This window comes from Antechinus flavipes, chromosome 2, assembly GCF_016432865.1.
Source record: "Antechinus flavipes isolate AdamAnt ecotype Samford, QLD, Australia chromosome 2, AdamAnt_v2, whole genome shotgun sequence".
In the NCBI taxonomy this organism is placed as follows: Eukaryota; Metazoa; Chordata; class Mammalia; order Dasyuromorphia; family Dasyuridae; genus Antechinus; species Antechinus flavipes.
In genome coordinates this window covers 471,629,332-471,701,420 of record NC_067399.1, presented here as the reverse complement: position 1 = coordinate 471,701,420, position 72,089 = coordinate 471,629,332, and the positions used below count along the sequence as shown (strand labels likewise).

General features: G+C 35.5%; 2 protein-coding genes across 3 annotated transcripts in view; one reads left to right on the top strand and one right to left on the bottom strand.

Annotated features, from left to right (window-relative positions):
• Positions 1–14,390, bottom strand: part of LOC127550604 (zinc finger protein 420-like) — a 22,113-nt gene extending 7,723 nt beyond the window's left edge. The window contains exons 1-5 of one of the 2 annotated variants that reach the window (XM_051979694.1): positions 14,311–14,390; positions 13,525–13,857; positions 12,548–12,635; positions 6,798–6,924; positions 6,338–6,433 (exon numbers count right to left, since the gene is read on the bottom strand). In XM_051979694.1, the coding sequence (XP_051835654.1) occupies positions 6,338–6,433; positions 6,798–6,924; positions 12,548–12,635; positions 13,525–13,661 (448 nt within the window). In that variant the 5' untranslated portion in view covers positions 13,662–13,857; positions 14,311–14,390. The other variant, XM_051979693.1, reaches the window with a different exon arrangement.
• A 20,042-nt stretch (positions 14,391–34,432) lies between these two features.
• LOC127550601 (zinc finger protein 501-like) lies at positions 34,433–51,791 on the top strand. Its single transcript, XM_051979691.1, has 4 exons — positions 34,433–34,517; positions 44,130–44,256; positions 44,588–44,683; positions 49,877–51,791. The coding sequence occupies exons 1-4, from the start codon at positions 34,470–34,472 to the stop codon at positions 51,211–51,213; spliced, it is 1,608 nt and encodes a 535-aa protein (XP_051835651.1). The 5' UTR covers positions 34,433–34,469; the 3' UTR covers positions 51,214–51,791.
• The last annotated feature ends 20,298 nt before the right edge of the window (positions 51,792–72,089 follow it).

The following is a 72,089-nucleotide window of genomic DNA, read 5'->3' as shown; positions in this document are numbered from 1 at the left end:
AATGAGCTGGGTCCAGAATTGAACAGGAGGAAGACAGCACTGAATTGCATTTGGAAAAATTGTGCTTTAATAATTCCAAGCTGTTCTTAACACTAAAACATATAAATTAATATTAATATTCATCCAATGAGACTATATGGCTGAAAATAACAAAATAACACAATCTCTAAAGAATTTAAATTTTGATCGACAGTCAAGGCAAGAGATATAAGAATGTGAAAACATAATGCCAATGAGGAATTACATACAAGAAGCATATACAAGATTTCCAGAGATACAAGTTAGAAAATCAGGCAGGTCAGTCACATTTCAAAAACAATTGATAGATAGGAAGAGTGCTGCACTGATATTCACGTAATAGAAAAAAATCTGAAGACCTAGTTTGTTAAATAGTTCTTCTGTGAAGCAATCTGTAGGTTCAAAGTCATTAAAATACTGAATTAAATAAATAAAAGGTAGGAGAATATTGGCATAAAATATAGGACTCAAGGGAGTATGTTATATTTGGTTATATTATGTTAGGTACATTTATTCATTCAATAAGCATATATCACGTATCATACTTTGTGTAGAATATTGTGGTGGGTGTTCGGGAAGAAAGATAGTTTAGGTAATAGCAAATCTCTACCCTCATGAAGCTTACTGTGTACCAGAGGAATAAGAATTAAAATCTATTTCAAAAAAAGGTACATCAGAATCATAAAACAAAGTGCTACACAAGGTCAGAAGAAGAAAATTATCAACTAAGAAAATCTGTGAATTCTTCAAGGAGGTGATGAAAAAACAATAAAGATTCAAGTGATATTCTGTATTCTAAATTTGTAGTAGGTTATGTTGTGATGTTATGCAATATGATGCATCAGGAAAATCAGTTAGCTATGGAAAGCAAGTCCCAGAAAATTCTGAAACATGTAGAATATAGACAGTCAGTGAATGGAAATAAGAGAGAAATCTTGGTGTTCATGGAGCTTAAAGCTTATGTACACAGAAAGCTTGTAAGGCTGAGATTATTCCTGAACACATTTGCCTATCTGTCAACAGGATGAAAAAGACTTAACTTTTTTTACATTTCCTGAGAGTCCAAATTATTCTATAACTTTGGTACAACTGAAGATAGAGAAATTGGTTATATCTTCTCCTTGAGTGAAGTATGAAAGATGGTATAATGAAGGAGAGAGATGAGGAAAGGACTCTATAGGCAGGGCAAATCCTTTCTGATATCTTGAACTTTATGCTTTAATAAATTCCAAGAGGAGGAAAAAAACATAAATATGACATCACACCTTTAAAAATTAGAGGAGAACTAAATGTTATATATTTATTAGTTATAGTTGAAGGGAATTTATAATGATACATGTTAGGTGGTATAACAGTAGTTAAATAACTAGACTTGGAATCGGGATGACTTAGGTTCAAAAACTTCTGACACCTATTAGCTATGTGACTATAAGCATATCACTTACCCTCTTTCAGCCTCAGAGATAAAGTGGGGATAAAACCTATAGCACTTGCCTTACTGGGTTGTTGTGCAGCTCAAAGTTTGTACACAAATAAAATCAATGCAGCCTGAATTAGAAAAATAAAAAGATATAGATTGGGAAATATTTTTATTAAGCAATTCATTCAAGTTGTACATATTTGTAATTTCATGTACACATAATTAAATTTTTAAAGTAATTATGATAAAAATCTAATACCTAAAATCTATAGAGAACCGTCACTAATATACAAAGTTAAGAGTCACTGGACAAAAACACATCATGTCAAAGAACATGAATAAATATTTTGGTGGCAAGGAGAAAAGAAAAAAATACAAACTATCAGTCATAACCTGAAAATATTCTCTAAATTACTATTAAAAATAATCAAAAACTGAAAATTAAAGCCTACCTGCTATGAAATGTTACTTATACTATCAGCCTCAGTTTGAAGCATAGATTGGTTTTGCTGAATTATTTTTCTTTTTTATTCTTTGTGACAAGGGATGGCTCACTGCATAAGGGAGGAGGACATATCTATTCAGAAATTAAGTTAATATAAAATAGATACCAATAAAAGTTTTTAAGCTGTAGAAAAATGAAAACTACACTGAACTATCACTTCACATCTATCAAGTTAACAAAAAATATTAAAAAAAAAGGAAAATTAATTTTTGAAAAGACTGTAGAAAAACAACACTTCCAATTTCTGGGCTGTAGAGTTATAAAGTAGTTTGTTAATTCTAGAAATCAATTTTTAATTTTGCAAAAAGAAAAACTATTCATAGACCAAAAATTACAGACTTAAAACTGGAGGGGACCTCACCAGTCATATTGTACCCATACTCCAACAAGCATGAAAATATTCATAACAGCATTATTTGTGACCAAAAGATATAAACAAAATTTGCATTCAATGAATAAATGACAAATGAGAAGGATTCAGAGAAACATGTAAAGAATTGAATGAAGTGATGAGGAGTAAATAAAGCAAAGTAAAAAAAAAAAATACACAATGATTACAACCATTGTAAATAAAGGCAACATGAAGAAGGGACAAAATTCTGGTCAATTATCACAATCAATGTTAGTACCATACTATCAAATTTAAAGGACACATACTCTTCCTTGTTTGTTCCTATTCCCTACTCCATTTGATAATTATCTATAAACTGTTTTTCAGTAAATATACTTTGTAAAAGGACTTGTTTAGAAGTACATTGTTAAGTATATGCTGTGTCAAAACAAGATGTATCAATAATTTTATTTTTTTGAAAGATGAGTAGGAATTCAACAAGCAAATGGGGGAAGGTAAACATTCTAAACATAGGGAGTAGTCTGAGTAAAAGTATGGAGGGAGGAGGGTATTATAGCACATTTGGGGAATAGAGAACAAACTAGTTTGCTTGGAACAGAGTATTAATAATAATTTGAGTTTAGGCAAGACAAATAGGGTAGTATCTGAATGTGAAAGATCTTAAATACCAGACAAAGGAATTAATTTTTTTTTTCAGAAGGCACAAATAAATGCCACTGAATACTTTTGAGTAAAGGAGTGAAATGATCAAAAAGTTATTCTGAAAGGCATGGAAAGGATTGATTGGAGAAGTAAAGGGTGAAAGAAGACCTGATGAAGGTTACTGAAATAGTTCAGGTGAAAATGAGGACCTTTACAAACATGATACTATTGGGAATAGGGAGGAGGGAGTGGAAGCAAAAAATATTGTGAAGACTGTAATTATAACATCTAATAATTAACTGAATATTAGCAGTGAGAAGAAAAACGCAATGGTACAACAAACAAGAGTGAAATCAGAAAGAAAAGCAGATTTGGGGAGAAAGACAATAAGCCTAGTTTTTGAAATAATAATAGAATACCTACAAAATGCAGAAGATTCTAAGGGTTTTAGTAGAAGGAGAAATGAATTCAGGCTCACTCAATATCAGATATTCAAGTAGAAAGGACTGGTGGACAGGTGTAAGGTAAACTTAGCATGCTTGTAAAACAAAGCCTAGAAATGAAAATGTTATTACTATACAAAGCAACACTGAAACCATCAGAAGGAATTAGCTTTTGGGAGGAGGGATGTATAAAGAAAAATCTGACTAATTCTAGGAAGATGACAATAAAGCAGAAAAACTGTGTAAAAGGTTAAAAAAAAAAAAAAGCTCAGGATACTATATAGCATCACCTAAGTAAGGGAAAGTTGAGAGGATCAAAAAAGGAAGATCAGTATTCTAAAAGAATAAAGGTGGATGAAAAAGAGAAAAGTCATAAAATTCAATCAGAAAGACATCAGAAGTCACATTCAAAGAACTATTTTTGAAAATTTTTGAGGGTCAAGGTTAGGGGAGGGAGAAATAACTGAAACTGTACTGCAGTGAAAAAATTTTTAGCAGTGGGGATAATGTACAACTTTGAGAAATTTGCAAATGAAAGGAAAAAGAGAAAATGGAAGGGTCTATGAACACATAAAGACAAAAACTTACAGTCATTATTAGGTTGTTTAATAAATGTTTATTAAATTGAATTTAATGCTAGCGATGAAGACTAATCAAAAGATTCAGGCTCAGGAAAAGGATAATGGGAATTGGATCCAAAGAATGATTAAGTAAAATAGCTTTCAGGAGCACAAAATCAATCTCAGTATATTCACTGATGTTTTTATGGACATGGCCTTTGAAGAAAAATATCCCCTCAATTAAACTATACTATTGGTTGTGAAACCTTTACTTGATGACTCCTGTAAAATGAAACCTACACCATCTGCTGAATCTATCCATTCTACTTTAGGACAATCATTAAGAAGTTTCCTCCTTACATAAAGCATAAATACACCTTCCTGCACCCTGTCTTCATGGTCCACCAAAACAAATTTAATCCTTTTTCTACAGATAACCCCTTCACTGCTCAAAAACAGCTACCATATACTATCTAACTTCTCAAAAGTTCTGGGCTAAACATCCAGTTTTTTTGTTTGTTTGTTTAATTACTGGTACACTGGAAAGAGCACTGACTTTGGTGTTACAGGACCCGAGGTTTCAAATCCCAAATCTGCTCATTCTATCTTTGTAACCTTGAGCAAAGCATTTAATCTACCTGAACCTCATTCCTCATTTATAAACTGGAGGGGGAATGATTAGATGTCATTTATATTCCCCACTCCAGCTTTATGATTTCAAGATTTATAATTCTTTATGATCTATATTCCAAGCTACCTCAGAATGGCAAGAAATTCCTGTCCTTGGAAATCTCAAGTCTCAAGGCTTCTTAACCACAATCTTGGTTGCCTTTTTATGCATGTTTCTCAGGGCAATTCCTTAAGTGTGATACAAAGAACTGATTATAATACTCCAAGATTTAATCTGGCAGGGGAAGACACTAAAAGTCAGGGGACCAGGACCCTAATCCTTGTCATTATGTCACTCTTAATGTTAGCTTTTTTTGGCTGCGGGATCACACTGCTGATTAACTCACATGGAGATTACAGTCTACTAAAACATGCAAATCTTTTTTCATGTGAACTGTTAAGCCATGACGTCCCCCCTCTTGTATTTGTAAGATTGATTTTTTTAAGTGTTAGACCTTACACTGATTCCTATTAAATTTTGCCACAATGTGAAATTTCAGCAAAATGTTCTGTCAAGCAAACTCTTTTCAGACTCAGAATCTGTCATCTATCTTGTTTGTTTTCCCTTCCCATTTTTGTGTCATCTTTGTTCATGGTTCTTTAGAGAAGTTGAGAGATATCTATTTCATTCAAACTGAAGAGGTGTACAAAAGAAAGAAAATGTAGGAATGACACAATTATTCAAATATATTTAAGACTATTATATAGAACAAGGAATATGCCTTCAGTTTTTTTTTTCCCACAAAAGGGCAGAACTAGGATGAAAGAAGAGCAAGAATCTAACACAAGCAAATTTGAAATCGACATAAAAAAAAGACTTCACTAAAAATTACTGGTACTTGGGGCAGCTAGGTGGCCCAGTGGATAGAGCACCAGCCCTGAAGTCAGGAGGACCTGAGTTCAATCTGGTCTCAGACACTTAACACTTCCTAGTCGTGTGACCCTGGGCAAGTTACTTAACTCCAATTGCCTCAGCAAAAAAAAAAAAAAAAAAAAAAAAAAATATATATATATATATATATATATATATATATATATATATATATATATATATATATATATATATATATATAAAATAAAAAAATTACTAGTACATTAGAAAGAGAGCACTGACTTTGGCATTGCAGGACCCAAGGTTTCAAATCCTAAATCTGCTCACTCTATCTTTGTAGCTTTGAGCAAATCATTTAATCTAACTGAACCTCATTCCTCATTTATAAACTGGAAGGGATATGATTAGATATCATTTATGTCCCACACTCCAGCTTTATAATCTCAAGATTTATAATTCTTTATGATCTATATTCCAGATTACCTCAGAAAGGCAAGAAATTCCTGTCCTTGGAAATGTTCAAGTAGAGGCTTCATGTTTATTAAGAAAATAATACACCATCACCTCTCCCCAAATACCAGAGCCTAAAATAACCAAAATTGTAACTCAAACAGGAAATAGTTTTAGAAATTTGTTTGCATTTTTGCAGATTCAAGCAAGTACCATATTTTCTATTTGGTTGGGATGTTCTTTGGCTTTTTAGGATTTCTGAGTTGGTTACATTTATGTCTAATTCAACTCTTAAGATTACAAAAATTTTTGACATATTGAGGTGAAGTAATGATACTTGAAGGAGTTCAAGTCAAATGACCTCAGTTTTCTTTATAGGGCAGTTTGAAGATTACAAATCCTAAATTACTTACAGTGATTCCAACGTGGTTTGTTCCCTTACTCACCTTTGCAGTTACTTCTTGAGATTTTTCTCTCTACTATCCAAGGCTCTTGTCCTTGTTCCAATTGGGAAATCACAAATGGTTTTGAACCTTGATGCCCTATTCACATGGAAATATGAAGCATTTGGATATTTATGCAAGAGACAAAGAACCGACCTATAAAAATCCAAATCTCTTCTTAAGGATCTCGGAAGGATGAGATCATGGCAACATAAAAGACAAGTATCTATTTCAGAATTTACAAAGCATAGATACCTTTCCAATAGAAAGGAGATGAAACACCCTGTTCCGGTATTCAAAAGGGATTTGGATTTTGGGATCACTTAAATCCAAAGTCAAATACAAATAAACACCTCAGAATGCTTTCCCCTATTCCTACATAAACACATATTTTATATCTGAGAAAACAAAGATATTCTAATAGGCAGACTGTCCCGGAGTCACAAAGGAAACCTACTCTTACCCAGTGAGACCAGGTTCCTGTAGTTCTCCAGCATTACATCCTTGTATAGATATTTTTGACTAGAGTCCAGTTTCCCCCACTCCTCCTGGGTGAAGTCAACAGCTACATCCTTGAATGTCAATGATTCCTAAAATACCAAACACATTTCAGTTTAACCTAGGACTATCCATTAACAATACGAAGAAGAGTAAGCATCAGAGTACAGAACTGACAGGATTATATGTTCTGATAAAATTTAGGAATTGGAGAGTTCTAAGGCAACTAAATTATTTTCTATTGTATCCTTATGCTGGTCAACACATGTACAAGACATTAAAACATGTACAAAACATGGTCAATGTCCTTGAAAACATAGAGTTTTGTTTAGTAGAAAATATACAAAGGACAAAACTGGAGAAGACAATACTTTACACAGAGTAAACCACTAAATTGTGTGAAACAGAGTAAGTCATGTAAGTCCAAAGAAGAAAGAGACTCACCTGGCTTCAGGGACAAAGGAAGACTTCACAGAACAAGAGAACCTTAAAGGTAAAAGAGATTTTGGAGGTATGTAGTACAACCTCTTAGCTAACAAATGACAATCTCTGGACACAAACGACCATTTGCAATATCCAGGATATACCTGAATGCTTCCAATGAATTATGTCCTCTTAAGACAAACTGGTGCATTTTTTGTGAATCTCTAAATGTTAGGAAATTTTTCAGTCTTATCAAGCTAGAAACTGCTTCCCTTTATCTTCACCTAGTTTTCCTGTTTTCCCTAATGAAACTACAAAGAGTAAATCAAATCTGTATCTTATCATTATCACAGGATAGTCATTCAAAAATTTGGAGGAAACTATATGGCTATTAAATCTTCTTTTCCAAGGCTAAACATTCAAGATCCTTCAATCATTTCCCAAACATCCCTTTCATGCTGCTGGCCATCCTCTTCTAGAGGAACACCAATTTCTCATCTCCATTAAAATATGACAGGAGGAACTCAACATATCACTTCAAAATTAGCATGATGAACCACAATACAGTATATATTTCATCTACTTACTATGGTCATTACAGTTATGCTAAATTATGCTAAAGATAGCATTAATGAAATTTTTGTCAGCCATATTATATTATTATATCATATATCATAATATTATCCATCATATTATTATATCATATTATATAATAATAAGCTCAAAACCAAATAATACAGCAAATATAATGGGCATTCAAGTCAACTAATATTTGAAATAGTCAACATGCCCATAATGGCACTACCTGGAGTGCCACTTAAAGATTACCATTATCTCCCAAAATTCCTCAATTTGAATTCATTTCATTTGAAATCAAGTATGACTTTTCCAAACATTCTGACATCTATGCATTAAATGAGCAGGCATAACAAGTTTTAGAGAATTTGTAGAAGAGCTTTTATCTGGACCTTGTGATTACTATTCCACATCCAATTTTTAATAATGTCACAAAAGCTGGGATAAGAAGATCCTTGTACTGATCACAGCCTGATTACCAGGCTGAAATCACTGTCTGATACTGCTATTTGCTCTGACAACTACTAGCTTTCATCTCCCAAATTCATAAGGAACTAAGGCTGATAGGATCTAGACCTTATAGATTATAAAACAAGTTGCACCTACTATTTATTGGATGACCAATTAAGGGACTATGTCATTCAAGGACTATTTTCAAGGGACTGTATTAGACCACCAAAAAAACTATATCTCTTGTGTGTGTCCTAGCCCTGAATGAAACTGTTCACAGTGAAGAGATGTTCTCTGGGTGATAAGAGTGTGCTTGTATGAGACACTGATTATATTCTAAAAAGAGGCGAGAAAGACCCTAGCTGTATGACTATAAGTTACTTAATTTCTCAATGTACTAGACAACCCTCTAAGTCTATTAGTTACAAAGAAAGTAATAACTTTCATTGGTAGGGAGAGTTTCCTATACCAAAGAAAAAACATAGCTCTAGCCCCTATTATTCTCCTTGTGCTCAAGAAATTTCCAACCTAGAAGTGTACATGACAGACAAACATGCAGTACTATATAATAGAGAATAATCATAGTGCTTAACAGAATAAAGTATGTGAAAATCTGTATAATGACAAGTATTAAAAACCATGCAAGACCAGAAATGAAAGGGAATACCAGCTGTGTACTGGGGGAATCAACGAAGGCATTGTGGAAGAGGTATCATTTCAAATGTAGCAGTGGATGGAAGATTCAGAGAATCAGATTTAGCTTTATTTAACAATTAGAGTTGTACAAAAACAGAATAAACTGCTTTGGAAGGGAGTAAGTTCTTAATCATTGTAGGTCTTCAAACAGATTACTTGCAAGGAATGCTCCCTTCCTGAAGTGCGGGCTATATTTGAAGACCTCAGAGATGCTTTCAACAATAAGAATATCTGATACCTGGGCCTAGATGGGACATTATTTACTCTCTCTCTAGTGTGAAATGATTTACTTTACCTAGATTATTGTCCTTCATTCTCAAAGAGGACCATGACATCAGGGAGGAGATGCCATGACATGCAAGTGAATTAGATTTAAGTCAGGAAGGGCTGACCTAAATTGCATGCTGAATTAATAGCAGAGCCAGAAAAAGAACTCTGTACACTGAACTAATAGCAGTGTCAGGAAAAAATTCAGTTCTCTTAACCCTCAAATCAGTGATTTGGTAAAGACAATGTATATATTTGTTTTGGAGCCTAGAAAGATAAAGAGATTAAATTAACATTAATGAAAATTTATTAAATGTCTATGATGCATATGATATGCTAGATATTAGGGCTACAAAGACAAAAATGAAACAAATTCTTCAATCAAGCTTACATACAACCAGGAGTGATGTAACATGTATATAAGTAGATACAAAGTATACATAAAGTAATTCCAATTTCAGTGTGGGAGCATTAGGAGAGAAGCTTCATGTAGGTGGAAATATTTGAGCTGCACTTTGTGAAAAATACAACCTGTTTAAAATGATCATTTAATGACAGGTCCCAAGAAGACACTATGGTTAAAAGTGTGGACAGCAGTACATAGCATGTGAGTATACACAGGTACATGTATATGTGTGTGCATGTTTACAAGTTATAACTAAAATTGATAAATTAGTTTTTAAGTTGTACAGAGTTGTTGAATTATGTTACAATAACATCACATATATATTCATAAGTTGTCAACTGGATCAATATTTCTGGTCGATTAACTTGTCCTTATTAGCTTTTTATTCCTTCTCTAATAGAAAAATATCTTCCTTTCTTCAAGGACAAATTCTATGCTCATCCTCATGAAGTCATTTCCTGTCCCTCTTTCTCTTAGTTATTTTATTTTCCTTTCTTATGCAATTTCTAATGTTAAGAGCCTAAACAGAAGGCAGCTAGGGATTAGAATGCTTCAGGATGGTCTAATGTGCAGAATACTCATATGTCTAAATTCAAATTTGTTCATAATTTTTTGGTATACCCATTACTACTTTCTCCATGTGCAGCCTGCCTCTAAATGGTATGGCAGAACAAGTGTCCAGTTCAGCCTTTTGCTGCAGCCTCAAATATATAATCTTGAAAAATGTGACCAGTAATGACAGTTCAGTAAAATGCAATTATTTGTCTATAGCTATTAACTTAAGTGAAGAAACTGCTATGACTCTTCAGTTAAGTTAATCCATACAAATTCCAATTATCTGTGAGACAAATGCCAACTCTTAATGTTTTTTAACCAGTAATGCTATACTAGAATCTAGTTACTTTAAAATAAATCAATTATCCATTGTTGGTGTTAAAAGTAGTGAGTCTGGTCAGCACTCTGAAAATGGCAAATAAATTAGAATATGTAAAAATCAAAGTGTTAAATGAATATACTAAATGTAATCTATGATGGATAAAACAAAGCAAATGGATTTTAAATAATCAACTGAGTTGCATGTTTTGAGAATATTCCTAAGTATTGGAACAGTCATTCTGAAAAGCAATTTGGAATCCTGCTGAAAAAAATTACTTAACTATGCCCTTAATTACAGACCTTACTAATTTTTTTGGTTTATATATGAGGATCTAACACATGTTGATTTTACAAATTACTAAAATCCCAAAATCTTTTTCAAATTGATTACTGTCCTCCTTTTTATCTTTGTGAAGTCAATTTCTTAAGTATACAACTTTATATGTATCCCTAATAGAATTGATCTTAGATTCAGGATCTTTTTAAGTCCTATTTATCTAATTGTTAGTTATCCCTCCTAGCTTTGTATGTCTGTTAAGTTGTATTAGGATAATATTTATTTTTTTTTATCCAAATCATTAATAAAAATGTTAAATAGCACAGAGCCAAGCACAGATTCCTGTGCCAGATCCCTGGCACACACCATTGAAGACATAGTCACATAAAAAATGTGAGACCATTCATGTTTATTCTTTTTAGTATAGTCATTCAACCAGTTCATATGCATTTAAAAGTAGTATGCAGTAATCCTTTCCACATCAGGAGGGTTAGTTCCTCCCACTCTCTCCTCACCCCCCCACAATCTGGAAAATGCATATAAAAGATTTTGACCCTCCCTTGGGTACCATGGAAAAAACTGAATATCTATGGCATTTAAAAAAATATATGTTCGTATTATACAATACTATACCTGTATTTTATGCTTTTCTGAATTTCTAAACTTGTTCTAAACAATAATATTGTCTGTTGGCCTTCATGTGCCATCTACGGCTTTCACAAAACTCACCCAAAATTCATATTTAATTTCTTATGCTAATCTGCAATATATTAAAAACTGCAATGGGAAAAGTTGTGATGTAAAAGGGATAATTGTAGTCTAATCCATCTCTATCCAGAGTTTCTAAAATAATAACTTAATGAGATATTTTATGAATAGTTATATTCATCCTAACTACCTACATCATTCATTCTGCCTATGCAGAAACGCTGAAATCATCTCCAATTCTCTTGTCCTTTATACTAAAGCAGTCATTGTTTCTTCACTGTTTTCTTTTCCCTATCTCAACTCCTCACCCTAAACCACTCATTATTTCAGTCAATCCTAAAATAAATTTCATATCTCTTTAAATTGCCATTCAAAGTCCTCTACTATATGTAGCCCATGCTATAGATTTGTTCATGCTATAGAACAAATATATTTCTCATTGCTTCCTAAAATAGACCCTTTGTTTTGGCCAGATGTCTCTTCACTAGTTTTTTGTGAAGAAAATTTTCAACCCAGTTTCACACTTTGAACCATGTTGTTCTCTCTATCTGGAATGCCTTCCACCATTTCTAACAATATAATCCTCAAGTCCAATTGAAACCTCATCTCTTCCAGAAAGCTTTCTTTGCTTATTATAGTCATACTTACCTTTCTCTTCTCTCAACTTTTATGACATCATCTACACTATTTGCTTTAATCTAGCACTCATGTACTTTCTTAAATTATTTTTTATCTATGTTAAAATTATAGTCATCATTTTATGAATATATTTTGTCTCTTTGAGGAAAATGTATGGTTCTTAAAAACAAAGATTGGTTCCTACTTTTTTTGCCTTGTTCACTACCCCAAACTCATTATATTAAAACATCCTGCTAAATGGAGAGGAAGGAGAAGACAGTCCCTATCAACACTCCTTGTCTTCTGGGTGAAAACATTTGGGGACTCAGGCTTTGGACTGGACTTTTTGGAAAAGGAATCTCTAAGAAGAGGAAACTGGAAAGATGAACTTTTTCTTTGTCCTGAAATGTCAACCTACCTGGGATCTGGTTGTCAAGAGCCCTGAAGTCATTCCTTCCCTCTTAGAACTACCCTCTTGTGAAGTACAGATTCCTAAGAAGGCCAAGCTGCAAAAGAGAAAAGAATCATTTTTCCTACATTCACTGGGTAGCAAAGGACAGAAGGGTTTGCCCCCCTGCCCCAATGTTATGAAGGAGAAATAAAGTCAAAAGGACCTAGAAATAACCTGATCCCAATAATCCCAAATAATATCTAACATTTATATAGCACTTACTATATCTCAATAATTGTGTTAAGTAATTTATAATTATTTCATATGCTACTTATAACAACCTAAGTAGGAAGATGCTATTTTTAATCCCAATTTTACAGATAAGAAAACTGAGACAAACAAGTTATGTGACTTGTCCAGTATCATTAGCTAGTGTCTGAGGCAAAATTTGAACTCATGTCTTCTTTCCAGGGCCAGATCTCTGTTCACAAGAACACATGGCTGTTCCAGTTCAAAGTGAAGGTACGCAAGTACTCTTCTGGGCTCAAAGTCTTCCACGTGTTTTCATGTTAACAATCAGTTTCTAGTCCCAACCAAAAAACCACCTCTCAAGAATACCAGGCTAGCTGAGATGTCCCTTAGATGGGTTTTTCTTTTTTATGCTACCTACTTGCAAAGTACTTACAAAGCACCAACAATCCAAGCATTTTACTGTAGGCCTAGGTTTTCAAATTCACAATCTCAGAAATGCCACAAGCCCTGCTCATTGCTATATTTGAGAAAACTCCCTGCTTCTCTTTCTCAAAATCATCCTTTATATTGCTTGAAGAATGGCGATACAATTAGCATCATCAGGGGGCATAGTACCCACCTTACTAAGCAAATTTTCTAGGAGAAAGGTCATTCCAGATCAAAGAATGTTGCAGTTTTCTATAAGCAACTGGTCTAAACTCAAATTCCTCTCTGGACAACTGATTCTTTGCCCCACAGTCAGTAATTCTCACCTGTCTCCTGAAGCACCTGGGTGAGATTTTCCAAGGCTAGTTTCTGGATATTCTACTTTCACCCCAATCCTGTTTACCCAAGCAGATTGGTCAGGAATCAGTTCAGTACCAGTCACTTTCATGACCTTACTCAGCATTTTCGGAAGCTCTGAGCAAAGGTCTCAGAGCTCAGGTATGCATACTCTCGGCATATATATTTATATCTGATTCCCAAAACCTGGGAACTCAGTAGCTCTCCCGGACCTTCATTGTGGAGCTGACATCTCTGCTTCTTCATTAGGAAACCTTTCCTCCGGTGCTCAAAGCTGGAAGCCTGAAGTCTCTACATCGCTGCTGTGAACAGAGAGAAAATGACAGTCAACATATAGAGCCTAGCAACTTCAGTCACAGTGTGAATCCTGCAAAGCACTTGGGAGACAGCCAGAAAGTCGGGCATCTGAATGGGCACTTGATGAATTTCATTCATTCAACAAACACTTGGATTCAATTCAATAAATATTTAATAAGCATCTACTAAATGCAGAGCACTGTGCTAAGAGCTAGAGAGACAAAGAAACCTTACCCAGATAGTATTATTCTACTGGAATGCAAATACAGGGTGCCTCGGATAGTATCTTTGTGTTCACACGCAAACACACGCACGCACACAGAGCTCTCGCCTGACACTCGCACATGATCTCTTTCTCCGGCGTAGGGCGTGGAGAGGATAACACGTCCTCTCGCTGCCCCATAAGCCCTGCTCCAGTTGACAGCTAGGCGGGAGTTGGTGGCTGGCTCGTTAAGTACCTGGGACTAAGTCCGGGTATTGGCCTGACCTCCAATAAGAGAGGGTTCGGCCGAAGAACCAATTATGGCGTCAAGCCTGCGCGCGCATTACCAGACAAAGCTTGAAAGTGCGCTTGCGCCTAGAGAATCTCTTGGGACTACAACTCCCAGAATAATAAGGGCCTCTCTTATTCCCCCTCCCTTCAATACTCCCCAATCTCCTGCGCCGGTCTCCCACACCTGAGCTCCGCCAAGCCAGTAGCGATTATTCTGCCAGTCAGAGGCGCCGACTAGCTTCGCACTCCTCCCTCCACCCCTAACAATCCTAGGTTTTCTCTGTGAGTAGCCCGTCTCAGCCCGTCCTTTGGCATTTCGCTCTCCAGTTTGTTTTCTATTAGGGCTACACGCTTGTCGGTTTTCAAGAAGCGAAGGGAACCTATACGGCTGACGACGAGCGAGGCCGTCGAGGGAGAAACCTTCCAGGGACCGGGCCTGCGAGGGGAAGAGAGCGGAGCTTTAATACTAGAGCAAAATTCCTGTAGAGCAGGCAATAGGGCCTTATCTATGAGGAGAAATTAAAGCCTAACTAATCAACTGGAGAACTTTAGGGTTAAGAAGAAGCCGTGTAATGTAAAAACTCTAAATAGCGGGCAATCTTCCTTAAGCACAAGTCTAACTGCCACTCTCATAAAACACTTAGAATAAAACAGAAACTCCTCGGCAATCCAGTCCGTCAAATAGCCTGAAGCACCTGCCGTAGACCAGGCACTATGCTAAAGTGCTGAGGATACCAAGAAAGAACAAAAGCAGTCCCTAATGTGAAAGTATCCTTCTTAACTGAATTTTTCTTCTTATGTTATCTTTCAAATACTCTTCATTCCAACCAAACTGGATACCAGCTCTTTCTCCAAATTCAGTACTCGAAATTTCCTACCCATGTGACGGCATTTTTCCGAGCAGTCACAAAGCAGGACCTAGTCCTGTGCCTGGAATCCATTTTTTTTTTTCTCAACCCTCCAGAATTCTCCACTTTCTCTGTGAAATCTTCCCTCATCGTTGCTCCCATTCCCTCAGGGCTCTCCCCTATTTAACTCAGTATATTTGTTTCTGTATATGTTGAAATGTACAAAAAATATTGGCATCTGAGATGCCAGTTTGTACCAATAGAATTTTCTATAACAATGAAATCACAGGCCAAGTTTTTTTTTAATGGTAGATAGGAACTAGAAATAGGAAACAAAGGACTGGGAGTGCGGAGGAAGAGACATCGCTGAATGACAAGGTGGAAAATGCTGAGATACACAGGACTCGGGGCTAAAACTTGACATTTAATATTTTTATAAAATTTGAGGAAAGAGTAAACAGTGAAATTTTCAAGTCTAAACTAGCCATAGAAATGCCAAGTTCATGGAGAATAAAATTCAGGAGAATATATAATCTGTGAGTGGACAGAAAGTCGGAAATTGAGTTTTAAAGTGGATAATGGAAGGAACAAAATGCAAATGACATACAAAAAAAAATGTATATGCATGATAAATTGAAGATAATCCCAGAGGGAAGACACTAAAATTGAAAACTGGGAAATCTCAGAGAAAGCACTAAAACTGAAAACTGGGAAAAGCTTAATTTTTAAAAGTTTTTTATTTTCAAAACATATGCATAGATAATTTTCAACATTTACCTTTGTAAAACCTTGTGTTCCAAATTTTTTTCTCCTTTTCTTTCTCCCATTCCTTTCCTTTGACAGCAAGTAATCCAATATATGTTAAATATGTGAAATTCTTCAATACATATTTCCACAATTATGCTGCACAAGAAAAATCAGATCAAAAAGGGAAAAAAAATGAGAAAGAAAACAAAAAGCAAGCAAACAAAAAAGGTGAAAATACTATGTTTTGATCCCCACTCAATCCCCACAATCCTTTCTCTGGGTGTTTTTCATCACAAGTCCATAGGAACTGGCCTGAATCACCTTGCTGTTGAAAATGTTGAAATGAGCCATGTCCATCGGAACTAATCATCTCATAATCTTCTTGCTACTGTGCACAATGTTCTCTTGGTTCTACTTACTTCACTTAGCATCAGTTCATGTTAGTCTCTCCAGGACTTTCTGAAATCAACCTGTGGATCATTTCTTATAGAACAATAATATTTCATAATATTCATATAACTTTTTTAACCATTCTCCAAACTGATGGACATCCACTCCATTTTCAATTTCCTGTCACTACAAAAAGGGCTGCCATTTTTGCACATATAGGTCCTTTTCTCTTTTTTATAATCTCTTTGGAATACAGTCCCAGTAAGGACACTACTAGATCAAAGGGTATGCACAGTTTGATAGTTCCATATTGCTCTCCAGAATGGTTGGATCAGTTCATAACTCCACCAACAACGCATTCGTGTACTTGTTTTCCCACATTCATCATTATCTTTTCCTGTCATCTTAGCCAACCTGAGAGGTGTGTAGTGGTGCCTCGAGAGTTTTTTTAATTTACATTTCTCTGATCAATTGTGATTGAGCATTTTTTCATATAACTAGAAATGTCTTAATTTCTTTATCTGAAAATTACCTGTTCATATCCTTTGACCATTTATCAATTGGAAAATGTCTTGTTTTCTTATAATTTGAGTCAATTCTATATTTTAGAAATAAAACTTTTATCAGAATTCTTGGATGTAAAATTTCCCCCCCGTTTTCTGCTTTCCTTCTAATCTTGTCTCCATTGATCTTGTTTACACAAAAACTTTTAGACTTAATATGATCAAAATTATCCATTTTGCATTTCATAATGTTCTCTAGTTTTTCTTTGTCCATAAATTCCTTTCTCCTCCACGTGCTGACAATGAAGGGTAACAGCAACAATGAGACAAGTTTGATTCATAGCAGGGCTTCATGACTGGAACACAGACACTTGTCTTTGCTTTTCTGATGCTTAACTTCTGTTTGATTCCTGACTCTCCTGTATCTATCCTGCTTTGTTTGACTCTGGCCATGCATAGGTTAGAGGCCAGTTTGGGTATAAAACCACAAACAACAAAAGTCCTTCATCTTGGAAAGATATAAAGCTGAGAAAGGCATGTATATTAATGTCTATAAACTCTTGCGATAGGTTGTGAATACATTTAAGATGAACTTGTTCACATTATAAGACAGCATTGTAAAGAAATATTGAAAGATTTGAGGATTGTGATTGTTAACAGAATATCGCTGTCTTAGTCTCTAAACTGTGACTAACTGGAGCTGAACAAAATAGGCCTACAGACAGGTTTTAGGGATAAATCAGTGGTTTAATTAATCATTTTCAGAGTGAGGAATACAGTTTGCAAACTGGAAGTTCTCCTGGTCAGGAGATCTCCTCCTGTTGCACAAAATCATACACAAATATGTGGGAAGGCAGGGGAAAGGTGGATTATGCTACAGTCATTTTCAAGATCTGAATGGTTTCTCATGACAAGTCCAACAGTGCACCAGGTGTTCTCTAAGCTCAAATAAGCATAATAAAATTTCCATATGATTAATGAAATGAACAGCCACAATTTCAGATAGTAACGATGAGGTACAAGTCATGGAGGTTCAGAATCATCTGAAAAAAATTTCCAAATGCAAACTGTCTTTAAGTGTCTTCTAGTCAAGAGACAAAGCTTTATTATTATGCTTAACAAGCTGGCTAAGTTCCCTAAAGGAACTAGCAAATGACAAGGGGTGAAGTGAAAACTTTTATGGGGAAGATGTGCTACCTATGCTAATTGTGTACATCAGTAAATCAACTGGTGGTCATGGGTGTCCTGTTTATACAAGATAGTCTTGGAAGTTGGCATTTGTAGCTTAACCTCCATATTGTATAAGGTAACTGTGGGCATCAGTACAAGATAGCTCTGTCAGAACAAGATGAATTCTGTCAGTACAAGATAATTCTCTACAGGGTCACTTTATTCTTTCCTAAGACCACTCAGATACTGGGTTGCTGCTAAGGATGTGATCTTTTGCTAGAGTGTATTTATCCTATAATTTCCCCCTTCAAACAAATAGGGCCCAAAATCTTTTGGGGATATGAAGAGAAGGTCTCATCTTCTCAAGCTGCTTCCAGCTGTAATTAGACATAGAGCTATTCATGCTGTATGTATCCCACTTAAAGAGCTCAAGGGCCTTGAAACTGATTGAAGCAGCATCTAGTGGGTACTAAGTCTCAGGATCAGAAATAGGACAGTATTCAGTGTTGACCATCATTTGAACTGTAGTCTAAAGGAAACAAATCTAGTAAGAAGTGGGGTAAGGAGGTAGCATTGTAAATAGTAAAGGGAGAGCTTAGGTAGCCAAGAATACATGTGAAAAAGTGTTTAAAGGGGTTACACATTGGGTGGACAAAATGACAAATTGAGTGGGTTTTCAGTTGGCATGGAAACATGATACAGTCTTTCATGTAGAGGCTTCCCACCCCTAGGTGGGTTCAATGGTGGCACAAATGAATCTGACTTACAAGAGCTTGACTTTATTCCAATTATAATAAGAGGCTTTGGTTTTCTTAAGTACTTAATTATAGAATAGTACATATCAAAATGTTGATAGCACAGGACATACAGTACAAATAAATGTTTACATATTAGTAATAAACTTGAATAAAATGGACTTTTTCATTGATGTAATAAAAAATACATCCTCTACAATGTATTGTACAAAAATTACATCCTCTAAGAAAACTGAAATAAGATGTTCTTTTCCAACTGAAAATATTTCTGATTTGATTTCAATAATCAATAGAATAACAACTAGGTCCCACAGACAGTTATATCAACACCCAGTTATTTTTACAACATTTTGAAACAATTAAGGATCTTATTTCACACACACATACACACACACACACACACACACACACACACACACACACACACACATCAGGCAGATGATTAGGCCAAATACTCATTTACCTCATAGTTGAGGATATAATGACTATATATTTTCAGACTGAAAAATCGCAAGATCTTATATTATTTGTGTTTATATCTCCTATTCACCACTTATTCTGATTATAAAGATTTGCTTTAAGAGGAAAAAAAGGGACATGATTATAATAACATCAAATCCTTCAGACTCAAGCCTAAAGGAACATATATGGCAGGATAAAGCATCTTTTATCTCTGTTTGCCTCCAGGTAAGAGTCACAACTGATAACCAAACAAGCAGTAATAATTCCACCTCATAGTCAGACTCAGAAATAATCAGATGGGAAATATAACTCGAAGGATCACAATAGGGAAACTGAGCCAGAAGAATCAGTTTAAGCTTAAGCCAAAGATTGTCCTCCCAACTTTTGTCCAGATATAGATCTCCAGCGGGATCACATTCCTCTAAATAGTTTGTGCCATTTATCTCCACTGGAAAATTACTGACTTAATGATCCATCAAACAATTATACCTGAATTCAAAATGTATGAGAGGGGTGCTAGACTCATTTCCCATATTAGCTAATCAGAGACAACTTCAGGTACAAAGAGAAAGCATTTATTTAATCCTTGCAGGGAGAGGTCCATTCACAACTGGGAGCCATCCCAACTCCTGCCATGTGCCCCTGGAACCTGGCCAGTCAGAAGTAGAACAGCCACTTAAATAGGAAAAGACCCAAGCCTTTTCATTGGATAGACTAAGAGGATGTAACCATCTTTGACCAATGGTCACCAATGTTGTCTGCTTCCTATGCATCAAGTCACTTCCTGTTACTTCACTAACTTTCTGCATCCCAGGATTCAAGATTCATCCCTGCAGATATGCACTCCTCCTCCCTAGGGTTCCTCCTGGCCCTAGAGTCCAAAGCCCAATCTCCCAACTCTGGGAACAGGAATCATGTGACTGAATACTGAGAAAACTCATCCCATCAGTCCCACTCAAAAACATTATTTCTAAACTGTGATCAGTTAAACTTGCTATTTGAGTTAAAATCTCTTGGGACTATAATTAATATTGTTTTTGAGTGGGACTGATGTCCCTCAGAAGTAATACCACATCAAGTCTCTGAACTGGTTTTGAAGATACAGGACCCACAGATATTTGGAGTGTAACAAATTTCCAACAGATGACATCTTGGAAGAACTTCAGAAAAGGTATGTTTCAATCAAGCATAGAAGGAGGCTGCAGAGCACAGGCTGAGCTCAGGGAACCAGGGTGGTATGAGTCCCATATACCAGGGAATATAACAGAAGGAATCTACAGCAGCATTGACTACTCTGTCTTGGTTGCAAGCCACTAGATCAGCACATTAGCCATAAGACATCCAACATAAATACAGAAAGCAAATAGTGAGCTCCTGTACCCCAGAATAATGTGGGACCTGGCCACGCCCACCAAGCACTGGAAGTTACTCAATACTGGCCCTGCACAGCCACTGTCACCTGTAGAGGAAGCTTAGACAATCTCCCTTTTGCCCTAAAAACAGATTTCAACTTTTTTTTTAAATGAGCAAAAATAAATAAATAAATAAAGAACTCTTATCATAGATAGTTTTTTTGGAGAAAGAGAACAGATTTCAAACCCTGTGAACACTAAAATCAGATCATGTCCAGACAAAGCCCCAAAGTGTGATATGAATTGGTTCCCCTCTCACCAGGCTCTCTTGGAAGGATTCAAAAAAGATCTTAAAAGAGAGCTAGAAGAAAAATGAGGAAAGAAAATTCAATAAGAAAGTACAGGTGGAAAGGAGATTGTACTAGAAAAAGAGGGAAAAAAGAGGTAAAATAAGGGAAATTATATCTTATAAAGAGGCAAAGAAAACTTATTGAATAACTTAACCAAACCACTCAATTAAAAATTCACACAGAAACTTGTTTCACCTTATAGGAATGGGAAGGGAAAAGGGAAAATAAAGGAGAAAGCTAATAGAAGGGAAAGTAGAAATAGTAGGGGAAAGGGAAAGAAAGGGGAAGGAATTGTATAAGGAGGAGGGCTGTTTGAGGGAGATGGTAGTCAGAAGCAAAATACTGGGGAGAAAGGAAAAGGAGAAAGGAAAGAGAAAAGCATAACTTAAGGAAAATATGATGGCAGGAAATACAGAATTAGTCATTTTAACTTTGAATGTGAATGGGATGAACTCTCCCATAAAACAGAAATGGATAGCAGGCTGGATTAAAAGCCAGAATCCTACAATATGTTGTTGAATAAGAAATGCCTTCTTATTAGTAAGTTCATTTCAAATTATTTCAAGAACATGGCTTTCTCCATGGGAACTTAACCCTTCTTTAACCCTACGAGACTGGGAACATGCCACATGTGTTTGGCTTCACTTCTGCAATTCCAGTAACTAGCCACTCTTTGGAACACAATGGATGTCAGTGCGGGTCCTTGATATCAACATTAATCAAGTTATATCCTGAAGCCCATCTGGCACTTCCTTCTCCTATATATAACATTCTATATGTAAGCAAGTTGGCTGTGTGCCTTCTTTTGTTTTCAAACCCTATAAAAACTGTTCAGTTTAATCGTCTTTGGAATCTCACCCATGGAGATGACGATCTGCCTGGGACCTTTCCCGTTTGGGATTCAAAGGCTGCTAATTCAGGTTCCCCAGCCTGTGCAACTTAAGAGTTGCAACTTAGAGTCGGTGCTCTGCCGAACTGGTGATGTTCTCTCTCTTTTATCTATCTTTTTCTACTATTTTAATCATAATTCTCATTATTCTTTGTCTTTTATGTATTATTTGCTGTATTGGTTGTTATTGTAAGCAATTTATTCTGTGTATTGTATAATTAAATTTTACTTTCACTTTAATTGGGTCCGAGAGCATCATTTATAGGAATGAATCCAAACTTTTCCCTAAAATCCCATAACAGTTGTTTACAAGAAACACATTTAAAGCAGAATGATACATACAGAGTAAAGGTAAAAGGCTGGAGCAGAATCTATTATGCTTCAGATGAAGTGAAAAAAAGCAGGGGTAGCAATCCTGATCTCAGATCAAGCAAAAACCAAAAATAGATCTAATTAAAAGAGATAATGAAGGAAACTATATTTTGCTAATGGGTACCACAGGTAAAGAAGTAATATCAATACTAAACATATATGCATCAAGTGGTATAGCATCTAAATTCCTAGAGAAGTTAAGAGAGCTACAAGAAGAAATATACAGCAAAATTATACTAGTGAGAGATCTCAACCTTGTTTTCTCAGAATTAGATAAATCTAATCACAAAATAAATAAGAAAGAAGTTAAGGAGATAGATTGAATTTTAGAAAAGTTAGGTATGATAGATCTTTGAAAAAAACTGAATGGAGGCAGAAAGGAGTATACTTTTTTCTCAGCAGTTCATGGAACCAACACAAAAACTGACCATATATCAAGGCATAAAAACCTCAAAATCAAATGCAAAAAGGCAGAAATAGTAAATGCATCTTTTTCAGATAGATCATGATGTGACAAGAATCACATGTAATAAAGAGTCAGGGGAAAAATAGACCAAAAATTCATTGAAAACTAAATAATCTGATCCTAAAGAACAACCAATCATAGACACAAGTTGATAATTTTATTATCAATGACAAGAGAATGACAATAATGAGACAGCAAACCAAAATTTATGGGATGCAGCCAAAGCAGTTTTTAGGGGAAGTTTTATACCTATAGATGCTTATTTGCATTAAATAAAGAGAAAATCAATAAACTGAGCATGCACCTAAAAAAAGCTAGAAAAAGAACAAATTATAAAAATCCCCAATTCAAAACCAAAATTGAAATTCTGAAAATAAAACAGGATTTTAATAAAATTGAAAGTAAAAAAAAAATAAAACTATTGAATTAATAAACAAAACTAAGCTGGTTTTATGAAAAAGAAAAACAAAATAGATAAATCTTTAGTTAATTTGATCACAAAAAGCAAAGAAGAAAATGAAATTGTATCAAAAATGAAAATGGTGAACTTTTCACCAATGAAGAGGAAATTGGAGCAATAATTAAGAACTATTTTTCCCAACTGTATGCCAATAAATATGAGTGAAATGGATGAATATTTACAAAAATAGAGACTTCCCAGATTAACAGAGGGGAAAATAAATTACTTAAATAGAACCATTTTAGAAAAAGAAATTGAACAAGCTATTAAATCAACTCCTAAAAAATCTCCAGGGCCAGGTGGATTTACATGTGAATTCTACCAAATATTTAAAGAACAATTAATTCCAATAGTATGCAAACTACTTGGAAAAATAGGGAAAAAAGGAAACCTACCAAATTCTTTTTTATGAACCAGACATGGTGATGATACTTAAACCAGATAAGGTCAAAACAGAGAAAGAAAATTATAGACCAATTTCCCTAATAAATATCGATGCAAACATTTTAAATAAAATATTGGCAAATATTACAGCAATTATCCCCAGGATAATACACCATGACCAAGTAGGATTTATACCATGAATGTAGGACTGGTTCAATATTAGGAAAACTATTAGCATAATTGACTATATCAATAACCAAACTAACAAAAATCATATGATTATCTCAATAGATGCAGAAAAAAGCATTTGACAAAATTCAACACCCGTTCCTGTTAAGAACACTAGAGAGTATAGGAATAAATGGAATTTTCCTTAAAATGATCAATAGCATCTATTTAAAGCAATAAGCAAGCATTAGATATAAAAGGGATAAACTAGAACCATTCCCAATAAAATCAGGGATGAAACAAGGTTGCTCATTTTCACCATTAGTGTTCAATATTGTATTAGAAATGTTAGATTTGGCAATAAGAAAAAAAAGAGAGATTAAAGGGATTAGAGAAGGTAATGAGGAAATCAAATTATCACCACTTGCAGATGATATGATGGTATACTCAGAGAATCCTTGAGAATCAAATAAAAAATTACTAGAAACAGTTCACAACTTTAGCAGAGTTGCGGGATACAAAATAAATCCACATAAATCATCAGCATTTTTATATATTACCAACAAAGTTCAGCAGCAAGAGATACAAAGAGAAATTCCATTTATAACTGTCAATAGTTTAAAATATTTGGGAATCTATCTGCCAAGGGAAAGTCAGGAACTATATGAGCAAAACTACAAAACACTTTTCACACAAATAAAGGTGGATCTAATTTCTTGAAAAAAAAAATATTACTGTTCATGGGTAGGCCAAGCTAAAATAATAAAAAATCACAATACTACCAAAATTAATCATACCAATCAAACTGCCAAGAAATTACTTCACAAAGCTATAAAAAATAATAACAAAATTCTTCTGGAATAACAAAAGATCAAGAATTTCAAGGAAATTAATGAAAAAAATGCAAATGAAGGTTGCTTAGCTGTACCATATCTAAAACTATATTATCTCAAAGCAGTGGTCATCAAAACCATTTGGTACTGGCTAAGAAATAGAGTAGTTCTTCAATGGAGTAGATTAGCTTCACAGGACAAAATAATCAATGTAATCCAGTGTTTGACAAACCCCCAAACCCCAGCTTTTGGAATAAGAATTCACTATTTGACAAAAACTGCAGGGAAAATTGGAAATTAGTTTGGCAGAAACAAGGCTTGATCTACATCTAACACCCTATACCAAGATAAGATTGAAATGGGTTCATAATTTAGACATAAAGAGTGATATTATAAACAAATTAGAAGAACAAAGGATAGTTAACTCTCAGATCTGTGGAAAAGGAAGGAATTTGTGGCCAAAGAAGAACTTGAGTACTTTGTTGAATACAAAATGGATAATTTTGATTATATTAAGTTAAAAAGTTTTTGTACAAACAAAACTAATGCAGATAAGATTAGAATGGAAGCAGTATACTGGGAAAACATTTTACATTCAAGTGTTCCGATAAAGTCTAAAAATTGATGAAATTAAAACTATTTCTATGCTCTAAATCACTATTGATCAAAGAAATGCAAATTAAGACAACTCTGAGGCACCACTACACACCTCTCAGATTGACTAAGATGACAGGAAATAATAATGATTAATGTAGGAGGGCATGTGTGAAAACTGGGATACTAATACATTGTTGGTATAGTTGTGGACTGATTCAACCATTCTGGAGAGCACTTTGGAACTATGTCCAAAGAGATATCATACTATGAGTACATACCCTTTGATCCAGCAGTGTTCCTATTAGGCTTATATCCTAAAAAGATCATATAGGAGAGAAAGGGACCCACGTATGCAAAAATGTTTGTGGCAGCCCTTTTTGTAGTGGCAAGAAACTGGAAACTGAGTGGATGCCCATCATTTGGAGAATGGCTGAATAAATTATGGTATATGAATATTATGGAATATTATTGTTCTATAAGAGATTTTCAGCAGGATGATTTCAGAGAGGTCTGGAGAGACTTACATGAACGGATGCTATCTGAAATGAGCAGAACCAGAACATTATACATGGCAACAGCAAGATCATATGATGATTAATTCTGATGGAAATGGCTCTTGTCAATGAAATGATTCAGGCCAGTTCCAATGGCCTTGTGATGAAGAAAGCCATCTGCATCCCAAAAGAGAACTGAATGTGGACTCTTTTTCACTCTTTTTGTTGTTTTTTTTTTTTTTGCTTGCATTTTGTTTTCTTCATTATTTTTTCTCTTTTTGGTCTAAATTTTCTTGATATTGTAGAAATATGTATAGAAGAATTGCATGTTTAACATATATTGGATCACTTCCCATCTAGGGGAAGGTGTAAGGAAAGGGAAGAAAAAAAATAGAACACAAGGTTTTGTAAGGGTGAATGTTGAAAATTATCCATGTATAAATTTTGAAAATAAAAAGCTTTAATAAAAATAAAATAAATGAACAGAACCAATCCAGATAAGGCTTTCATTTCATCTCCTCCTTTCCATATATAGTAGTTACCAGTTTTTGGTTTTTAACATTATGACAATAGCTCCACATACCTCAGTTAACAACCTAAAAATTTTCATAAGTGAAAATCACACTGTTAGGTGTAACTTTCTCTTAACTTGAAATCTAAGGTGGAAGCATCTCAAAATATTATTTAAAAAAGGATTAGCAAGGCTAATAAAATAACATAAGTTTGGAACAAACTTTTACCTTCTTTTAGTTGTTCAGTTCATACTTTAAAAACATTCAAGGTACTGGATGACAAGCCAAATCTGGGTTCTACAATCTTAGAAAGAACCCATTACTTATGAATTAATATCAGCTAGTATGATTTTCTTTTCTCAAGCAGTAACACATACTACTACTCACCTTCTAAGAATGAGATGTAAATTTCTGGACAAGGCCAATGTAGGAATTTTCATTGCTTTTACCATGCATATTTGCTATAAGAGTTTTGATTTTCTTTTTTTCCCACTTTTTTTAGAAGAGATATAGGGAGAATATCAATAAGTTGAGCCAAAAAACAAAAGAACGAAAGAAAAAATGAATTATGGGTTTAATTTGTTACATACTTGAAAAGAAAAGCAAATTATGTATAAAAGAATTTGGCAGTATTGTGCATGAACTTCTTGTTCTATTTTATTTTGCATTTTAATTAATGGTTAAATTCTGAATAAAAATAAAATTTAAGATATAATGGAGGGAAGAAATAGAACTTGTTCATTAAATCTCAGTGAGCTAAGGACTCTTTGAAAGAGAGAAAAAATATTTTTGAGCAAATAAAAAGCCCTAATTCATAAAACATTTATTATTCTTAAAAGATCAAAGATAACTGTAGAGTCAAGACAGATTTGGATAAGAGGTACAATTTTACATGCCAACATATACCTAATTTTTATATTCTTATAATCTCAAATCCCTTAAAATCATTAGAAAAAAAGTGTACTTTTAACAGATTGTGTTTGTGGTATTAATAAAGTTTGGCTAAATTCTGATAGAAAAAACAGGATTAATGAATGTTTTCTTTATAGAAAAACATTTTTTAATGTTTTAAAGCAACTTCTCTGTATTTATTGTTCCACAGTTTCAGAGGATTTCAAATTATATGGAGAAACGAAGATAGCTACTTCATTTATTAAAAAAGCAATCAGCACCATGGCCAGGGGTAACAGCACCACAAAATAACAACTGGTTAAGAGAAACCCCATGCAGGGGTCCTCAAACTACGGCCTGCAGGCCAGATGTGGCAACTGAGGACATTTATCCCCCTCACCCAGGACTATGAAGTTTCTTTATTTAAAGGCCCACAAAACAAAGTTTTCGTTTTTACTATAGTCTGGCCCTCCAACAGTCTGAGGGACAGTGAACTGGCCCCCTATTTAAAAAGTTTGAGGACCCCTGCAAGGCTTAGGAAAGCAAAGAAACTGTCACAGTTGAATTTAATTGAAAGGTTAATTCTCCAACATACAGAAGAGACATTATCACTGATATTTACAAAGTGGGGAAGAGTTGTAACTAGTTGTGAGTATAATAATCAGGTTCACTCACTATGATGACTTTAAGTCATTTTGGATTACTTACAGAGTGAAATTCAGAACCAAATAAGACTATGGGACTCATTTTTATGTAAGATTTGATTTTGTAATGAAATGGTCTTTCAGAGACAGATTCAAGTACATTTTTGATATAACATTTTCTGCTTCATCATCTCAGATTCTGCTTCATCATCCTATGATTGTGTTTGTTAGCCAAGGTAAAATACAAGTGCAGAATATAATGATATAGTGGATCAAGGGATGTCATGCCATAGCAAGCAACAGACTCAACCAAGAAAATGTCAACATAAACTCAGATTAGAAATCCAAAGGATATCTAATTAATTGGAGAGGTAGGACCAGAACCGAAGTTTTTTGAATCATACACAGTCATTTAAAACACACACACACACACACACACACACACACACACACACACAATAACAACATATTAAGCATCTTAGTCTCCAAAACATCATAGCATGTGTACACTTCAATTCTGTTTAGTCCTAGTTCCGTGTTCTTATGATGTCATGTAATCTACTTTGTCCAACCCCTTCCATCTCAAAACCAAAACACAATTTACGAGAATAGGTATAAAAAGTCTAGGATTATATATCCTGAACTTTATATTTTTCTGCTTTACCTCTAAGATTCTATCACAGAGTCTTTATGCTTGCTGAATACATATATTTTGCTAGTTATGGAATTTAATATGTAGCTCATATAGTCTCGTCCTCCTAATCTACATTTGTCTTCACACAGAACCACTTAATTAATTTTTTTATTCAGTCATCAAAAATACTGATGATTAGCCATAATATTAAATTATAATAATTAGATAATGATTTAAGGAAGCAGTTCTTAAACTTTTTTCTCTCTAAACCTCTTTACGTCTTTTAAATTAAATTAAAATATCTAAAAACTTGTTTATGTGGTTTATATCTACTGATATTTACTATATTTGAAATCATAATATTTGAGTATTTTTATGAAAATAGTTTTGATCTTGTGTATCCTCTTAAAGAGGAATCTCTAAACCTAATGATGATATTGAAAATTTTTAATAGCTGGCACTCCAAAATGGCTATTATCAAAAAAAAGGACAAAAGAATTTTATCAAACAAATATCTGACTTATTTTCTAGACAAAGAGAGATGCTTAGCATCTAGGTCAGAATATGAACTTACAAAAAATTTTATGAAGATGGGGAATGATTATTATCAGAATCAACTTGTAAAACAGCAGTAGAAAGAAAATTTGGGAAGATATCCAAATAAATAAAGTTATCCCAAGGTCATTTAATGATGACAATGATAAGAGGATTCCAAGTAGAAAAAAATGAAAAAGATTTACAAATAAAAAGAAATAGCAACCTTTTCTCTATGAATAACAATGGACCATCATATTTGCTGAAGTTGGTCATTGTTTCACTTATTTTTAGTTGACCTCACCAGGATACATCATTTTATCATCTGCAAAAGTGATAGCTTTGTTTCTTCTTTACCTATGCTTATTCCCTCAATTTCTTTTTTTATCTCTATAGATAGCACTTCTAGAGTTATGATAAATAGAAATGTTAACAATTGTTATCATTGCTTTACCCTGATCTTATTGGAAAGGATTTTGTTTTTTCCTTATTATATAAATACTGGCTCTTTATTTTAGATAGATACTATTTGCCATTTTAGAGTAAGGTTCATTTATTCCTATGTTTTCTAGGGTTTTTTTTTTTTAAATAAAAATGGATATTGCATTTTGTCAAAAGCTTTTTCTACATCAATGTATACAAGCATATGGCTTATGTTGTTAATTATTATTGATATGATCAATTACAGTTATAGTTTTCCTAATATTAAGCCAACATTGTGTTCCTGTTATAAATCCAATTTGGTCATAATGTATAATCTTTGATTTTTTGCTATAGCCTTTGTACTAATATTTCATTAAAATTTTTCATCAGTGCTTATTACTGGTATTGGTCAATAATTTTCTTTCTTTATTTTGATTCCCTCTGATTTAGGTATCAAAACTGCATTTATGTTATAGGAGAAATTTGCTATCATTGTTTTTCAGTCTATTTAATTTTTCTTTGAACTTTTGAATTCATTTCAAATCCATTTGGGTGCGGGCTTTATTTTTTCTTTTAGAGTTTATGACTTAAATATCTTTTTTCTGAGATTGTGATATCTTCTAATGTTTTTCTATTATTTGGGGGCTATTTTGTGCTTTTGTAAATACTACTCTATTACACTTAAGTTTTTTTTTTAAATTATTGGCAGAGTTGGGCAAAATAATTTCTAATAATATCCTTTTTTGGTTTTAATTTTTTGATTTTTGATTTTGATCATTTGGTTTTCCTCTTCTTTTTCATTAAATTAACTAATGGTTTGTCAAGAAAGAAAGGAAGGAAGGAAGGAAGGAAGGAAGGAAGGAAGGAAGGAAGGAAGGAAGGAAGGAAGAGAAGGAAAGAAGGAAGGAAGGAAGAGAAGGAAGGAAGGAAGGAAGGAAGGAAGGAAGGAAGGAAGGAAGGAACGAAGGAAGGAAGGAAGGGAAGGAAGAGAAAGAAGGAAGGAACGAAGGAAGGAAGAGAAGGAAGAGAAAGAAGGAAGGAAGGAAGGAAGGAAGGAAGGAAGGAAGGAAGGAAGGAAGGAAGGAAGGAAGGAAGGAAGGAAGAAAAAGAAAGGAAGGAAGGAAGAAGGAAGGAAGGAAGGAAAGAAGGAAGGAAGGAAGGAAGGAAGGAAGAGAAAGAAGGAAGGAAGGAAGGAAGGAAGGAAGGAAGGAAGGAAGGAAAGAAGGAAGAGAAGGAAGAGAAGGAAGGAAGGAAAAAAGGAAAGAAAAGAAAAGAAAAGAAAAGAAAAGAAAAGAAAAGAAAAGAAAAGAAAAGAAAAGAAAAGAAAAGAAAAAAGAAAAAAAGAGATGTCCTAACTATTAATGGGCTTTTTGTGTGTGCGTGTGACTTTCATTTTTGTTAATCTCTTCTTTGATTTTCAGGATTTTTATTTTGGTGTTTAATTGGGGTTTTTTAATTTGCTGGCTTTTAAGGGTTTTTTAATTGTATGCCCAATTCATTGACCTGCTCTTTATCCCTCTTTGTGCAGCAGAAAATTCCCCCTCACGATTGCAAAAGTTTGCCATTATCGTTCACAAAATTATTTACTGTTTCTTTGACTCACCAAAGCTTCCTTAGCTTAAAAATTAGCTTTTTACTGTTTCTGACTTCTGCACTCTATTGTACTCACATCCCCATTCCCATTGCCGACCCCCTACCCCAGGACTACCTCGTGTGCCTCTTTCCCCCCTCTTTTCCCCCTCCCCCTTTCCCCTCCCCTCTCCCCCGCTACACTGTTTAGACCTCTTTTTCCATCCCTGCTTAGTATCCCAGGGGGCAGTGCGAGACCACAAAAAAGAAATAATAGTTAACAAGCCGCGCTCCTCCAAAGTCCAAAGCCTTCACTGGTTTCTCCCCGTTAAGGGCCTCTTTAGGATTAATCTGGGTAGAACTTTCTCGGATTGAAACGGACTCCTCAGCTTTGAGGGAGCATGAAAAGAAAATGCTTTTCAGGTCCGGCGTGAGAAAAAAAACAAATGGGGCAATTTCTATTGAAATAGACAGTGACGGTGGACTTTTGAAGGCTAGAGAAGTCGATACCCTCTTCTCTAACATAACCATTGAAGAGACCGAGTCTATTTGCTGGTCAGGGATTAAATGTTAATTCAAGAACCGTATGGAATTTAAACAGAGGAGAACCTCTATAGAGATTGAGAGGTGGAGGGTGAGGAAATGTGGGAAGGAACGAGGAAAGCTCTCAATCCTAGCATTCTGGGAATTGTAGTCCACCTCTGTGCAGTTGTGTTGTAGGCTTGCGCCTAGAGATGTATGCGCATGCTCGCCGCCATGGCTGGACAAGATGATTGTGAGTTGCAGCTGTGTCTGTCCAGGCCCCGCGTCCGGTGACCAGGTATTTAGTGACCGAGCGTCCGGCCCCGATGCCCACTCGCACTCTCGCCCTTCTAGGGGCAAGTCCGGGAGGGGAAGAGTACCGGTTGCGCTCTCTGGGCGTGACCGCTTGGGCCTTCCCACCGCGCCCTGGATGTGCGCGGCGGGACCTGCCCGGGGGGTGCCGGGGACTGTGGCCAAGCATTGTGGACGTGTGGCCGCTTCCAGCAGCTTTGCTTATCCTGTCTGACCGCAACACCACTTGCTGCCTATAGAGTGTAAGCTCCGTGAGGGCAGGAACTGTTTCGGATGTTATCGTAGGCACTTAATAAATGCTCTTTGATCGAATGAATAAGTGACTGAAACTCACCTTGTGTCCATTTTGTATATCCAGGGTTTCTGGCCATCTCCGCAGGTCTCTGAGGGCCTACTCTGACTGAGGCTGCTGGGTCCTTCCTGCTGACTCCTTCCCGACTCTGCCTAATCGGCCCGGGTAGCTACAGGGGCAACAGAGGGAGGACTCATTCCGGGGGAGACAGATCAGAGAAGGAAGGCCCAAGCTCTGCAAGAAGGTGAATGTGGAGGAAGATACCACATCTGACTTGAGATCTTTGGCTAGAGCTTTGGGGCAGAAAGGAGCAGGTCCTGGAACTGCTGGTGCATTAGCAATTTTCTGATCCACCTGCCTGGTTAGGTAGCAGTTGGGTGACAGCAGAACATCCAGAAGCCATTGAGAAGTGGGTGACCATGGAAGATCTGACCCAAAGGCTTGGGGAGAGAGGTGAGATTTATAGAAGGGCAGGGAAGGTGACAAGTACTCCAGGATGGGAAGAGGAGAATATATCTCAAAAGAAGGTGTGTGAGTGAAGGAATGGGAGGGGAGGAAAGTAAGCAACATTTAAGGATTATGCCAACTTTGTTTCCCCTTCCCCCCCCCCTTTTGACCCTTTCTCCCTTCCTGCTATACACACTATATACTATGCACTGAACCTGTTTGGTCCCACAGCTGTCGATCACCTTGATCTCTGGGATCATGAGGATTCATTCACCTTCCTTTTCTGTTCCAAATAGGGAGTAATTCTGTTTCCTCTTAGATCAATTTGAATTTTTTCCAAAAAGATCTTTTACTGAGAACTTAAGAGAAAACACAAGGAAAAAAACCTGACTCAGATAGCAAGTTTCTAACATGCAGTTATCTGAATAATATTGAAGCCTTTCCCAGATTAGAGTCTTTGGTCAGCCATCTCTTGCAGGGCATTTGATCCTGTTTCCTCTTTATGTTAAACTCTGTATGGGGAACCTTGCTGCATATCTTCATTTTGTAAAGCTTAAGTATTCCTTCTCCATTCCCTCTTGTGTTTCTTCCTTTACTCCAGTAAGGGGATGAATTTGGAGTTTGGATTCCAGGTGATGGGAATTATATATATACATAAAACACATGTACACACACATATAAATTGTTTTTCCATCACCTGCATTTCCCAATATATTCTTTCCCCTTCCTATTCCTAGCCATAAAAAAGAAGAAAAAGAAAATTCAGGAAAACTGACTACAAGGTTGAAAAAGTTTGATGGACACAATGTTCTATATCCTTAGACATCCACTTTTGCAAAGAAGTAGAGAAAAGGTACATTCTTTTACCTCTCTAGATCTAGGCTTGGTTATTAGGGATAATATATTTTTAATTAATAAATAGGTCAGGTTTCACTAGAGAAGAAACCCGTTATAGATCAATAGATAAACCTCATATTAAAGTCATGACCAATGTTGTCAGATTGATATTACCATAATATTGTATATACTTTGTTTTTTAAAGACTACAGAAACCATTTTCTTTCATTTTTTTTTCTTTATTAACTGACCAATATCAACAACCATGAATATTTCAGTACTTCAAAGATCAGTTTCCGATTGGGTATTCTTGGATTAAAGAGTAGAGGAGAGGTAGATATCTCTGGCCTTGTAGTCTGGTGAACTCAGTGAATGAGAATGTTTGGAATCTCAATATGTTTCTCCTATGTTGTCTTCCAACCTTATCTTTTTTCTGCTTTGTAACATATCTTCTCAAGCCAAGGTTCTTTCTGACATTCACTATTAACTGTTCTTGGTGGCATTTGGTGGGGTAGGTTGATTAGAAGGGAGAGAAAAGAACTATCCAATCATACCTTCTTTTAAGCCATTTTCTCCAAAAGCTTCTCCCATTCTAACCATGTATCAAGTTGTCAGTACATTTGGCTCTACTTCTCAGAAATCTTTCTCATCAATTATCTCATTTGGTCCTCCCAAAGACCCTATGAGTCAAGTAAGGTAGATATTATCTTTCCTGTTGTACAAGTATGGAAACTGAAACTCAGGTCAGGTAAATTACAAATTGTTTCATAGTGGGAGAATCAGGACTAGAATCCAGGTCTTCTGACTTTAGTCCTATATATATTTCATTGAGTGATATTTTTCCCTGCTTGAAAACCTCATGTTTTATATCTAAGAAGCTGAAGATTGTGAATTGGGGGAAAGACACAGCAGAATGTTTTGACGAGCTTTACACTAATAAAAGCTTTCAGAACTATACCTTTATTCGTCTGGCTGTCTTTGAAAGTGTACTTTCACTGGGGCTGTAGGTATTATGTCATTACATCTTGAGCCTATTAGAAACACAAGGATAGACTGCATTCTAAATGACCATATTTATGGTTCTCTCATTAGGAATGGGTCCTCCTTCCTTCATAAGGAGTGTGGGGACTCACACCTAACTGGCAAGTTAGTCTAGCATATGGTCTAATGAGTCTGGGAACCACAAAGCAAGAGGGTTTCCCTCATGGCTCCTTTCTCTTCCCCAGCTCTGCTTTCTCAGGATTCTACCCTTCCCCAAGAGGGGAGCATGAAAGAAGAGAGAATTAACTCTGGGCTCCTGACAGCCAAATCCCAGGTGAGTTGGGGTTGCTTCTCTCTTTTGAAATGCCATCTCAGATATCAGAGGGTAAAAAGGAAATCATTTCCTCTCTCATCAGTTTGCTTTTCTGCCCAATGACATGAGCGCCAATTCTTTCTTAGAGGAGTTTTGGGTATTAGAATGACCAGTAGGTAATGTTTTCAACTTGCCTATCTTATCCTCAGTATTCTTATTCTCTTTGCCCAGCATCCACTCAACCATTAAATAAGTGATTCAGAGCTTACTTGTATATTTCAGTACTGTATTCAAGAACCTACAAATGGATTCAAATGACAATCTTCATTCTCAAGCAATTTAGTTTCTCTTAGACTCCTAGTTTCCTTATTTGTAAAAATAAAGGAATTATACTAGATGATCTTTAAGGCCCCTACTACCTTTGAGAGATTAAAGGTTTATCCAATAGTAGACTGAGAGATAATTATTGGACTTCATCTAGAACCTGGGACCTTTTACTCCTTATTTAGTATTCTTTCAACTGACTGTAGCTCTCTAGGGAAAAAAAGATACATATACAAAATAATTATTTTTATTATAAAGAAAAATACAAATATATTAGTAAATGTTAAAATAAATGGCACAGACAATAGATAAAGAAATTGAGATCACTATGGACCACAGTAGCAAAAGGCTTTCTTTCAGAGTTGGGATATGAACTGGCCCTGAGGTTGGATAGATGATTGGAAAGGATTGCAGAGGATATTTCTATTAGGGAGAACATCATGAACAAAATCTCAGAAGGGACCTGTTACACTGACCTGGCCAAAGTGGAAGGATCATGTTAGAGAGCAATGGAAAGTGGATTAAATATATAGGGTAGAGTTGGATTGTAGAGGACCTTGAATGCTAACAATCTGAGGAATTCATAATTTGAAACCACTTGATTTTGATGTGATAAATGGACAGTTGTCTGGAATAAAGAAAGGGAAGATAACAAGATAATAACTTACTGATAGTTATGATTTTCTAGCAGTTTTTAGCCATTTCCCTGAAACATTTCCCCCGGGAAAACATTTCACTCCAACAAGTCCAAATATCATAACTCTTACAGATTTTTCTCTGAAGAGTACTCCATTTATTAGGAGTGTGGCAGCAGAGCAGGCTTTCCTAGCCATTTTCTTAGAAGCTAGATGTTTATATATTCTGAACAAGAAAACAAAAGAATTGGATTGACCATCCAGAGAAAGTAATATAATACCTAATATAAGCTTTATTGTCCACAGTAAATAGATAAGAAATTGCCTAGATTAAAATTCCATAAGTCAACATTTACATATATGTGATACTACTTTAATTAGTATTTTTAGGTATCCAATTTATGGAGACTGGGAGAAAAAAAGTTATAAATCTCATATTTTTCTGAAGTAATAGTGAATCTTGACTGTTGTGTTCTGGTGATTAGTTTGCATTCAGCTCAAGAAATAGCTGTGTGATCTAGTGGAAAGCACTGGACTTCAAGACTCAGAAGACCAGCTTTTAGTCTCAACCTTGATACAAACTGTGGGACCATGGGCAAGTCATATAACTTCAAAATTTTAAGTTTCTTCTCTTATTAAATGGTATGTATACTTTTTACGTCAAGAGGAATATCGAAGGGAAAGTGTTATATAAACTTTTGTAAAGCACAATGTAGATGTGAAATTTAATATAGTTATTACATTCATCAACAATGAATTCAGTTCAACAGACACTAAGGTGAAAAGACATTTTGTTAGATCTATAGACATATAAAATGACATTCAGGCTTCCCCAATGTTATACCTGGGGAAAGTAAAGAATGATGTACATAGCTAATTATTAATACAAGATAGAGTGAAATGAGTGCTAGAGAGACCCAAAATAATCTAAGAAAATTTAAGGGGATGAAGAACACTTTTATTTGGCTGGATCCAGAGGTTTGCTTCATGAAGGAGGGCGGAACTAGACTAAGCCTTTGAATTAAGGTCAGGATCTTGAAGGACAATTGAGAGAGTCCCTTTCAAGCTTGGGGAGCAGCCTAGACTGATGCATGGAAATCAAGTGAAATCTTAAAAGTGAAAAAGTGAGATTGAAGAAAGCTACAGTCTAGTGTGGAATGCAAGAAGGAGAATAAAGTATAATAAGGCTGGAAAAGTAAATCAGACCAAGATTGTGGAGGGCTTTAAATGGTAGATTAAGGACTTGATTTTTATCTAAAAGTCAATAGGGAACAACTGATAATTTTTGAGCAGGGGAGTAACACCATTTCCACCACTGTCACCATCACCATCATCATCCCAGTTTAGAATAAGTGCCAAAAGTAGGAATATCATTATCATTTATCTAGGTTTCTTGTTTGGATCATACAACTCAAAAGCCAAGTTATCAAGTATTATAATATGACACATTATTATAAATCTATATCTGATTTGCAATTAGAGTTCTTTGCAAACATTAACATTAGCATAGCACTTTCATGTTTGCAAAGCATTTTATATACATTATTTCATTTGAGCTTCAATAGCCTTGTGAAATAGGTAAGAGTTTTCTCTACCCCCTACCCCCTTTTATAGATGAGGAAACTGAGACTCAAAAGTTTATGACTTGTCCATGACTTCTAACACAACTGGAAAGTATTAGTGGTGAGATTTGAATCTTAAGTCTTCCTGACTACAGAAGCAGAATTTTTTAAAACTATGTTGCCCATTCTACTATGTGAAGTCAACATGCTCATATGTCTTAGTTTGATTAACTGACTACTTTGTAAAATGTGGCTTGGAGAAGGGAAAAACTAAGGCAGAGAGATATTTATGGTGCTTTAAAAATCATTTGGGCAAGAGAAGCTGAGGATCTGAACTAGAATATTGGCTGTGTGAATGAAAGGAAATGGATATTGTAGCGGTAAGATTCCCAGGATTTGGTAAAGAATTGAGTATAGGGGCTTACACATAGAAAAAAGGCAAAGATGACATAGATACCTACACACCCCCAACTGTGTCTAGACCTAGCTTAACATTTGAGGCAACAAGAAGAAAGGACAGTTTATTTGCATATGTAAGACACATATATGTTGTATGCATACAATACGAATATGTGTATGTATAATATAATGTATATTGTACATACACAGGAATATGTATGATTATGTGTTTATGTGTATACACAGGCAGTCTATACTTCCCCTACTTTTCATTAAGTTGTTCTTTTGAAAATGACTTTGTATAAAGTACAGCATAATATTCCTGTAAGTGTAATGTTATAATTAGGGATTCTGATGCTAATCCAGAACTCAGAATCATAGAACATTAGAATTGGAAGGGATGTCAGATATCTAGTCCAAAGCTTCTTAAATTGTGGGTCACAGTCCCGTTTGGGGTTGTGTAACTGAATGTGGGTCACAAATAATTTGGCAGTAGTAAAAGGTTGCTGAATGCAATTAACAAAAATTAATTCAAAATCAAACACATGAATCTGAGGTGTTTCTGGCAGCACTTGCCTGTGTTGCATTGGGTGACTTCACTGCAGCCTTGGTTGAATACACAGCACTCACACTTTGCACTGTGCATGCACGAATGCTGCCAGAAACACATCAGCTCCAATTCAAGACGGGATCAAGTCAAATTTTCGGTGAAAAGGGGTTGTGAGTGGAAAAAATTTAAGAAACCCTGATTTAGTCCATAACCTTTACTTTATAGATAAGGAAACTGAGGCCACAAAAAGATGAAGTCATAAGACCATGTGTTAATGGCAGAGCTGAAACAAGAATTCTAAAGTTTATAAAGCATATTCTTTACAACCCTGTGAAATAGTGTAAGTATTATTGGTCCCATTTTATAAATGAGGAAACTGAGGCTTAGAGAAGGAACTTGTTCTTAGGCAGAATATGTCAGTTAGAATTTGAACCCAGGTTTTCTGACTCCAAGAGCTCTTTTTGTTGTTGGGTGAGATAAATTACCATATTAACAAAGTTGTTACAATTCTGTTTGTGTTTTTCTTAATTGCTAGGTCTTTTATTATTCCACATACACTGAGCTATACTGATAGTTAAGTGTCAACTTAGTATTAGAATTAGATCATTACTTTATGATCTGCAAACTTAGCGTCATCTCTGTCTTCACAGTCTGCCTCTCCTCCCCCCTTTCCTATCCAAATAATTATCAAGTCTTCACTTCTTCCTGCACGTCTCTCATGTCCATCCCAATATCTCCCCTCATATACTTACTACCCTAATTAAAATCGTTATCACCTCTTGCCTAGACTACTGAGTAGCCTCTTAATATTGTAGATCACAGAGTTAATTTCATCTTTCCGTTGGCTTCTTATTTACTGGAGACTGGAACAGGACCAGCACCATCCAGCTCCTCCCCAGGGGCCAGCATTTACCCTCCACAGTGTCTCTAGACCACCTCTCCACACTTAGATAATTCTCCTTTGCATATTTTGTGTTCCTGCCAAACTAGCCAAGAGCTGTTCCTAGAAGCATCCTATCTCCTTTCTCTACTTTTGCAAAGCTGTCTTTCATTCATGAAATGTACTCCTTTCTCACCTCTGCCTTTTAACATCATTAGCCTCAGTCCCCAGTTCAGGTACCACCTCTTCTGCATTCTGCATCACCTTTTTTACTAACCACATCCCTTTTCCCTTCACCATGTACTTCTTTCCCCCGTTAATGGTCTTCCCCTCATTACTTTAACCTATATTTACTTAATTGTATACTGTTGGATTCCACAGGTAGAATGTAAGCTGTTTGAGAGCAAAGATATCTGTGTGTTTATATGTATGTGTGTACACAGATAATGCTTTGCCCTAATGGATGCTTAATAAATATTAAGTGGTCAAACGATTTTAAAAACCCACATTGTCATTCTAAATCTTTTGACCATTTTCATAAATTTCAGTGAATTTTAACTTTCTTTTGTTACTTTGGCTTAGAATTTGGAACTAGAACAGATTTTAGATCATTTAGTCCAAACCATTTATTTTTCAAAGAAAATGGAGGAAAAAATTTTCAAAATGGAGGAAAAGTGACTTGTTTGGTGTTACATGGCTAATTTATGATAGAATCAAGGTTAAAAACTAAGATCATCTGACTACTAGTGTAATATTCTTATGCTACAGCCCCTGATTGTTAAAAAGAACTATCTTTTCTTTGTTTCAATTCAAATGATAAAATTAAGTGTGAATGATAATTAACCTTGAGTTGTAGTTGTCCATATCCATAAGCCATGGAAACTTATTATCACAAGTTTGTGAGCTAGAATAGTGTCTAGGATTTTTTTAATTAGTTCAGAAATTATGACATAACTGTCCTGAATTATAGGAAATCCTCTTTTAAAAAAATCATCTAGATTACAATCAAGTGGACTCATTTTCCTGACTTCAAATCCAGCCCTAGATACTTACTAGTTTGTGATTTTAAGCATATCACTTAGCTCTGTTTGCCTCAGTTTCCTCATCTGGAAAATGAGCTGGAGAAAGAAATAGAAACTATTCCAAAATCTTTACCAAGAAAACTCCAAATGGGGTCACAAAGAGTCAGATGTTACTGACAATGACAGAACAATAGAAACAACAATGGATTGTAAACTCTTGGAAGCCATGCTTTTTGTGTCACCCTTGTTAGCTAACATATTTTCTACTAACTAGATGATTAACAATAAAATTATAAGATTTTAAAGCTGTTAAAGACCTAAAAATCTAATATAGTACTTGTTTAATAAATGAAATCATGGGGTATCACTTAAAAACAAAACCAAAAACAAACTAAATGAAGTTGTGAACCTAATAATGGTGTTTCAAGCATCAAAAAGATATATATTTCAGTCCACATATAATAAAAATCTGAATTTTCAACCTCCCTAATTTTATTCTTAAAGCAAGACTAAAAAGTTGAGGACAATTTCAAATTCTTCAGCCATCTGTATTGTACAAAATTTCATTTTTGAGACAAAAGACACTCACATTTTATGCATAATAATAATATTTTTGCTTGAAAATTCTCCAACTTTAGATTTCCCAAGTATAATTATTAATGTTTAAGCCCATTTTTTTTTTACCTTTTAAAACTATTCTTCTCTTTCTTGCAAGTTTATTGAAAGCATGACCTTATCTGAGTAGAGATGGACATCCTCATATATCTGGATTTAGAATCATAATTCATTTTTTGTTGTATTGTAAAACTTGTAAAATGCATAGTTGTTACAAGTAAGATCCATTGTAGATTGGTTAAATACTCTTGTTTGTGGATAACATGCTGATTATTGCAAGCTCTGAAGCAGGCTCTCTTCAGAGAAATACTTGTCTACTCATTAGATCTTAACTGATAATGATGAAGAATTCATATTGCTCAGATCATTACATGGATGGACAACCCATTCATTTATTTATATATGTTTTCACAAGTACTGTAAATAGAGATAAAGTAGATCCAGAATTGAACATGAATCAGAATTGGATAAGTTGCACTTAGCAAATTAAACATTGTTTTCAAAAACCTTAAGATGCTCTCCAGCAAGTCTTTTCAATACCAGTATTTTCCCAATGATGTTATGTGTCTATGAATAGATAAATACCATTATTTTCAAAGAATCAAATTTGTGTGTGATTTAAAGGAAAATAGAGAAACGAAGGCTTACCTTTATTTTTTAAGTAACTTAAATGACTGTGGCACTTTGTTAATGACTTGCATACAAGAGATTGTATAAAAGAAAAAATACTCATGACAGAAGGCTGGTCATGTAGCCAGAGCAAGGGAAAATAAATGGATGATCCAAATGTACTGGAATTCGTGAAATGACAACTCAAAGGAAGTGTTCTCCAGCACCCAGCTTCTTAAACTGTCCGTTGTATCCCATATGGGATCTTGTAAGTGAATGTGGGGGTCACAAAATGATGACTTATTTTCATTGTTTGATTTGTATACCTAATTTATATACTTATATACCTGGAGTCATGCAAAAGTTTCTCAGGCCAAAAGTGGCTGTGAATGGGAAAAGTTTAAGAAGTCCTGCTCTGGCACATTGAGTAGATCTTTGATGAAAAACTCATGACAAGACATAGACTTATATTGTAAAGATCAGGGAGGTATGTTTAGATTGCATACCACACCAAAAGAAGGGGCATTGACATCAGCACTCATGTAATTACAAATCCATCAGAATTTTAAACATTAGATTAAATAAAACAAGTTATGTTCAGTAAAACATTTGGAATAGCTTCTAATGTTCTCTTTATAGACAAAATGGAGGGATGTAGGCAAGATAGTTAATAGCTCAGATAGATTTGAATTTGGTAGAGTGATCCAAATTAATTATTATCATCTTGGAAATAGGTGTTGAATTGAGTGTCCCAGGGATCTGTTCTTGACTCTATGCTGTTCAACGTTTTTATCAATTGCTTATCTGAAGAGACATAGAAGGTGTATCTATAATAAACTATTAAAAAGTTGAATAAAAACTGATATTATTTTCTCATGTCATGTGTGTGTTTACATTCTGAACAAAAAAATGTATGATCCTTAAAGGCAAAAACCATATTTTGGACTTTTTTTATGCTAGTTACATAGTAAAAAAAACAAAAACAAAAAACAATTTTTGATTTGCTTTGGAATGCTTAGTGTCCTTTATGTTGATTGAGTCTCAGAGTTTGACATGTCATCTAAGACAAACCCTCCCTGAAACATTAAACTTCTACTCAACATCCCCACCACATTGATGAAGGACCCAGTTCTCTTCATAAGTCCAATCTACTTTTTGACAGCTCCAATTTTTAGGAAGATTTTCCTTATATTGAAAAGAAATCCATTCACTAATTCTACTTATGACCTTCTAAGACAAGCAAAATCCAATACATCTTACACATGAAAATCCTTCAGATATTTCCATGCTACCCATCAACCAGCATCTACTCAAAGCTTGCCATTCCAGGTACTATACTAGATGCTAGGAATATGGTTGCAAAAATGAGTCCCTGTTCTCAAGGAGCTTATACTCTCACAAGAGAATACAATATTCACAAATAAGTAAATACTGACTATATAGAAAATAAATATATAGAGATAGGGAAATACTAACAATTAAGAGAATTAGGAAAGGCCTCTCCAATGAGATGACACTTGAACTGAGCCTTGAAAAGAGCTGGAGTTTCCAAGGAGTTGAGTAGAAGGCATTGTAGGCATGTGGGGACTGCTTGTACACAGCCACAGAGGTGGGATATGGAGCATCATGTAAGAACAAGAGCAAGTAGGCCAGTGTGGCTGGAATATAAAGTGCGCAAAAAAGAGTAGTATATAATCAGCCTATAAAAATAGAGTGGAGATAGAAGACTTGTATTATTCTGAAGTATACTAACAAAAGTTTGCATTTTGTCCTAAAAGATAAATCAGTGATATTTCTCTAGTAGGGAAGTTGATAGAGTTACACACCTGTGCTTTAGGAATGTCAATTTGGCAATTGGGTGGAGGATGGATTGCAAAGAAACTGATTGAAGGGATTTCTGTTAGGATTCTAGTGCAACAGTTCAGGCACTAGAGTAGTTGTAGTGAAGAGAGACAGAGATGAATGTGACAGATTTTAAGGAGATGAAATTGATACAATTTGGCAATTAATTGAAATTAAACATTCTCATACACTTTTATAGATACTGATTCTCTTCCCCTGAATGCATTCCTGTAAGTTAATATCTTTCAAAATGTGAGACCTGGATCTGAATAGATAAAACACTCCAATTTTATATAACCAGGACAGAGTAGAATGAAATTATTGCCATTTTTATTCTGTGCATTTCCATTAATGCAACAAAAATCTACATTAGCTTTTTTGATTTTTCTATGTTTTAATGTCTCATACTTGACTTGCAGCCCAATAAAATCCTTCAGTGTTTTTTAGGATGAATTTTTGTCAGGCTGTGTTCTCATCTTTATGCATACAGTTGATTTTTGAAAAAAATATTAATTCACCCCTATTTGGCCCATTTGTTCAGTCTATCAAAGTAGGCTCTCAAATCCTGATTTTGACTTCTAACATGTCATCCACAAATATGATAAACATTCCATTTCTGTCTTCATTGACGTTATTGGTTAAAATGTTGAACAAAACGGATCAAGAAAGGTTGTTACAATACTCCCTGGAGATTTTCTTCTAGCTTGATATCAACTCATTAACTACTACTTTTAGGGTCCAAATTCCACTAGTTTTGAATACACCTAATTGTATTGTCATCCAGTTCACATCTTTCCATCTTGTCTTCAGTGATATAATGAAAGACTGAGAAAGGGCTTGCTGAAATTGAGGTATATGTTGTGCCTGTGGCACTCAATCTACCAGTCTGATCTATTTTTTAAAAGAAATTAATTTTTTATAAAATGATTTGGATTTGATTAATTCATGCTGTTTCAATCATCCTTCTTAAGACCATTTATAAGGGAGGGAGGGGAAAAATTGGAACAGAAGCGAGTACAAGGGATAATGTTGTAAAAAAATTACCCTGGCATGGATTCTGTCAATATAAAGTTATTATAAAATTTTTAAAAAGACCATTTATAAAGCTTATCCTCATCCTGTGATGCTCCCAGCTTTCCCTAAAGCCCCATTGCTGATGGTTCTAGGTTTAGCAGGAATGTTTTTGGAATTTCAGGAGTCATTGACGTTCAAGGATGTGGCTGTGGACTTCACCCCAGAAGAATGGGGGCAGCTGTACCCTGCTCAGAGGGACCTGTACAGGGAAGTAATGCTGGAAAACTATAGGAACCTGGTCTCATTGGGTAAGGGTGGCTTCCTGGAAGATTCAGAATCTGCCTTTTAGATTATCTTTGTTCCCCTGACTGTTAAATGCTATGGGTCCTCTGAAATATTAGCAGAATTTGGGCTTGGACTTCAGGGCACAGAGAAATAGGGTGTCCTCAATCCCTCTTTCTATGTGAAAAGTCTATACTTCCTAGTATTAGAAATGGGCAGTTTCAGTGTGCTGCTCATTATGCTGTACCTTTCTCACCCTTCAGAGGTCTTGAAGAGCAAGTTACTGAGACTAAATTCTAGGATTGTTCTTTGTCCCTAGCACAAACACCCAAGTCCTTTGTCTTTATCCATGAGCAGGGCATCAAGTTTCCAAACCACATTTGATCTCCCAGTTGGAGCAAAGAAAAGAACCTTGGATGATGGAGAGAAAAATTCTAAGAGGGAACCGCTCAGGTGAGTGATGAGAGCAAGGCAAAGTAAGTAAGTAAGTCACTGTAAGTAAGAATCAATGAGGTGATATTTTGAAAATATTGTGTGGGTGGTCCTCTGGAAAAATCGCAATGCCTCTGAAGAAGACTGGGACCATTTGATAAGAGCTACCATGAGTATCCTGACTTCATCCTGCTGTGTCGTAGGAGAATATTTTACTTTGTACAGGAATTTTTTTCTTATTACATCCCTGAAAGATAGTTGACTATCCAATCTCTTCTTGAACATTTCCAGTGGCAACAAGATAGCTTGTTTTATTTTGGGACAACTCTAATTTTTAGAAAGATCTTCCTTATATTTAGTGAATTTTCTTCAACTTCCTTATCTCCTGTAATTTCTACTCCTTAGTCCTAGTTCTGCCCATTGTGGTAAAGTAGAATAATCCTACTCATTCATCTGCATGCCAACCTTTCAAATATTTAAAGTCAGTTTCCATATGTCTTTTAAATTTTTTCTATGTCCCAATTTTGGAAGAAGAGTTGTCCTTCTTTTTAAAAAGCTAAACTCTCCCTCACACTATGGAGTTTGTCCCTTATAGAATGTTCTACAACCTAGATCCTTTACTTCTTTTTCTAATGTGATTAGTCTTTCTTTTCCTATTCATAGCTCCCTATTTTTTCTTTCTTCAAATTTGTTACCCATATCCACTACTTCAATTTCCATTCTGATGAGGAGGAGGAGGATTATAATTTGCAATTATAACACTTCCTAAATTTACAGAACCCTTAATACCTATAATCTGGTATCTTTTCTTCCTCCATTGCTATCCTCATTTCCATTCACCATTCCCATACTCACATCTCACACTTTCCTAATGACCTTTTCTTCAGCTGCATCTTCTTCACTTTCATTGTATTTTGTAGAGAGTGGAACTTTGGATTTATGTGTACTCCAGATTTTAAACATGTCCTTGCTATAGATTTCCAATCATTAGGGGTTAAAATTTCAAAAGCTAAATTCTGCCCTCTATAGTATTTGGTAATGATGACATGTTTGTTATTGATGCTTGAATTTCCTCCAGTGGCTTATATGATGCACTACTATGTTGCTCTTTTTCACGGGCTTTTCTTCTTCCTTTCTCCCTTTTGTAATATGTTATAGGGCTCAGTATCTTCAGTTTTCTATTCCTCCTTTTCTGTAGCAGGTCCCTTGGAGAACTTAATCGTAGTGATTATTTCACTTTTTTTTATGCTTATGAATCTCAAATCTATATTTCCAACCTAGATGTGTCACATTTATACTAGTCACATTTTTACCTATCTCCATTATAACCTATTTGGATATCCCCCTGTTTTTTTCAAACTCAACTTATTTCAAACAGAATTTATAATATTTTATTCCAAATACTTTAACAGATCCTACATTTTTTGCCACTAGTCCTACTCTTATTCTTCTAATCTGGAAGTTATAGCATCATATTAAATAATCTATCTCCTTCATGTTCAATCTATCACCAAGTCTTGTTCTTTTAAAATCTCTAGGGTCTCAGTTTTTAGCATCCATCATTCTAGGCCAGGTCTACATTGCCATACAGCTGGATTTGTGGTATGGTGGAAAAACCACTAAATCTGAAGTCGGAAGATCCTAAGAGATCACTTCTCTTCCTTAGTTAATATTAATTATACCTGTCATTTTTAATGGTCTGCTCTTTCTCTCCACCAATTTATCTTGTATGTGGATTATCAAAATTAATTTATATTGAAAATGCCTGCTGTTGACTTTACAAAGAAAAGACATTTCTGCTAAGTGGCATGGTAGAATGGATAGGATACTGAACTTAGAGAGACCTGGATTCAAATCCTATTTTGAAACTGTGTAATCTGGGAAAGTCTTTTAACTTCTCTGTGCCCCAGTGTCCTCAATTGTAAAATTTTATAGCTGTACTTAATGACACCTAAGACTCATTTTAGCTTAAAATCTATGATTCTGTGAACTTCTAGAAAAGGGAAGGGAAAAAGGAAGGGAAAATACTTTGTCTCTGTGTTCTAAAGAAATCAGAAATCTTGGACAAAAATCTTTCCTAAGATTCTCTGAGGTTCTGTGATTTTTAATATTTAAGGAAAACAGGGCTTCAAATGGACAAGTTGCAAATAAGAAAGTCATTACCCTTTGAGTCAAAGTTCTATGTCTCTTACTTGCCTCCTAAGTAATATCTAAATCTTACTTTCTCTATTTCTCAATCAATAAACTCTGCTTCATATTTTTTATAAATGATGCTTTTTTTTCTCAAACTGTGGCTTTGGATTGTTCTGCTCTACTTGAATATCCTCCACTTTTCTTTTTTGTCTACTAAATCCTAAGCACAAAGCCTTTACTGTCCCCTGAAGTTCTCCTCCAGAAAATCTTCCTTGATTACTGCATGTTGTGTTGATCTTCCTTTTTTTATGAAATACTAAAACACGTGTAATCAATGCCACATAAACCTTCTGTTTATTTATATGGTCTTTTATTTTCAATTTTTCATGTGTTAGTCTTTTTTATCTGGCTAGTAAGGTCTTTGGAGGTAATGCCCTTTATCTTATCCCTTTCCTTGTATCTTCAGTTGTGCTTAAATAGTAAATACTTAGTAAATAATTTATACAGTAAACTCTATGGACCTATGTGATGGGCTCCCAACATTGTTGCCTACTGGAGGAGTCCTGTGACCTCTGATACAAATGGACCTGGAAAATTGAAAAAGGGTCACATAGTATTTATTATAAGAAATATGGCTGTTGCTGTCTTCAGGATTCAAAGTCATCCGCACTCTGTCTTTTAATATGTTTTGGGCTTTATACTTAAGGTAGCTTTTAGTACTGTAGTCCAGTGCATAACGTTTTCCCAGGGATATATAGATACAAGGAAATCCTCTCAAGTTACCAGACAGCCTAGAACTTTCTCTGCCATGAAGAGATATCATCCAGCTTTTTTGCTTACCTTCTTTCCAAAATAATAACTCTACAGTTAAAAAAAGACCAATTTGGGAACATCAGGCCAGAAGATGAGTTTTTTTCCTTATTGTGTATATTTCCTTCTAACATTTTCAGAAAGAAAAATGGACTCATGATAGGCAACTTAGTATGTAGCTAACATGTTAGACTTGGAGTCAGCAGTGCCAGGGGTTGAATCCTACTCCTTTTGCTCAATAGTTGTACGTGACTAAGAATAAGTGCTTTATCTTTAAGAACCTGAGTTTTCTTATGTGAAAAATGAGATAACACTATCTACAGTACTTATCTCACAGGATTGTTAAAAGGCTGTGACAAGATAATATGTAAAGTGCAGGGCAGATTTTAAAGTGCTTTATAAATGTCAGTTATGATGATGATGATGTGAGTGCTGTTGGCAGCTTCTGCTGCCTTCCTATTCCCACAATTCCAGTGCTCTGCTTCCCTGATTGTGATAAGACCACAAGGGAAGGATTTTTCCATTCGTTTATTCACACAAAAGCATTTGTTTATTATGGAGTAAGATACAAAAGAAGTAAGTGATGTATTTACCTACACACAAGATCTTAGAATTCTTTGTTGGAAAGACAAAGTAAAATCTCACCTGAAATATTATATATCTGAACATAAAACATGGGTACTCATGAAAGATAATATGGATAAAATAGGTAATAGCTTAGATGTACTTTAGGAATAAAATACCGAAAATATTGATTATGATCCTACTGAGAACAAAACCCTGTATTATAATATCTAGGCCCTGCAAAGGGGATATAAAAAGAATAAATACGCTACAAAGTTCATAGTTAATAGTGGGGATAAGACTTAAAAAAAAAAAAAAAACTAAGTATAAATTCCATGAAAAGAGAACATCAGTCAGTATGGCTAAATGGCTTTAGAGACTTTTTTTTTTTTTAAAGTGGAACATATTCTGAAGCATGTTTAGAATTTTATTCCAAAAGGGTTTTTGAGGTATATTGAACAACATGATCAAGGCTTGAAATTTTGAATGAGTATAGAATATGTAAGAAACTGGAGTTTGCATGGACTAAAGTGGAGGGTACTTGTTAGGGAAAAGTAAAGTATAAGTTTGAATAGATAAGACCATGCCAAATGGTAGTGATAGTTGATCAAATGGATATAGACCACAGATTTCATCCTATCAGGAGCTATAGGGCAAGCCATTTCAACAAAATTTTTTCAACAAAAGACTAACATTATTCTTTTAGGAGTTGTGGTAGCAACTTTTGAGTGGTAGACAGCCTGACGCTCTTGTGAAGGAGATTGATAATAGCTTACTGTATTACTGGTGGTCAGATAGGTCCCAGGATTAGGAGATACTTGGGCAGGAGATCAGAACTAGGAATACAAGGTTTAAGACCTATTTCCTGAAATAGAACATTCCAAGATCTGAAAAGCAGAAAGTTAAAGTTGTGACTAGAACATCTGATATCAGTAATCAAGCAAAATAGATTTTGATCATCAAACAAAATTAGAATTTGCAATCTAGGAAATAAAGGAGATTAAGACAACAAATAAACTCCAGGATTAGAATGTAGAAATAATCCTAATTCTGGGGTAATTAATGATGGTTTTTCTTCTTGCTCTTTTTTTACTTCACGTTGAATATGGGTTTTTGCAAGTGGATTCAAGAAGTGATTATAGCTAGATGTTAGTAGGAGACTGCAGAATTCCTCTGATCATGACATCCAAGGATGTACCTGGATGGACTTCAGGAATATTTTTAAAGACATGAAATTGTTGTTAGTGAAACATTTCTTTGGTAGTAGTATACTAGATGATTAAAAAAATTAAAAGAAGATCATGAGAAGATATATTATTAATAATTATGATACTATTACAGTAATTCAGGCATGGAATAATAAAAATCAGTGCTCTATTATCACACTATCCTTTAGTCCTAATTTGCGCCTACATTTATTTCATTTAGCCTTTTTCCTTGGTTACCCTTCTTCCTATGTTTGTTAAATTATATTTGTTCTCTGTGTTCAATTCTCATACTAGATTAGGTCTCCTAATGATTTGTGTTCCTTCCCCACTGTATATTCTTTCTATAATTATTTGTGTTCCTTTCTCATTTACTCTTTCTACTTTCCATTCTTCCCAGATTGGAAGGTCATATTTCAAAATTTTCAAAGTATGCATAGCATACTATAGCAGTTTTTCTGCTCTCAGCATAGGAGATATTTTCATGTTTTATTTTTTACAGACTGGGAAACTAGACCTGAAACCAAGGAATCTACTCCAAAGGAGAATATTGCTAAAGAAGAATTGCAGGAGGTGATAATGAAAAGATTCCCAGAGGATGGTCTTTGGTGTTCCACAATTGAAGAAGCCTTGGAATATGATGAACAGTTAGGGAGGCAGCAAAGAATCAAGGAGAGAATGTTAAAACAAATGTCAGTCACCCACAAGAAAAACTTAAGTGGTAAGAACCATTCTGAATGTAATGAACTTGGAATAAGCCTTAGTCTAAGATCAATACTTGTTACTCAACAGAGAAGTTCTGTAGAAACGAGATATAATAAATGTGATACATGTGGAAAGGTCTTCAAACATAATTTAGATCTAGTTAAGCATCAGCAAGTCTGTGTAGGGAAGAAACCCTATGAATGTAATGACTGTGGAAAAACCTTCAGTCAGATTTCATACCTTACCCAACATCGGAGAATTCATACTGGAGAGAAACCCTATGAATGTAGTGAATGTGAGAAAGCCTTCAGCCAAATTTCATACCTTACCCAACATAGGAGAATCCATACAGGAGAAAAACCCTATGAGTGTAGTGAATGTGGGAAAACTTTCAGCCAGCGTACACACCTTACTTGGCATCAGAGAATTCATACTGGTGAGAAACCCTATAAATGTAATGAATGTGGGAAGGCCTTCAGCATCACCTCATCACTTAATAAACACTGGAGAATTCATACTGGAGAAAAACCCTATGAATGTATTGAATGTGGAAAAGCCTTTAGCCGAAGTACAGCCCTTACCCAACATCAGAGAATTCATACTGGAGAAAAACCTTGTCATTGTGATGAGTGTGGAAAAGCCTTTAGCAGAAGAACAGCCCTTACTCAACATCAGAGAGTTCATTCAGGAGAGAAACCCTATCATTGTAATGAATGTGGAAAAGCCTTCAGACAGCACAGAGCCCTTATTCAGCATCAGAGAATTCATACTGGAGAGAAACCTTATCAATGTAGTGAATGTGGGAAAGCCTTCAGCAACAGATCATCCCTTATTCAGCATCAGAGAATTCACAGTGGAGAGAAACCCTATGAATGTAATGAATGTGGGAAAGCTTTTAGTTGGAGGACACACCTTACTCAGCATCTAAGAATTCATACAGGAGAGAAACCCTATCAGTGTAACGAATGTGGGAAAGCCTTCAGTGACAGGTCATCTCTTACTCAACACCAGAGAATCCATACAGGAGAGAAACCCTATCAATGTAATGAATGTGGGAGAGCCTTCAGCCGCAACTCATCTCTTACTAAACATCAGAGAATTCATGTTGGAGAAGAACCCTATGAGTTAAATTAATCTAGGGAGTTATTGAGTTGAAATAGACATGTTATTAATTAATTCATAGTGGAAAGGACCCCTATGACAAGGAAGATCTTTCTTATACAAACTCAGACCACAGTGGAGAGCAATGCAAATTCTCTGCAGAATAACACTGGAAATGAAGTGGATTTACAGAAATTTCTTTCAGACTCATAAATATCCTTAAATTATACAATCATATAATTTGAGTTGAAAGGGACATCGGGGATAATTTAATACAATTTATTCCCAAGCAGAAATTTCTCTAAAACATCTGTACCAAGTGATCACTCACTTGGTTCCCAGTGTGGAAGAAATTCCCTGCTCCAACCTCTCAAGACAGTCCTTTCTACTTTTGAACAGCTTCAATTGCTAAGAACTTTTCCTTTAAATCAAACTGAAATCTATTTTTTACCATATTTCTATTTTATATGTTGTCTTCTGCCATTAGAATGTAAGCTCCTTGAGGGTAGAGTCTGTCTTTTTTTTGCTTGTTCTTTTACTCCCAGTGCTTAGCACTGTGCCTGGCACATAGTAAGCACTTAATAAATACTTAATCCATCTTCTCTGACACTTCACTCATTGTTCTTAATTTTGTCTTCTAACTGAAGACAACTGTCATGTTTTTTCTAGTCTTCTTCTGGCTAAACATTTACAATTTCTTTAACTGATTCTTATATGAAAGGCTTTCTATTCCCTTCATCATTCTAGTGATTCACCTCTGGTTGAATTCTGTCTTGCAAATATCCTTACTAAAATGTGATTCCTAGAAGGGAACACCATCCTTCAATGTGGTCTAAGCAGACCAAGCATAAGTTTATATGCAACAGTTTGTCACTAGCTATGAGTTTGTAGTGTTATTTTCTCCTTTATTTCTTTCTCTCTTACTATATTTACTGGTTTCCTCTCATATACCTGTGTTACATTTGAAGTCTAAATATAAAGTGTGCTGGTTTCAGTTTTCAAATGACATTTAGATGTGTTCCAGGTTTTCTAAATATGTATTATGTATGGACACATATATTTGTATATATGCATATACATATTTTAATAAATGTATACATATGTATATGTGTTTACATATGTAAGCTTTTTAAAATAAAAAAAATGTAAAAATCTTTTAGAGCAATTGCACTAAACCAATGCAAATAGCACAATACATTACTATAGCTGAAGTTTAAATAATGAAAATTAAATCTAACTTTCTTATTGAAATGGTATAAGATCACACATTCCTTATCAGGAGACTGATGTCTGATTTGCCTTTATTTTTTTTTATTAAAAATTTTTATTTACAAAACATATACATTGGTAACTTTTCAACATTGACCCTTGCAAAGCCTTCTGTTCCAAATTATCCCCTCCTTCCACCCCACCTCCTCCCTAGATGGCAGGTAGTCTAATACATGTTAAATATGTTAAATATACATTAAATCCAATATATGTATACATATTTATACAGTTATCTTTCTGCACACAAAAAAAGTTGGATAGAGAAGGAAGAAAAAAACTGGGAAAGAAAACAAAATGCAAGCAAACAACAACAGAAGGAATGAGAATGCTATGTTGTGGTCCACACTCGTTCCCACAGTCCTCTCTCTGGGTGTAGATGGCTCTCTTTATAACTGAACAATTGGAATTGTTTTGAATCATCTCCTTATTGAAGAGAGCCACGTCCATAAGAATTTATCATTGTATAATCTTGTTGCCATGTCCAATGATCTCCTGGTTCTGTTCATTTCACTTAGCATCAGTTCATGCAAGTCTCTCCAGACCTTTCTCAAATCATCCTGCTGATCACTTTTTACAGAACAATAATATTCCATAACATCCATATACCATAACTTATTCAGCCATTCTCCAATTGATGGACATCCATTCATTTTCCAGTTTCTTGCCACTACAAAAAGGGCTGCCACAAACATTTCTGCCCAGGTGGGTTCCTTTCTCTCCTTTAAGATCTCTTTGGGATATAAGCCCAGTAGTAACACTGCTGGATCAAAGGGTATTGCACGGTTTGATAACTTTTTTAGCACAGTTCCAAACTGCTTTCCAGAATGGTTGGATCTATTCACAGTTCCACCAACAATGTATCAGTACCAGTTTTCTCACATTCCCTCCAACATTCGTTATTATCTTTTCCTGTCATCTTAGCCACTGATTTGCCTTTATATAAAAAAGATAATACATAACACTATATTTAATTTCCACTTTGAAGTTTTTTATAGTTCATGTAAATCAGCCAGTTAAAGAAATAATAATAGGTCATATAAATTGCTTTTAAAGCCAAACAGAGAATTTTGTCTTTTATCCCAGAGGCAACTTCTTGAGCAGAGGAGTGACAATAACCTGTACTTTAGAAATATCAATTTAAAAAATAGTGGACGTAAATTGGAGAGGGTAAACATTGGAGATTGGGCCAATAGTAAATTACTAAAATAATCTAAGGGAAAGGTGATTGATGAAGGCTTAAATTGGAGGAGTTTTGTGACTGGAGAAGGGGGAATTGATTTAAGACATTGTTGGAGAATTGACAAAACATGGCAATTGATTTGATGTGAGGAATGAGCATGAGAACAGAGTTAAGGATGATAAGGTGCTCTCTATAGTATGAGGGAAGTTAGGGAAAAGGGAGGATTTGAGGGAAAAAGATAAATGAGTTTTTATTTCTGACATGTTGAGATTGAGAAGTCCTTAGGTTGTCCATTTAGAAATGTCTGTTAAGGAGTTAGTGATGCAAGGCTGAGTTTCAGGGGAGAATAGAGTAAGATAAGTAGATCTGGGACTTATCTGCATGAAGCCAAATTCACAAACATTTATTTTATTAAGTGCCCTACTCTGTGCCAATCTGTAGTAAACATAAAGGGCATAAATACAAGCAAAAATCGTCCCTGACCTCATGGAGCTCACAATCTATTGAGAGAGGCAACATGCAAGGAACATTGTAAAAACCAAAATTTTCACAGAATAAATTGGAGATAATTTTAGAGGGTAACTGGGAAAAGTTTCTTTTAGAGAGTAGACTTTTAGCTGAGACTTGAAGGAAGCAAGGAGGTAGAGAAAAAGAGAGAGGAAATTCCCGGACCTATACAAGACCCAAATAAAATACCCAGTGTCGGGAGATGAAGTGTCCTCTGCCTGAAGAAGCCAGGAGGCTAGTGTCACTGGATAGTAGAAGTGAAGGAGAATAAAGTATGAGTAGACTGGAAGGTAGAAGGAGGCCGGAGCATGAAGATTTAAAAGCGAAACAGAGGGACTTTATATTTTGTGTTGGAAGTAAGAGATAGTGGGGCAGAAGGGATGATAGGCCTTTGCTTTGAGATCACTTTGGTAGCAGAGTGGAGGGTGGGCTAGAATCCAGGAGGCCAGAAGTCCAATCAGAAGGCTATTGAAATAGTTTAGGTATAGGATTTTAAGGGCCTGCAACAGAAGGGTAGAAGTGATAGAAAAAAAGAAGTATATTCAAGAGAAGCTGCAAAGTTGGATGAACAGGACTTTTTTTTTTATATATATATATTTTAATGTACTTTTTTAAAATTTTATTTTATTTAATAATAACTTTGTATTGACAGAATCCATGCCAGGGTAATTTTTTTACAACATTATCCCTTGCATTCACTTATGTTTCGTTTTTTCCCCTCCCTCCCTCCACCCCCCCCCAAGATGGCAAGCAGTCCTATATATGTTAAATATGTTGCAGTATATCCTAGATACAATACATATTTGCAGAACCGAACAGTTCTCCTGTTACACAGGGAGAATTGGATTCAGAAGGTAAAAATAACTCGGGAAGAAAATCAAAAATGCAAATAGTTCACATTCATTTCCCAGTTGAACAGGACTTGTTAAGAAATAATTAGAGATAAGCACTAAAAGAAAGTGAGAAATAAAGGATGAAATCCAGATTACCATCCCCGTTATCTATAGGTCAGTTAAGAATAAGGTAAAGAGTTGGGATGAAAAGTTAATAAGTTCACATTGAAACATGTTGAGTTTAAGATGCCTATTCTCAAGTCTGCAGTTATTTTGTTATATCACCGATCAAATTTAGACAACATCCAATTTGTCTGCAGCTGGAGGAGGGATGGTAATGAAAGATATCGTTGTTTATTTATTTATTTTGGCTGAGGCAATTGGGATTAAGTGACTTGCCCAGGTCACACAGTTAGGAAGTGTTAAGTGTCAGAGATCAAATTTGAAGTCAGATCCTCCTGACTTCAGGGCTGATGCTCTATCCACTGTGCCCCTTAGCTGCCCAGCATAGTTTATTCTTGAAAATTGTGTATCATTGATCTTCCCTAAGGCTTTGTTGTTCATTCAGGGTTGGGATATCCAAATAGAATTTACTTATTTTTTCCTGTCACACTGGTATGTTTGGTAGGGAGGTGGTTCAAAGGTTATGTGAATAAATTGTGTTAAGGTCCTTAAAGACCTAATATTGCTTCCCCTCTCCACATCCTTTACTGATCCATCCCATAGGTGCAAGACATTTCAGAAATACTATGCCTGGCTAGATAGCATGCTTTAGTTCCTGAATACTGGTTGAAGATAGTTAAGTCAGGAACTTCATGATAATTTATTCTTCCTTTTGCCAAGTTTATACTTTCTGACTTTAAAATCCCTAATTTAAAGACTACTCCATTCTTTCTGGAAGCCTTTGGTTCTGAGGTCGTTTCTTGAACCCCATCCAGGACCACAAGAACAGTCCCAATAAATTTGCAAAGTTACCTATGGGGTAAGTGAGACCCCATTCCCACTCTTCATTTTCTCCTTTCTTTGTCCCTTTCTTCACTTACAAAGCTCAAAGACACCAGAATTAGGTCTAGGAGTAGAGTGATATGCCTTATCTTCTCACCAATTACTGCCTTCAAATCCCTGGGAAGTAAGGAAAATGACATACACCTAAGAGAGGATAAGAATGTGAGTAATAAAGAAGCTGGGAGGCCACATTAACTTTCTGTCTTGTAGTTGCCTTCAAAATTCACATGAGGGACTGTCACACCCCTGAACTGAATTGAGACTTCAGGCCCCTGCACTTCCCAAACAACTGATGGAGAACCAATTCAAAATGCATACTTGAAGAACCATAGCACCTCCATATCTAAGCCTACCAAGACTTCTGGTGGTAAAGAATAACTTAAAACTTAAAATAAACCTCATTAGGATATGTAAATTCAATGTGTATGTGTGTTCTTTTTTCCTCTTTGGTAAAGTGGCTATTTACTACATAATAAGTCATGAAAAAAAAGATCATTCACTGCTAAATAACAAAGGAAAATTGGTAGGATTACTTGAACAATTCTTTTCACTTATCCTTTATGGGCCCAAAATAGACCTAATTTATATTGGTGCAGTGGATAGAACGTCAGGAAGACCTGACTTCAAATCCAGCTCCAGACATTTAACTGTGTGTTCATGGGCGTCTCTTAACTTCTGTTTGTCACAGTTTCCTTATATGTAAAATGAGAATAATAGTACCTATCTCCCAAGATTGTTGTGAGGATCAAATGAGATAATGATTGCCAAGTGCTTGGTCCAGTGTTTGGCACATACTATGCTTCATAATAACCCACTTTCACATTGCACTTTGAGGTTTGCATAGACCCTACTTCAAAACAAGCATGTTGAGCTAGTACAAGGATTATTATCATCATTTTGTAAATGAGGACATAGAGACTCTTTCTTTTGATTTCCTATTTATCATATATTATTTTCATTTTTATGCTGTTTCCCCCATTAGACTGTGAACTCCTTGAGGGCAGGAATTGTCTTTTGCCTTTCTCTGTATCCAGAGCACTTTGCCTAGTACTGGCACATGTTCAGTTGTTTTTCAGTCATGTCAGGCTCTTCATGTCTCCATTTGGGATTTTCCTGGCAAAGATACTAGAGTAGTTGGTTTGCCATTTTCTTTTCCAGTTTGCTATATGGAAAAGGAAATGGAGGCAAACAGAGGTAAGTGACTTGGCCAAAATCACACAGCCAGTTAGTTGAACTCATGTGGATAAGTCTTCTTGATTTCACAATTCTATCCACTGCACCACCTACCAGTCCCTATAAAAAGTGTCTCTGATAAGGCTGATTTCTAAGATATATAGGGAATTGACTCAAATTTAAAACAATAAGGAATTGTGAACACATCCAGCCATTCTAGAGAGCAATTTGGAACTGTGCTCAAAAAGTTATCAAACTGTGCATACCCTTTGATCCAGCAGTGTTTCTACTGGGCTTATACCCCAAAGAGATACTAAAGAAGGGAAAGGGACCTGTATGTGCCAATTTGTTTGTGGCAGCCTTGTTTGTAGTGGCTAGAAGCTGGAAAATGATTGGATGCCCATCGATTGGAGAATGGTTTGAGTAAATTGTGGTATATGAATGTTATGGAATATTATTGTTCTGTAAGAAATGACCAGCAGGATGAATACAGAGAGGGCTGGCGAGACTTACGTGAACTGATGCTAAGTGAAATGAGCAGAACCAGGAGATCATTATATACCTCAACAGCGATACTGTATGAGGATGTATTCTGATGGAAGTGGATCTCTTCGATAAAGAAAGCTAATTCAGTTTCAATTGATCAAGGATGGACAGAAGCAGCTACACCCAAAGAAAGAACACTGGAAAATGAATATAAACTGCTTGCATTTTTGTTTTTCTTCCCGGGTTATTTATACCTTCTGAATCCAATTCTCTCTGTGCAACAAGAAAACTGTTCAGTTCTGCACACATATATTGTATCTGTAACCTATTAAACATGTAAAGGATTGCTTGCCATCTGGGGGAGGGGGTGGAGAGAGGGAGGGGAAAAATCGGAACAGAAGTGAGTGCAAGGGATAATGCTGTAAAAAATTACCCTGGCATGAGTTCTATCAATAAAAAGTTATTTTAAAAAATTTAAAACAATAAGAACCGTTCACTAATTGATATATGATTAAAGAATATGAATAATCAGTGTTCAAAGAAAGAAGTTCAACAACCATATGAAAAAAATGCTCTAAAATACTATCAGTAGTTTTCTATCAATTTAATGTAGATTAAAATAACTCTGAGGTATCATCCATCAGATTAGCAAAGTTGACAAATAAAGGAAAATGACATACAGGAAAACAGGTATATTGACGCACTGTTTGTACAACTGTGATCTGATATAGCCATCCTGAAAAGTAAATTGGTACTATGCCCAAAAAAGCTCTCAAACTGCATATACCCTTTGACCTAGCAATACTGCCAGTAGGTCTTTACTACCAGAGAGATCAGACAAAGACACACATGCAAAACTATTTGCAGTGGCTTTTTTTTGTAGTGTCAAAGAACTGGAAACTGAAAGGCATTCCCATCAACTAGGAAATGGCTGAACAAGTTATAGTACATGAATACAATGGAATGTTATTGTTCTGTAAGAAATGATAAAAGGAATAATTTCAGAAAAGCCTAGGCAAACTTGTATAAACTGATACAAAGAGAACTAGGATAATTAACACAATAACAACATTGTAAAGACAAGCAATTTTGAAAGCCTTGAGAACTGGGATTGATAGTGATCAGCCAAAAATTCAGAAAAGAGATGTTACCCATATCCAGTGAGAGAAATAATACTTACAATACAGATTGGGGCATATTGTGGGGAAGAACATGGCTGATGGGGAAATTTATTTTGCTTAACTATACATGTTTCCCTTTACCAATAGAATGTACTTTTTGAAGGTAGAAACTAGTTCATTTTTTGTCTCAACACCAAAAATAATGCCTTCCTGCTTAATAAATGTTTGCTAAATTAAATTAAATTGTGTTAGACTCTTTTATCTTGGACCTTTACAGACACTCACATGATCTGTATCCTAAAAGATCATAAAAGAGGGGGAAAGAGTCACATGTGCAAAATTGTATGTAGCAACTGTTTTTGTAGTAGCAAGAAATTGGAAATATGGAAATTCCATAAATTGAGGAATGGCTGAATAAGTTATGGTATGTGAATGGAATATAGAATATAAATATGGAATATTATTGTTCTATAAGAAATGAGTAGGTTGATTCAGAAAGACCTAGAAAGATTTATATGAATTGATGCTGAGTGAAGTGAGCAGAACCAGGAGAACATTATACATAATAATAACAAGATTGTATGATGATCAATTATGATAGACTTAGTTCTCAGTATTGTGGTGCTCCAAGACAATTCCAACAGACTTAGCATGGAAAACATAACCTGCACCCAGAGGGAGAACTATGGAGACTGAAAATGGATCAAATAATACTATTTTCACCTTTTTTGCTTATTTATTCCTTCTTATGTTTTTTTTTCCCCTTTTGTTCTGATTTTTTCTTTTACAACATGAGAAATGTGGAAATATGTTTTAAATGATTGTACATGTATAACATATCAGATTGCTTGCTATCTTGGGTGGCGAGAGGTAAGGGAAAGAGGGAGAAAAAAATTGGAAACCAAAATCTTTCAATATTGAAAACAGACACTCATGAAAGCATCCTGGTTGACTTTTCAGTGTTCTTTTTGTCCAATTCAGACCCATCTTTTTTACCTCCAGTTAAGGAAGCGGTGATAAAACTGCTTGCTTTTCTAAAAACCTCCGGCAGGGGACTCCAGAGACCATATCTCAGGCATCTGAAAAACTAACGATAACTAGGACATCTTTTTACAGAGTGGACAGAGGATCTTAGAATGTTCTAAGCTTATTGCAGATTGCTTATGGATGGCTATCTCTAGGATCCATGAATGGAGCCGAGGCAACTATCTGTCTGGCCTGACTGAATGCTTAGGTACAAGATAATATTCTCCTAGTAGCAAAGGCTTTCTCTAAGAGATTAAGAGGACCTTCTTCGGTTGAAACTGCTAGTTAGATGATTTGTAAACTGTCACAAAGGAAAGAAACTATGATATAAAAATTCTAAAAACTTCTAAAATCAGAATTTAGCATGAAGTACCTTTATTTGGGTCATTCAGTTTTGTCTATTTCCATTGGAATAAATTAGCCCAATAAGACAAAGCTGCTGATCACCTTGCATTTATAGATGTTCCTAGCTATATGTAATATATGTACCTAGAGTCACCACTTCACTTATGGCCAACCTAGTGATAGTCATTGTAGACGTCTGTCTGCTAGGACCTGGTTGTACTTGGGGATGAGCTAGCATATTACAACTCATAAACCACAACATATATTGTACAGCCCACCCATAATGTTAGGGCAAGTATTTCCATTGAAAGGAACTATCCGAGAATTACTCTATTATTATGAAAAGGAGTCTGTATGATTTGCATGTCTTATCTCCAAAATGGTCACCTTTCACCTTATATCAGAGAGCCTATCTCTTTATGATACTTGAACTCAAACTTCCAGTTTTTATTGTAAACTTGTAATCTCCTGTGAGCTTTAAAAATTTAAAGCTGGCCCAGAAAGAGCAAATATCCCAGAGATTTCATATGTCCTTCTGGTATTTGAAGTGTAAAGGTTAGTGACCACATACAGTGACAGCTGCTTCACATTGGCAGAGAGGGAATAGGTTAGTAGATAATCTAAGTGCAGAATACACAAAGACCAACAGATGGTGTTTAAACCTAATATGTGCTTGATACCACAAAGCAGGGTCAAACTACTCCGTGTTTTCTTAGCCTAAATTTCGATCTAATCTAGGAGTATGATTAATTCTCAACATTGTTGAGAGAGCAAGAGAGATGATGATGATGATGATGAAGAGAGCTACTCATCTTCTGATGGAGCAAGTGAGGGACTACATATACAGATTATGTTTCACATTTCTGGACATGATCAATATGTACATTTGTTTTGGTTGACTATGGATATTTGTCATAATGGTTTTATTTTTATTCTAAATTGGAAAGAGGGGGAAAAAAGCTTGATAATTTGACAAAAAACCAAATTCTATTTTTAAAAAGTATTTAAAATCTATATCAGAATGCTTGCTGTCTTGGGTAGGAGAGTGGTAAAGAAAGAGAAAAATTTGGAACACAAAGTTTTACAAAAATGAGTGTTAAAAACTATCTTTACATGTATTTGAAAAAAAAATGCTATTGCAAAAAGTATTTAAAGCACACTTATTCCAGTTACAGGGTGTTGAAAGAGGGTTTGTTTTTTTTTTTGGTCATTTCTCACATGTGATAACCTTTTCTCAGGTTTATCTCACAATCAGAGTTGGCTCTCCTTCCTGTCATCCGGGGTCCCCATGCTACATTACACAGAGAGTAACAGATTCGATGAACATACAGACCTATAGTCCAAGAACCAATTAAAATAAAGGTAATAAAAAGTAAACCTCACAGCCTATCAGGTATTCAAGTATTTATTCAAATTTTTCTTTCAACATGAACCCTGAAATCCCTCCTAATTTGAAATTCTTCGATTTTAAGAATGGAAGCTAATCTTTCTGGACTTTGGCTTCCTCATCTGTTAAATGAGGATAATAATGTTTCAGTATCTACCTCGGAGGATCATTGTGAGGAAAGCGCTTTGTAATCTAGACGCATTAAATAACGATAAGGCGTTATTAGTGATAATATTTTTTATTGATAATATTACAGACATTTTCTAAAGAGCAGAGTTTGAGCTAACCCCTAAGATGAATTTCGTCGACAGCTTCTAAAAACGGATAATTCTTGGGGCGGGGTGGTGTCCCTTCCGGAGGCTGCGGACAACTCCAGCCGTCTTCTTTGAGCTTCTCGGGTCGGTCAGAGAAAGCCTTCAGGGAGCAGAAGGGTTGGTTGAAGAGCGAGGAAACACCTCAGAAAGACCTGAAGTTCGAGGCTCGATCTGCGCAGGCGCAGTTATCAGTTGGCCAAGAACTTTATCTCCTTTTGTGCAACTGCTCCGCGTGGTGGTAAGTGCGGCCCGGTCCCGGGGGCCCGCAGTCTGCTCCCCACATTGCTCGGTGTCCCGCTGCCCCGCTTTCTGCACGTCCCAAGCTCCACAAACCTCCTCCCCGAACCCCTACTCACTTCCTTGTCCCTCATCTTTCCCTGCCATCCCTCAGTGATCCTCTCTCCAGTGGCGCCTGAGAACATCGCGCCCATCCCACGTCTCCGAACTCTTCTGGGCACCACTCCTGAGAAGCTCCAGATTCTCTCTCCCTACGTTTCGTACCTCCTCCTCCCGTCTGCACCCCAAAATCCTCATCCTTTCTCTTGGGATTCCTCCTCCCCACCGATTCCCACTTCCCGGTGGCTTCCCCGGAGCCCCCGCCCCTCCCCGCATGCCCTTCCATCACCCTCTCTTCCAGGCTTCCTTCTCTAGTTATACCGTGTTCCGCATCCTCGCTCTCTCCAGCCTCACTCTTTCTGCCCAAGTTCAAGCTCCGTGAGATCCTCTGGCTCCCATTCTGCCGCGCGCCCCGCCCGTGACACTTCCCTAGCTTTGATCTGGACGCCCTGTGGAGACTGGGAGCGGATGAGTGGGTGGGAAGGAAACGGATCCGAGGAATTCCAAGGCAATCTGGTGGAGAGGGTCAGGAAAAGGGAACTGTCTGAGAAGCGTCATACTTTTACACACACACATACACAAGGAGGAAAAGCGCTGAAGAGTCGTGTCTGCGTCTGAGGAGCCCAGGCTTCGCTTTCCTGCTGTCTGTGTGGATGGTTTTAGTAACTAAACAGGTTTCCGGTTCTTGCTGGACAGTCAGGCGTGGGTGGAAAAGCAGACTCCTCCGGAGCCCAGAGGCTGGCTCAGCGCCTCATATTCTGAAGTTAGGATGGGGAACTAGACGTTTGTCTCTCTGTGTCTCTCAATGCCAGTGAAACACCAGTGGTGGATGGGGTGCGCTGGGGGGCTTCTTGTCAGAAGACCCTTGCGTATTTGACTGTGTACCTCAGAAGATCCCCGGCATATATCTATATATAAATCTCTTTGGATGACTCAATGAGCCCTCTGAGTAGATAATATCAGAAAAATTATCTTGTATATCAGAGAATATTATGTAGGTAGCTCTTTAAAATCAGTTTAAATTATTAATATTTTATTATTAATAATAAAAATTAATATTATTTAATATTATCATTTAATTCATATCTCCCCATCTTCTCTACATCAGTACTATAAGATAGTATGAGATACTTTATCAAAAGATTTGCTAAAAGCTAAGAAAACTGTCGCTTTCCTTTCATCTACTAGTCTAAAAATCTTGTCAATGCATAAAGTTAGTCCAGCATACTCTTGATTAAATCATGCTGGCTTTTCAATTACGGCTTTCCCTTTTTAGATATTCAACTAAATATATCTTTATTGAACCTTTACAGAATTTTCTCAGGAATTGAAGTCAAGCTCATTGGTCTATATTTTTCAGTTTTTGTTATGTTCCTTTTTTGAAAATTAGATTAACATTTACTTTTTTCAAATCGTGTTCCCTCTTTCACATTTTCCAGGATCTCTCCTAGCATTGACAGTGACTCTGCAATCACCTCTGCTAGTTCTCTTAGGTCCCAGAAATGTCATTCATCTGAACCTGGTGACTTGAATTCATGAAGGTTAAGGGTTCATTCAATTTCTACTTACTTATCCTGGATATATACTTTCTATTAATCATTTTTCTTTTGTCATTTCTAATGTAAAAGTTATTCTCCTTTGCTGAGAAAATAGAAACAAAATAAAAATTGAGCAGCTTAAATTCTTTCTTTTATCATTTATCATTGTTCTTTCCACCCTCAGCAAAATTCTTATTGCTTCTTTCATCCTCCTTTTTTCTCCCAATATAACTTTTTTAAAACACCTTTTTGTTGTTAGTTAACAAGCATTCATTTAGCACTTACTTTGTGCCAGGCATGGTGCCAAGCATTAGAGTTAAAATAAAGGCAAAAAGAACTCCTACTTTCAAGGAGTTCACATTTTAATAGAGGTGGACAATATGCAAACAACATATATGTGCAATACACAGGGTGTATTGGAGGTAAACTCAGGGGGAAGGAAGTGGCATTAAGGGATGTTGGGAAAGGTAGGGTTTTAACTGACTTAAGGAGTTGGTTAAGAGGGAGAGTATTCCAGGCATGGGGGACAGCCAGGAAAAATTAAGAGAGTTGGGAAATAGCGTATTATGTAAAAGGAACAGCAAAGAGGAGACCAGTGACAGTAGAGCCTAGAGTATGTAAAGAGGAGTAAAGACATGAAAGGGAAGAAGCACCTAGTTATAAAGGGTTATAAAAGCCAAGCAGAGTGTCATATATTTGATCCTGGAGATAATAGAAAGTCATTGGAGTTTAATGAGTAAGTCTACTGAGATATGGTTAGATCTATGCTGTAAGAAGACTACTTTAGTAGCTGTAATGGTGAAAGGTCAGGCAGGAAGACTAATCAGAAGGCTATTAAAATAATTAAAAATATTAAATAAGTAAAAATATAAAATAATAAGGATCCTGCACTAGGGTGGTGGCAGTGTTTGAAATGTTGCAAAGATAAAATGAACAAGACTTAGCATAAGACTGGAAAATTAGGTTGGGGGGAGGGGATGACAAGGAAAGGAGCTAAAGATGATACCTATGTTGCCAGCCTCAGCTCATTCTGAGCTTTAGCAATCCTGACATTATTTTTATACTATCCTATGCTATGCTCATATTTTTCTTCTGTTGCCTGACCTAACTTCCATATTATTTATGTTTCTTTTTAAAATCTAAATTAGTTGGGGAGATCAGAGCTGAATGCATAGGTTTGAAAGAAATCTGCATGGTGATGGTAATTTGAAACTATAGGAATAGAAGCTTTTGCCAAAAGAAAGGAGTATAGAAAGAATAAAAGAGCTTAGAGAGCAGAACATTGGAGAGCATTCATCTTAAGGGGTCAAAAAGAAGATGCAGAACCAATGAAGGAAATAGAGAAGTAGAATTTGACACTAGTGCTTATCCATTATGGCACCTAACTGCCCCAAGAAATCATGTCAGACTGTCCCCATGCTTGATTTATTCTTCCTCCTCACCACTATCTCTTCTTCCCATGTAACATGTTTCAAATCCATTTCTTCCTCTCTGTTCTCACAATCCTTATCTTCCTTCAAGCTCTCCTTATCATTTTTGTGAACTATTGCAAGTCTAATAGGTTATCTCATCTCTATTCAATTCATCTTTTATATAATTATATAAAAAATCTTTCTGAGACATGATATTATTCTGTTTTTAAAAAAACTTAAGAAGCTCCATATTGTCTCTTACACAAAGGTCAGAATCCTTTGCTTAGCTTTCAAAGTTTTCTGCAACGGGATGGCAAACCTTTTCAGACTTATCTTGATGATTATTCTCCATATAGTTCTGCCCCAGCAAAACTATACTGACTCCTCTCCATCCTCAAATATGCATTCTCCAGGTTCTATATATTTGCTTATAGAGATCTCTATTTCTATAATCTCTTCCCTCTGAAATTGTTAAAATCCAGTGCCTCTTTAAAGTAAAAATGCCTCTTGAATGAAATTCTTCCTGATCTCCTTAGTTGGTAGATTTTTCCTCTCAATCTTAATATGGCATTTTATTTTATTACTTTCTCAAGTATTCATCATGTAACATTGTATATTATATTTCTCTTGATGTTGTATTTGTTCCACTAGGATAATCTCAATGAGAGTGAGGATTTTTGTTTTATCTCACATTTGTATATCCTTCAAAATCTATCTTGGTGTTCTATATACCATAGATACTTAGATGTCTATTGAATGAATAAATGACTACTGAATTTATTGATTAAGCTTCAGTATTGCAGATAGAACAGAAGTCAGACTGCAAAAGGTTATAGAGAAACTAAATGTTGATTAAGTAGTACCTATATGTCCATTTGAGATTTCTGTTGATTTCTGAACAGATCTTTGGTTGAATTAAGGCTGATAAAAGATTGCACCTTGAACTGCAACTAGGACCCTGTCTCTCTGGGTCTTTTACTGGAATTGTGTAGTCCCCATTTCCTGGATATCAGTGGTTTCCTAAACAAAGGACTACTCTAAAAATACCACCTGACTCCCGAAGAATATAAGGGAAATAAGACTTATTGCTCCTCCCATATCCCATATTGCTCCATAAATGGAGGTTAAAGAAAACTAAGGAAAAGAGGAAGATCAAATAAGTACTTCTGCTAAAGATGGATGAGACAGTGATAAAAGACCTGCAGGATTGCTAGGTTCTTGTATTGCTTTTTGGTTTATATGGTTTTTCTATTAACGAGAATAATATTTGGATTGGAAAGGATAAACAAAACTATTAAGGACTAATATCAGACATAAGTGGATGACAGTAATATTTAAATAGCTACTCTTGGAGTCAATTTCTCTGGCCCTGATCATCAGGCTTAAGGGTTCTGAAAGAACAGATGTGATTGATTACTGAGCCACTGTTTGAATGTTGAAAGATTGTTTGAAAGATTGTAGAGAGTTGGATAGATGCCATGGGGATTGGAGAAGAGCAAATGTAGGAATGCTTGGTACAAAGAAAAGGAAGAAATTACCACAGAAAGCCAGAATAGCTACATTAAGAAAATGTCACAATCTTAGTTGTGGTTTTTTGGACAAGATAAACTGGTAAATCAAGGTATTGTTATAGATGTAGTTTACTTAAATTTTAACAAAGCATTTAATGAACACTCTCATTCTATTTTAATGGGAAGGAAGGAGAGATCTGGGTTAGATAATAATATAATTGGGTAGATTTGGAAAAGTTGAATGAGCAGATACAAGAGTAAGTCATTAATAATTGTATGTCATCTTAAAAATCTTGACTGGTTAGAATGTTGGATCAAATCAAAGATGACATTTAATTGGGATGGATGTAAAGAGAATGAGGTTAAAAAGAATTAGCTTTAGTTACAAGGTGGGGCTATGTGGTTTTTAGTGGACTGCAAGCACATTGACTCAGTTGTACAACTGAGAGCCAAAAGAGCTTATAGGATTGTAGGTCATGTTAGAAGCAGCACATAGTGTCCAGAAATAACCCTAGTGAGAATCTGGTTGGACTCTGGTTTGCTCAGACCCCAAGTAGCATGTTGTAGTAGAACCTGGGCATCATGTTTTAGGACAGACACTTATGAACCAAAGAATGGCCCAGAAAAAGGTAACCATGATGGAAAAAGGCCTCAAGTTCATGACCTGTGGGGATCAAAGAAAAAAGCTGGAGATGTTTAGCCTGGAGAAGAGAAGTCTAAAAGGGGCCTAGATAAATGTCTTTGCAAGAATTTGAAGGACTGTCACATTTAAAAAGCTGAAGAATTAAGTTTATTCTGCTCAGCTCCAGAAGGCAGAACTAGAATCATGAGGGACAGTTTAAAAAACACAAATATAGGCTTGATATAAAGAAAAACGTCCAAGAATTATTGCTACATTCAGAGTAGGCTCTCTTGGGAGGAAGTTATTTCCCTTTCAGTTGAGTTCTTTCAGCAAAGTCTGGATGACCCATTTCAAGAATATTATAGAAGAGAGGATTATTGGGGAGAAGGGGAGAAGGTGGAGTAACTCACCTCTCTAAATTCTTTAGTAATCTACAGCCATTCACATGGAAAAATGGAAAACAAAAATAAAATAAATAAAAACTCTAAAAGAAGATGTCCAGAGCTGAGACATATGGTAGGCAGACATAAGCAATTCTTTCATTAATTTTATGCCATCTCTGCCATCTTTCACTATTGGCCTTCCTCATCTATTTTGATAAAATCGGTTCTTGTATCTGTCCCCTAGACTGATTACTAGGTATGTTGGTGGCTCCACCCCTTTCAACTATTTTACCCCTTTTAGCAATATCTTTGGGTGTTAAGTTTTGATTTTCCTCTTTATTACAATTTATAAAGATTTTTTCCCCATTCATATAGGACAAATGGGCAGCATGAACAGATCTAGGTAACAGGAGCAAAGATTTGAAATCCATATCCTTATGAATCATTTTGTTTACTTTGTTCTGTTTCTGCCCATAGCAGAAATCTATAGCCATACAGAATCTGTGATACTAGAAGGAGGATTTTTTGTAAATTGCCTTAGAGTCTGAAGGCTCCAGTTTCTCAGTAAGCCAAAGGTGATGAAGTTAAAGAAAGATTCTTCTGGGAACAGGTATCTATAAAAGGGCAAAATAAATCTAACCTAAGGCCTTTTTCCAAATTGTCATTTCAAATCTACCAAGATAACTCATTCTTTCCTTGTGTAGCTATAATTCTTAGAATTTTTTTTAAAATACTAAGCTTATATCAGTCTTTAAAAACTTCAACTCATGGATATAGTTCTGTTTTCTGGGGCTGAGCTGAATAGATCTAATTCTTCCTCTTTGTGACATATTTGAAATAGACATTTTCGAAATATTTGAAAAGATAGTTATCTAGCCCCTCTTTATATTTAAGATCTTAGTTTCTGATACAAAGGAGCAGACTTTGGGATAATTGGTGCTGGAAAAATTCTTGCCCAATCTGGCTTTGTATGACTTTGCTTAACTTTCCATATTTCTTTGTAATCCTTGTTTTTTATGTTAAGGATATAATATTTCCAATACTTGAATATATTCACTATTTACTACATATGTTTACTATTTTCTCTTGTTAGCTTTTACATTAATTTCAGGTCTTCACTATGCTAGTGGAAGCAGTTATGACTATTTTTGTATGAAGTTTTTTTCCCCTTTTAAAATTATATTCTTAGGATATATCTCTCACAGTAGATCTATTAGATCAGGAGATAATCATATTTTCATGCAAAACACAATAAGAATGTTCTGTCTCATATTGCTTAGTAAAAATATCAGTTTCCAGTTCCATGGGTTATGCAATGGAGAGTCTATTTCCCTAGGGCTCCACCAACATTGAGTTTTGACCTTTTTAGGAAATAGGTTTTTTTCTAAATATCTATTTTGTTATTATTTTATTTGATTCTACAAGGCATTTTGATTAACATTACATTAAATTATAAATTAATTTGGGAAAATATTAGCCCTCTATTAACATTTTCCAAAGCTCTGTCTTGGTGTGGGGATGACCATGGATTTTTTTTTCCCCCCAGATAAAACTTAAGGAAAGTTTTATGTCTAACTCTCTTAATGTTAAAGATATGGAAATTATTTCATGAAAGAATTAATGAACTAAAACATTGGATTGGGATAATGAACATTTTCAGTTGTACCTGAGTAGTGGGTTAGATTATATTTTCCTTATTCCTCATGTTTACTAAAGGAGAAGTTGAAGTTGGTTGTCCAATGATGAGGTTAGATTGTTAGCAGAAATGCTGGAATGCTGTAGTATATAATTAGGGAGAATAATATTTGGGGAATTAGATGAACGCCTTCAAACCTATTCTAAAATAGTTTCTAGAACATGTATTTACTATTATTCTCTGCCCTAGAATAGCACCAGGAAAGACAATGTAAGTAAAGGGCTAAAGTTGAAAGTTACTCAGTGACACTGTATACATTCTATTAAGAGTAGATTTGAGAAAGTGTATAATGGACGTGATGGACTTCTCCTTTCTGGTCAGTTCAATACATCCTTCCAAGTGGGTGCATCAGTATTTAATGCCTAAGATTCAGGTTGGCCTAGTGGTCCCAGAGACAATCTCAAAGGCAAAAAGACCCAGCTTCAGGTTCTACTTCTAACACTTACTGGCTTTGGGACCCTGAGCATTTAAAGTCACTTAAACTCTTAGTACTTTAGACCTGTAATGTCAAACTCAAATAGAAACAGTGGCCATTTACCTAAACATAAGAAATTCTGTGGGCTGCATATTGACTTAGAAACAGCACATGTTTATATACTTTTTTTTTTTAAATTAAAACATCAATATGTGAAGATCAAATAGGAACTACATTTTAATCTGGTTCTGGTCATATTTGGAAGTGTTGTGAGCTGAGCAAAACCTGCTTGTTTGACACCTCAACTTTAGGCAATTCTCTAAGACTATAAATTACAAAAACATATCTCATTCCATTAGTATAGGAAATATTCCTATTTCGTTATACCAGTGAATTGCAGGTCTACTCTCTTTTCCTAGCCTATCTCTGGTGCCTTTCACTTAATAAGTATTAAGATGTATTTGTTGTTGTTTAAGTCATGCCTGACTTTTCATGACACTATTTGGGTTTTTCTTGGCAAAGATGCTGGAGTGGTAATTCTTGTTATTAATTGATCTGCTATCTCACTTCTCATAATGACTGTTCCAGACCTCCTCTTTTCTTTTTTCCCCCCACAAAAAGCTTATTTTTAAAAAGCTTTTTATTTTTTAAACACATGCACAGATAATTTGACATTGACCTTTGCATAGCCCTGTGTTTCAGTTTTTCTCCTCCTTTGCCCCACCCCTCCCATAGGTGGCAAGCAATTCAATATATGTTAAACATGTTAAAATATATGTTAAATCCAATATGTCCAAACATAGTTATACAATTCTCTTGCTGCACAAGAAATATTAAATCAAAAAAAAAAAAAAAGGAAAGGAAAGGAAATGAGTAAGAAAACAAAATGCAAGCAAACAACAACAAAAAGAGTGAAAATGCTATGTTGTGATCCACACTCAGTTCCCATAGTCCTCTCTCTGGGTGTAGATGGCTCTCTTCCTCACAAGATCATTGGAACTGACCTGAATCATCTCATTAGTGAAAAGAGCCACATCCATCAGAATTAATCGTTGTATAATATTGATGTTGCTGTGTACAATGATTTCCTGGTTCTGCTCATTTCACTCAGCATCAGTTCATGTAAGTCTCTCCAGGCCTTTCTGAAATCAAGCTGTGGTCATTTCTTCAGAACAATAATATTCCATAACATTCACATACCACAATTTATTCAGCTATTCTCCATCTGATGGGCATCATTCAGTTCCCAGTTTCTTGCCACTATAAAAAAGGCTGCCACAGACATTTTTGCACATGTGGGTTTCTTTCCCTTCTTTAGTATCTCTTTGGGATAATAAGCCCAGTATTATCTGGATCAAATACTGCTGGATCAAAGGGTATACACATTTTGATAACACTTTGAGATAATTTCAAATTGCTCTCCAGAATGGCTGAATCTGTTCACAACTACACCAACAATGTATGAGTGTTTTTATCTCTTCAGTGATAGACTCTTTCTTTGCCTAGATCAGCTCCTCTTCTTTAACCCTTAATCCCGTCTCCTTTGAAACATTACCCTCAGTAATCCTTCCTACCTCTCTTTTCATTTTCTAGGTATTGACTTATTCCTTTCTGCCTATAAACCCTCTCAAGTTTCCTCTGTCCTCAAGCAATTCTCATTTGACCCTACCACCCTGTCTAGGATTCCTCCTAGAACTCTCCTCCCTTTCTTTGAGGTATCAGGTGGTATAATGAATTTAGTCTTTTTAATGGAAGGATAGGGAATAAGCACAGCACAGAGATGGACTTGGAGTTAAGACTTGAGTTCAAATTTGGCTTCGTACATTTACTAGTTATGTGACCCTGGGCAAATCACTTTATTCCATTTGCCTCAGTTTCCTCTTCTGTAAAATGAGCTCAAGAGGGAAATGGCAAATTATTTTAGTACCTTTGCCAAGAAAACCCCAAATGGCATCATGAAAAGTTGGACATGACTGAAACAATTGAACAACAAAAAAATTTGGCCTTTAGAGCTTTTTACAATTTTATAATCTCAATCAAGGCACCTTTCTAACCGTATTCTATTTTATTTCTCATGCACTCCCTTTCTCTTCCTCTTAAAATCCTTACTTTCATCAAAGTTCAGGTTCCTAATGAGTGCCTCCCTGCCCTCCCTTTTTTTAAGGTATTATTTTGTGCTTTCTTGCTTTGTAAGTATTTATGTGCATGTGTGTGTATATTTACATATACATACATACATATATATCCCCATGACAGAATGTCTTTTTTTTTTGGCTGAAACAATGGGAGTTAAGTGATTTGCCTAGGGTCACACAGTCAGGACATGTCAAGTGTCTGAGGCCAGATTTGA

Excerpts from the sequence above, each read along its gene's own strand:
- LOC127550601 (XM_051979691.1), top strand. The coding sequence starts at position 34,470 with ATGAAAGAAGAGAGAATTAACTCTGGGCTCCTGACAGCCAAATCCCAG. Across the intron at positions 34,518-44,129 it reads TCCTGACAGCCAAATCCCAG|GAGTCATTGACGTTCAAGGA; the intron begins GTGAGTTGGGGT and ends TTGGAATTTCAG. Across the intron at positions 44,257-44,587 it reads TAGGAACCTGGTCTCATTGG|GGCATCAAGTTTCCAAACCA; the intron begins GTAAGGGTGGCT and ends ATCCATGAGCAG.